General features: G+C 42.6%; 2 protein-coding genes across 5 annotated transcripts in view; both read left to right on the forward strand.

The window, feature by feature from the left end:
- tbx2b (T-box transcription factor 2b) overlaps positions 1 to 1765 on the forward strand; it is a 10720-nt gene extending 8955 nt beyond the window's left edge. For all 4 annotated transcript variants that reach the window (XM_069676574.1, XM_069676576.1, XM_069676575.1 and 1 more), the window contains exon 7: positions 36 to 1765. In XM_069676574.1, coding sequence (XP_069532675.1) covers positions 36 to 482 — 447 coding nt within the window. In that variant the 3' untranslated portion in view covers positions 483 to 1765. The remainder of the gene's footprint in view (positions 1 to 35) is intronic.
- A 25756-nt stretch (positions 1766 to 27521) lies between these two features.
- tbx4 (T-box transcription factor 4) lies at positions 27522 to 45020 on the forward strand. The gene is made up of 8 exons (XM_069676665.1): positions 27522 to 27656; positions 27978 to 28072; positions 37316 to 37435; positions 38640 to 38787; positions 43318 to 43470; positions 43569 to 43657; positions 43888 to 44123; positions 44201 to 45020. The coding sequence occupies exons 1-8, from the start codon at positions 27522 to 27524 to the stop codon at positions 44854 to 44856; spliced, it is 1632 nt and encodes a 543-aa protein (XP_069532766.1). The 3' UTR covers positions 44857 to 45020.
- Positions 45021 to 72089: the final 27069 nt, after the last annotated feature.

Raw genomic sequence — 72089 nt, forward strand, 5'->3', positions numbered from 1 at the left:
CATGTGACTCAAAGTCTTTCCTCTTCCTCTTCCAGGGCATCCCCATGCCTCCGTTCGGCGGTCTCTTCCCGTACCCGTACACCTACATGGCGGCGGCTGCAGCGGCGGCCTCGGCCCTCCCTGCCACCAGCACCGCCAGTCCGCTCTCCAGGAACCCGTTCCTGACTTCGTCCCGGCCCCGGCTCCGCTTCAACCCCTACCAGCTCCCGGTGTCGCTGCCTCAGACCTCCAGTCTGCTCACCACCAGCCTGCAGGGCGGCCTGAACCCGAGCTCTGAGTCCTCCAAACCGGGCAGCAGGGAGACCAGCCCGGCCCCGGAGCACCACAGCAGCAACCATAAGACTGGAGGGTCGAGCGGGAGGACGGCGTCCCCCAAAACCTCCATGAAGGACTCGGTGAACGAGCTGCAGAGCATCCAGAGACTGGTGAGCGGCCTGGAGGGCCAGAGGGAGCCGTCCCCCAGGGCAGACTCTCCCAAGTGATGAACACTGAGTTTGGGATGAAGAAGAACCAGAGGACTATCAGTGCAAATGTCCTGTACAGCACATTATGGAGACTGGGATGAGGGTGAGACCGATATGGGTCGGTGAAGGCCGATAACTGGTATTTTTTGGAACAAAGCTGCAGAAATACAGAACTTTAGTCCACATTACTAAATTTAACCTTTTGAATTGTTGAGGAAAGAAGGCGGAAAGTCTGTCAGACGACATTCTGACGATCATCACCAAAACTTGCCCTGGGGTCCCACTTTTTGGGGTTAGCACTTCCTGAATGGAGCCGTACCCTTAAAAAAAAAACTCCCGGACAAATTTCTGTATTACTTAATAAAATAATATACAAAGTAACAATTTAGTAAGAATATATATGAAAAAACACATGTTAGAAAATATTAAAAAGAAAATCTGACCCCTTTAAGGACGTGTTTTAGAGAGTAAAACGATCATATCAGTCAAACTTTATCATATCAGAGGTGGACCACACCGGGCCAGTATCGGCCCCAGATATCGGTCTAACCTGCCTGCAGCTGCGCAGACTGAGCGGCGCACAGCGGACAGTGTGTGTTGAGTTTCTTTAACTTGAAGCAGTTGAGCATCAGGCCTGGCTCTGCCCTGAACAGGAGCCTCACCGCGTCTCAAGCTGCATCCAAAAACTTCAGTTTGTTTGTTTCCGGCCTGATGATTTCACGCAGGCTGCAGGTGGAGAGGAAGAAAGATCCGCTTCTTATCATTTCATGCCAGAAAAATGTTTCTGAACTATTTATGTAATTAAAGATAAAAACAATTCTGTAAATAAAGCTAAGATCCAAGAATATGCAATTGGTATTAATTTATTCAAGGCTGTATATTAGCGTGTATATATTTCGATTTTTTTCTCCCTCCTCCTCCTCCTTTTCCTCCCCCTTCTCCCCCATTTTACATGAACATATACTGTAAATGAAAAGCTATTTAGCGCTTGTTGGTTTGACAAACTGTGTATGAAGCATCGCTGATTTTTAGAAGACGTGTGTGCCATGTTTTAGTCTGCATCCACCGACAAACACAGAGGAACAGAGGGAGGAAGAGCTCCACGTGGATTCATAAAAACACCTCAGGTTATTTCACTCCAGCCAGGAGACGTTCAAAGCAATTCCTCCTCAACGGGCGCATCATTCATATCTATCATAAATATATTTAAAGATGATGAAAGTATCTTGTTTATGCTGGTTGTCCGGGTTTTTTTTTTTTTGATTGTCTCACAATTTCAATAAAAAATCGTTGTGCTGAAATCCTGCAGGCGTTTCATCATTATTATTATATTTATATATTTAATAAATAACCACCAAACTGTTATAATAATCATCTTATTACAGCAAAATCTATAGAGCATTTTTAATAAAGTAATCTTTGGTTTTACACACTCACACGCGCACGATCACACACACGCGGGGCAGGAGCGCCCTCTGTCGGCCGCAGATGACACTAAACATTAAAAGACAGGTTATTCGTGTGGTTTGTTGAATTTGATAAGAAAATCTAACTGGTTTGTCTTCACACGTTATCAAAACTACATTTAAATTAGATGGTGGAATTTGCGCGCCAAATTTGTGGCTTTTAATTGTGCGTGAAGCTTTAAAATAGCTGTGTTTATATTTTAAGACTCTCTTCTTCCGGTTTTCCTCTTGGAATTATTTGTATTCATTCGTTTTATTACAGTAGAAGCCTCAGTTTATCATTTATGATTCATTTCTGTGACATCAGCTCTGTCTCCTGCGCGCGCCGCAGTTCATTGTGTATTTGGAGCAGCTCCTCCGGCACCGTCAATCAGCGTTTCCTTCACTATTGTGTTCCCGGCTTTTATTTTTAGAAAGAGTCGAGTAATGTAAGTATTTATAGGAAGAGCTTTCTCTGCTGCACACACACACACACACACACACACATCCTCTGCAGACCCCTGTCTACATCAGAGGAGAGGTTAGCAGCACGTGCATATTACATTTATGTTTACCTGCAGAAAAAATGCACATTTGTGGATTTTTAATGCAAAAAAAATTATTTATTTTTAGAAGTAAAGTATTTTATTTTATTATAGGTAAAGTGTTTGAATGGAAGTAAATTGTTTGTGTTGTTTAGAGCGTGTATCTTCCGTGTTTGTGTGTGAGCATGATGCACGGGCAAAGTGTGTGTGTGTACGTGTGTGTGACTGTGTATATGTGTGTGTCTCGGTTTAAAGGGTTAAGCAGGGGGAGTTTAGGGCAGCAGACAGCCTTTTGTCCGGGACCCGGCGCCTGTCGCCTGCCTGCCGGCCACAGCCTCCACACCGCCCCGCTTCCTAATTAGAGAGCCCCCCCTCTCCTCCTCCTCCTCCTCTCCTCCTCCTCCTCCTCCCCTTCTTCTTCATTTTCTTTTCTTTCTGCAGCGATAATCACAAAACTCTCATTCTATTACGGGGGCCATTGTTGCCCCTCTGTTATCTTCAATTAACAGAGAGAGCGGCTCGACCTCGCACTCTGGGAGAAAAAAGTATTTGTCTAAATCAATCAGTCAATGAGTGATCAATAGGCTCCTGTGGAGGCCCCGTGGATCATAACTAATGACTGCTGACGGCGTGGGGTAAAAAGGCCAAGATTATTCACAACTTTGTGAAATGATCAGTGCGGGCCTGTGTTGTTATTTAAGCTTCAGGCCAACAGGAGACAAACAGCAGCTTTTCCTGTTTTTTACTGGGAGACGTGAACACACCACAGAGGGCTGACAGGCTTTTATCTGCTGATCTGCAGGAGATATGTCAGACTGTGGTGCCCCAGATACAGACTCAAAGTTTTATCTCTGCATGTATTAATGTGATAAATAACCACACGCTGCAGAACAAAGCAGCATTTGTGTCAGTATGAACACACACGTTCAAGATGTAAAACTTATGAACCGGTATTCACACAAATCCAAATATTGTTGTACTTGTACTTTTTAAAATTATTTTTCTATATAATATAAATGTTTTACTTGTACTTCACTTCATTAATTTAAGGGCCAAACAGTAATAAACGTTTTATTTTACTATATTCATCTTACAGCTACGAATATTCTTCAGAATAAAACTGTAGAGATGATTTGCTCTAAATGTATGACCCTTTCTTACAACAAAATAAAAAATATATATTATATTATATACTATTGCAGCTATATTTAGCTTTGGCCTGCTGCATACACATGAATGCAGCAGCAATAATATTAAAAGATTTCACAATAAAAGTCCTGCAGAATGAGCATAAAACTATAAACTGTTTATATTTTACTGAGTACGTTGCTTCTTTTATAAGATATAAAAATATGTAAATAAAAATATTAATAATAAAAACATACATCTCCCACTAAGGATGAAAGTTTTTAGACTCAAAGGTAAAACGTGGGTCGGTAAAACGAGTTTATTTTGTACCAATTGTTTATTTATTTTAAATAAAGACTGGTGAAAATATAAAAATGAATAAATATGTTAACCTGATATATGTTCTTTCATGTCCTGTGTAACGCTGCTCACACAGACCCGTTGATTTTGTCAAGAGTTGCTTCATGACACGATAATAAAGGAGTCAGAAGTCTCACAGAAACCTTGTGATCCCTGCAGACGACCTGCAGACTGATCAGGATCTCTGCAGGCTGACACTGAGGCGAGAAGCTGCTACTTCATGCAAACTTTGAAATCTGTTTATTTACAGACTTTAAGCTGAAAAGAAGCTTTTGCTTTGTGGTAAATTTAATGTTTGACTGAATTTATAACTTCAAAGCTGCAGCAAACTTCCTGCATGCTTTGTATTTGTGAATGAAAGTTCAGTATTGGTGCTGATATCGGTCTGATGGCGCTGGGAAAGCTGCACAGAAACCTGTATGCTGTCTACAGAGTGTGTATTGTTATGCTGCTCTCTCTCTCTCTCTCTCTTTCTCCCTATTGGTTGCCTGGCTCAGGTGCAGCTTTCACACTGGTCCAAAGTGGAGCAGGAGGGGTCCAATCAGAGGCCAGGGAGGAGCAGGGAGGAGGAGGAGGAGGAGGAGGGAGGGAACACACAAGCCCATAACCTCACTGCAAAGAGCCAGTGACTCACACACACACACACACACACACACACTGAAAATACAAAGTTTGATTTTGCAGCTTTTCAAAGTAAAATGTGTGAAGGGGAACAGCACAGACTGTTTTTAATTAAAGCCAATCATAAGTGAAAAACATGCATAAAAACACTGAATACACACACACCTAAAACATGCACTTATAATGGAGAACAAGCAGGTCACACTGGCTAACAGAGCTGCAGCATTTCACACACATCACTACAGAATAAAAGACGGTAACAATGTCTCCGCTAACTCTGCTATCATGTGAATTATCTTCTCTATTCACAGGTAAACCAAACGGTCACAGCAGAGCAAAATGAAACATGCAACAAGTCCTGACTGAGAGTGAGTGAGTTTGTTAGACCTACAGAACCACAGCGTGCAGGCCTGTCGCCCCCTCCTGGACACTGAGGAGGTCCTGGACTCCAGCTGCTTCAGTCTGCTCTTTATTCCTATAAAACAGAAACACAACATGATCTCAGTTTTATTACACCTTCAGTCAGTTTGCCTTCTTTTGTTGTGTGTTTGGTGTTTTTTCCTCTTGAAGACACACGTCCAGTGTCTTATAAATATAATATTAACACTCAGCTTTTAATCCAGAGTAACAAGGTGCTGACATGTGTAAACTGACACTGACACAGTGGATGCATTCTGTCTGTTTTGCAGCAAATCCTCAGTGTTCTGTACATAACATAGCGTCCAAATGACCTTACTGACGGTTATTTCTGCACAAATGTGGATTGTTTGGATCGTCCGCTTCAGATGACGAGACGAGATGTTTTTTAAAATCAAACATTAATTCACTGCATTCATTTATTCGGGGTTAAAGGTCAAACTTGTACCTGCAGAACTAAGATGGAAAACATTTGATGAAGGAGGAAAGGTCCTACATTACACATGTATGCAATAATATTATAAACATTTCTTATGTTATGTTGTCTTTAAAATGCCATTCGAATATAAACAGTATTTTATATGACAGAGGACTTACACGTATATATATATATATCTATATATATCTAGATATATATAGATATATCTAGATATATCTATATATATATATTTGGGGTCTGAGGCTGTCAGGATGCAGAGTGCACCATGCAAAGCTCTGTTCAGATTAACATAATTATACTACTGAGTTTACTTTGTCTCCTTTGATTTTTAAATATTCCACCCATGTTAAATCTTCTAATATCAGAGACATGAAGCATCTTAAAGTATATTTATATACATACATACATATATTTGAATTTCAGTGCAGGCTGATGCAGTATCAGTGCCTTTCTAAAGCCATGAAGCATTGTGACTCTCTACACCACTAGGTGGCACACTAACTCGATTTACAAGTATCATGATGACATCATCAAACTGTGTTTAAGGTCTATGATCATCATAAACATGTGAGTGCACATACAGATCATGCCACATGGTCACATGAGCTCAAAGGGTTTATGAAACAAACTTCATCTCATGTCTGTGATTATCCTGAATCATATGGAGAAGAATCAAAGTCAGGAACGCAGATTTAAATACATCAGATTAATACATAAAATACATTTTAACTGCAGGCTGAAAAATATGTTAATTTATGTTATAATGTTGAGAGTTAAAGATGTCAGGAATAAAGTATAGATAGGCCATTTGATCATTATTATTTAGGACTCAGAAAAATCAAATCTTTGAAAGAAAAAGTCACGACACAAAAATAAATCCATCCCAGATATTCAAAGACGGTTAGAGCGGCTACATTAAAGGTGCAAACGTGACAGGTTGATGCAGATGTGCACAAATCCTTCAGTCAAACACGGCGGTGGAAACATTTAGGGGTGAGTGTCTTGAGTGTATGACACACTGACCGCAGACAAGTAGCAGCGTGAGCAGCAGAGGAGTGACATCTCTCGGAGTCGTGTGGATGAGGATTCAGTCCATCGAAGCTCTGCAGGGTCTGTTCAAGAGAGAGCGCTGGGCTGCACGGCTTTACATTTCAGACTGCAATAAAGCTCTGCAAGAAACATACACTTTGTGAAAGAGTTCAGTTAGGCTGACTTTAACAATTGCATATCCATAACGTGCACAGAGAGGACACAGGGACATCTGATGCACCAACATAGCCCTGAGAAGACCGGACTCATACAGCACACAGATCAGGCAAACTGCATCAACAGACTTCAAGCCAAATATGCATGCACTGAGAGATGCAAAGAAATCTAGTTATAATTTTTAACGATGTGCTCTATTAACTCTGCAGGAACGTGTGTGAAAAGATCTGTAGTACGACACATGAGGGAGATGCAAACATGACATGGCAGAGTTGGTTTGTTGCCTCGTCTGTTGCAGATGGTCAGGTTTAGGTTTGAATAATACAGAGCTGTAAACATCACAACAGATGATCATTAAAGATGCACTTTAAATATGGAAAGAAAGTGTTGGTGGATTAAATGTTAGGATATTACACGTAACCAGATTTTGGATTTTTCAGCATCCGACCTTGTCCGGTTTCTGCTCGAGGTTTCTGCCTGATAAAGGAAGTGTTTCTTGCTCATGTCTGATTCATGTCGGGTCTCTAGACCTGATGAACACAGATGTTTCACCAGCTTGCAGTGTATTTCTGTGCATGTCTTCCAGTGTTGATGCCAAGCACACTAAAAGAAGACTCTCAGCGGATCCTGTAAACTGTTTGTGTTTTTGCGAATTGTTGCAACCCTGTGAGATTTAACCGCCTTTCTTCAGCAGACATGCTACAGAGGTTAGCATTTTCACCCCGGCTGTATAAGTGCCTATTTGCACGCACTCCCGCTGGTTCCCCAGCATCCGTTACAGCATGGTTTGGAATAAATACAACATGTAAGAGCTTCATGTAAAGAGTGTGTGTCATGGTACATCCTCCTGTGACCTGCTGCTCTGGAGACAAATTACAAACTGAAAGATGTCGAACGGAAAAAGACGTAAATCAGAGCAAAGCCAAACAGAGCGGGGCGGCTAATGAAGTGGCTGGAGAGGGTGAAGCTGGGCGACCTCCATCTTGTCACTCATTACTGCAGAGGCTCGCGTGGAAACAGACGCCTTTCACTGTCCTAGATCAAACAGAGTCCAACCTTTAAGCTCAAATCACAAAGTATGAGCCCGCTGCACATCCCGGCCGGAGTGAAAGTGGGCTTTTGATCATCTCTGAGTCCTGGAGGACGTGTGTAAAGAGGAGCTGTGAGATCTGAGCGTCTGACCCTGCAGAAATCATTTGCTCTGATGGCACTGAGAGGCCTGGCCTCCGCACACCGAGGCTGACACCGAGATGAACACAGCAGATTAGCAAAGACTAACAGTCTCTGTCATGATGAACGGACGCCGGGGCCGAGTCAAGACGCTGAGACTAAACCGCCGGCTCTTCTAAAAACATACAAACCCCCCCGAAAGTCGTCGGCGCTCAGACACATGTGAAAACACCCCCGCCTGCTTAGATAAACTGTGAGCGCTCTGCAGACAGCCGCGTTCTCAGGCTGGAGTTTGACTGATGCTGCTTCTCCTTCAGGAACAAAGACAGTGTACAGTGTTTACAAGTGCTGTTTATTACTAAGTGACATGTTAGCGGTTAAAACACGCCGAATCAGGAATTACTTTAAAAATCTTCCTGCTTTAACAATCTGCAGATAGTTGGACCAGTGAAGCTGCTGCAGAGCTGCACGCTGGGTTAAAAATGTCATTACTTCAATTACACTGGTATTATACTTCAACAGCCTCCAAAGCAACGTGTTAAAGAACACGAGACATTCAGCGAAACCCCAAAAACGAACCCTCTTTGACGAAGAGGGTTAAGTAGCTCTGGTTAGCATAGTTAGCCAAATTGGCTGGTTGTCAAAATGTTGACTTTTTGGTGTCAGAAGTGACCACTGCTTCTTCATTGTACGGCTAATTACAACATTAATCAAAGAGTTTCCCACAGAATGAGATCTTTTTTGGGGAGGGAGCTGACTGGAGTTGTTTAGAGAGCTTGTTGAACACCGAGGACTCGTCGCCTGATTGGAGAGCTGGAGGGCAACAAATCAAACTAGGTAACTGAAAAGATCCGGTCTTTACATCACTACAGCTCGCCGTCTTCTCTGCAGACAAAAGCCAACAACAGTCCTGACTCCCTGCACCGTCCGCCACAAATAAATGAGTGTGTGACAAACACTGAGCGAGCTAACAAGCCAGCTGTGGTGAGCACAGACACAGATAGCTGCTAATTAGTGCTATTTTCACTCGTGCAAATATCTGGAGCTCAGACGTCTTGGACCTGACTTCTTGTTGGTAAAAAACACACATTAAGACATGTATCTGATATTTGCATGAAAACGCTCAGAGCTTTAAGGATTCAGTCAAGTTGAAATTAGCTGACGGCTAACCGAGGAGTTGAAGAGAGTAAATATTAGTTTGAAAGTCATCTAAGGACACAAACAAAACTCCAAATGAATGCCTGTGTATACTCTGGATCTTTATGCCTAAAAAAAGATACAGAACAATTAGAATACACTCTTTCTTATTCAACAGGTAAGCGACACTTACACTGGCACTTAGCGCTTATCAGTGGGGTGCAAACAAGTGCAATGCTAAAGTTTGAAACGTTCATCGGTCAGCGTGCGACTCTCCTGGTTCTGTTTTTAGTCTCACACTCTTGTTTTTCATTTTCTGCAGCCCAAAACGATCTCATCCCCTCGTTGTGCTGCGACATCGATCACAGTATATGTTGACAAACGGTCACGCTCTGTCTGCTGTCGTTGGCTTGGTCCTTGTTTGTTAGGAAGAGGTTGTAGGCGTACAGGGATCAGCTCCAGAAGCAGCCAAAATGTGGTTTCAACAAAACTAACCGGCTAAACTGTCAGAACTTATTCAGCCTCACTGCTTTCTGGGTTTATAAAGAACCCAATCAACATGATTCAAAAGAAAATCTTAGTTCCATCCATTACCTACACCGCTTATCCTGTTCAGGGTCACGGGGGGACTGCAGCCAATCCCAGCTGCCATTGGGGGTTACACCTGGACTGGTCGCCTGTCAATCACAAGGATGTCAGTTATCCCCTAACCACACAACAATCACACCAACAAGAAGAGGTTAAAATAAGAACCACATCAATGGTTAGAAAAAGGCAACGACAACAAATAAATAAACTTCACTTTGAGCTCTTTAAAAGGCCGATGGCAGTTAGGACTAAAGAGTGTTTCGGTCTGTTTGTTCTAAAAGTCTAAAAGGCGGCCAGAAGGAAGCAGCGAGAAGTCATGAAAAAGAGGAAGGTCCAGATCGAGTCCTGAGTTTGAACACCTCAGTCCTCAATTTGCAGCAGGTCTTGACTGACAACTATACAGGCAACCTTTCACGCTCACATTCACACCTACGGGCAATTTTAGAGTCACCAGTGAACCCAGTGAGCATGTGTTTGGACTGTGGGAGGAAGCCGGAGAACCTTGAGGGAACCCACGCATGCACGGGGAGAACATGCAGACTCCACACAGAAAGGCCCACTACGCCTGAACCTCAAACTCGAGCTAGGAACCTGCTACCTGCGAGGCAACAGCACTAACCACTGCACCACTGTGGAGCCGAAAAAAAGTATTTTTCTTATGATGCAGAATTTGACTAAATTATAAGAAGACGGCCTCAAGTTTGACCGGACTGATGGAAAGTTGTTCAGTCAAAGCAAAGCAGCTGATTCAACTCAGTTTGATGAAGTTTAAACCAAAATAAATGAATAAAAAAGTAAATATTGGGCAAATATACGAGTTAATAAATCTGCAGACATTCACTGAAACACAGTTTCTCAAAGTCATTTTAACATGTTAATAAGTTCTTTCTATTTACAGGTTATCAATGGCCAATATCTTCTCTAAATATTGGTACACAAATAGAAGACTTATGTAAGTATATTCTATAACACATGTCAAAAGCACACACACACACACACACACACACACACACACACACACACACACACACACACACAAACGTAAAGTTCACATATTGACATCATCAGCGTGAGAAGGCTCCAGCACCCACAGGGCTCCTCTCCTCGTGAGAACAAAGGCTGAGGACGAGGAGAAAAAAACTCTTTTGAAACTCTTCTGTGTTTCAGCCGACTGCTGACTGCTGTCACTCACACCCAATAAAAGCACAGATATAGTGAAGTGAAGGAAGACAAATGGCCGCTCGGCTTCTACCGCCAGCAGCAGAGCGAACCTGGCAAAGAAGGAGAGGAGAGGACGGGGACAAAAAGTAGTCCCTGAAATCCCCGAGCTCCGTTTAATGACCTGAATTAAACAATGAGAGACTTCAGACGAGCTTGTTCGTGTCACGAGCGTCTGTGTTTTACAAGTTTGTCACCGGTAAAGATACTCTGCTGTTTTACATTTAGATCGGAGACGTTACAGTGACAGAAGTCTGACGACAGGGGGAGCGTCAGCAACACCAGAACCTGGACGTCTCAGGCCAGAGGCCGGACAAGAGGAGGTTAAAGTGCACACATCCTTTCCTCCAGTAGACGGAGAGATACTTGTGTAAAGTAATAGACTCAGGTAAAAGTAGAAGCACTGATTCACCTTCTGTCCTGCAGTAACAGTGCAGCGTCCAGGCTCGGAAACGTCCTCACAGTGTAAAGTGTCCCTCTGAAGGACGTTTCTACCAGCTGTTTCTGTGCTAAGCTAACTGAAGCTAACCTCATATTAGGAGACGATCAAACTGAAATCATGAGAACTTCAAATCAAAGAACAATACAGTGAAAGGAACGATGTGTAAATCAGTTGGATGGGGAAGGTCCCGCTGCTGCTCGTCGGCCATGTTGGCTGCTTCACTTTCATCCATGAGGCTCCGACGTCACATTCACTTAGACACCTCTTCTCCACGCGGCAGTTTCCCTCTCTGTCTCTTTTACATCGCGTGATATGTTCTGAAGGACACACAAAGAAAACCCTCCTCATAATAAACATTTACTCTGTGACATACTCAGAACAAACAACACTTTAAGATCCAAACGGGACGGGGAGGAAAGGATAGTGATTGGACCGTCAGATGTGTTCTTTGGTTGTAAGCAGTGGGACAGTTAGTCGATGAACAGGCTAAAAAGAGCTTTTGTGTTTTTGTCTCGTTCATTTAGACTTTAATCTGTTGAAGGTGGGACAAAATAAAACAACTGATAAGTCCCCTAAAATGCATAACAGCTCAAATAACAAGAAATTTGTGTTATAATGTAAAAGGGAAAAGAAAGTAGAGATACCTGAAAACTCTGCATAAATACAGCAACCAAGTGTTAAAGAGCAGCTCCAGGCATGTTTGAACATGTATAAAATGCTCTGCTTGAAATAATAAATTGTGTCTGATGTGTTTTTTTTCTGCAAAACACGTTTAATCACCTCCTCCCAAGGCATCTCCTCCTTCTCCCTCGTTAAAAAAACTCCCAATCTGCATAGGCCCCGCCCACTATGTACAAAACACGTCTCTGCCATCGTTTAGTGGCAACGTGTTAAAATTTAGCAGCTTGAAATGTAGTAATCGGTTAGTTTGTAAAAGTAACGATGACAGTTACAGCTGGCTCGAGCGTCGCCAAAGTGGTTGCCATAGGTTACACATAATGACATGCGTAGCATCACCCCGTGCATTAACGGGATTGGCTCCTTAGGTTTGTGACGTCTCAAACCTGCCAATCTGAACACGTGTTGTTCAGCCTGTCCTTGGTACACTGCAGGTTAAAAGCAGACAGGCCCAGCCATGATGACTGCTCATGTTGTCCCTGATACGTCTCATAGCACATTAAGAACACCACATGGAGATGTTCACAAGGTGAAACACTGGATTTTACCTGGAGGGGGGCTTTAAAGTTTGTACTTTGTTACTTAATTCTGAAGGAACACGGTAAAAACATAGAACCAAAGGAAAGAGCCGTCTGACGGCGGGTTTTCAAAATAGCGTAGGAATATAGAAGTTTTTCAAATCCAGATCCTTCCACATCAGCGTCTATGGGAGATAAAACACTGATTATAACCCCACGTCAAAAGATCCGAACTGTCCCTTTAACAGTCTGCTGAACAACACCTATTGATTGGGAGTAAAAAGACTTTATATTCTTCTTCTTCCTCACTGGTTTAATAAGTGAGAGTCAAAGAGGAGGCAGCCATCTTTGATCTACATCTGCTATTAAACAAACCACATAAAAGGCAGCAGAGAAAGTCCAAATGTATCACTTCCACATTCACATGGAAAAGTCGTTTCTGCGGAGGAAACACCGAAACAGACTCTGAGGTTTGCTCATGATGATTTGGGAGGAAGGAGGAAGGAGGAAGGAGTAGACGAGGGATCTCCGTGCTGGGAGGTCTGAGCAACAACTTCCAGCGAGCCGGGCTCAGGTCTGTGAAGTCTGCGGGATCACCGGGTCCCATGTCTGCCGGGTCACATGTTCTGGGATCAGAGGAGCCGGAGGAGCCGGAGTGTGTGTGTGAGTGTAAGTAAGACTATGGGTTTGACCAGATGGTGAACCGAGCAGCACATGATGCCCACATACCGCCGGCCGGGCAGCCTCTAAAGTCCGGCTGGAATCACCAATTGACCCTGACACTAATATCATCAAGCTGCGCTCCGAATTAAACGGTCACAGTGCAAACATGGCGGCCACTTCAAAGAGACCAGGGGCTTACCGCTGAAAAACAAAGGGCATGACACTGTTTAAATACGAGGACCAGGAACCAGTGAGACGCCACAGAGGGGAGAGAGAGAGGGGCGGATAAACAGGAGCACTTTTATAGGAGCTACTTTCATGCTAAAAGACAAACTGCAATGAATTAACTCACAATGCTACTTATTTTATCCCTATTTGCAAAGCTGGTCGTCGCCTCTCATGCACTAAACAAGCATGCAGACTGAGCACATGTGAACAGGCAGAGGACTTAAATCTTAAACCCTCTGCATGTGGTTCGAGCGCGGAGCTGCATGAGGAGCTGAAGCTATAAACTGTATGTTCGTCTCAAGAAGCTTTGTGCTGTTTAAAAAATCAAGATTAAAGGAACCAAATCTACATTCTGAGTATTAGAGCCACTTTAAAGGAAAAAAATTACGAGAAGATTACGAGAATAAAGTCATAATTTTAGGCTATTGCTATAGGTTTCACTGCAGACTGTAGCTGTGTCCCAAATCAGGGGCTACAGCCGTCAAAGGACGTATTTGAAGGCCGATTGTGTCACAGCGGTGTGTCGAAGGCTGTCCCATTTTGAAGGCTCCTTCAGATGCAGCTGACAAGTGCGTCCACCTTTTTCCGGGCTGCGAAGGAAGCACCCGATGTATCCCAAGATTCATTCACGCCAATTCAATGAGATGGTGGACTCTAAAGCGGCCGAGGCAAACACTTTAAATGTCAAAGTTTTTGGTTTCAACTCAGTTGAATAGCTGCGATATAAATGTTAAAACACGAAAGGGGACTTGAAACAAATGATCTTAAATTATAAAATAATAGGTTAAGTTATGTGATCCGTCTCCGGCAGGTCCGTGTGCGCCGCGACCTCCCGAGTCGCTCGCGCCCATTCAAGTCAATGCCTGTGATTCCACAGCATGTGAGGCGGTCCGTCTTTTAATTAAGTAGTGTACTCAGCAATGCTAGAAGCACAACAATCATGCTATGATCTCCAAACTGAACTGTTGTTTGTGTGTAGCTCTATTTAACATCGATGTTACCGCGTGATTTAGATTCCAGCTACTTAGGTCTGCGCTCCGCTGCGCTGCGGATCAGACATGCTTCCTGTGGGCGAGGCCTCATGCCTTTACATGGACCAGAACCGCGGCGCAGACGGAACGTGCAGGACACGGATCCTTTTGGGATCCAGGCGTCAGGGCGGGAACAGCTGGTGATGCAAACAGGAAATCCTCCGTACACCATACCATCTCATTTCAGTTCGGCTTTAGCGTCAACACAGGCTACGACTGCACTCCTTCGAACGATGCAGCCCCTGAACTGAGACACAGCTTGTGTTACCGTATAACACGTAGTAATGCACAAGCACATTACACAGCTTAATGTATATGACAGATGGCAAATACTGAATCTTTTGGCACTTCTTCTGATATTCCCCTTCAACATAACATAAACTAACCACAGCCTCAAATTATGACCTTATTCTCCTTCATGGCCACATTCACACAGTCAGTGGGTCCTACTGTTTATCCTCACAACGTTATCAGACAGTAAATGTATTTATAGGTCCAGCTATCAGGCCATGAACTTAAACAACCTCCAAACTGTCCTTAAAGCTCATCTTGCTGTTTTAACGGGCTGCAGTTATCAGACTAAAGTCAGTAAAACGTCTTTCATGATGATTTCATGACATGTTTTCTGAAGTTTAAAGATTAGACCAGAACTGACTAATTGCATGAACTATTTTTGGTTGCAGACTTTTAGCTCTATCTGTTTTTGTGTCTTGTAAGTTACATTAAAGTGATGGCAGGCCTCTGCAGCAGCTCCATCAGTCCTCACAGTGACTGTGAACGTGCAGCAGTTTGAAGAAGGAGGACGTTGACTCGGTGTGAGTAACTTCTCCTTCATGTGTGACAGAGCCCGCTCGCTCACTGCTCTGAGCTGGAGGTTAACTGCTCTGTTAGAGACGCTCACCCTCATTAATGTCGTGTGTGTGAGGATGAAGAGCTTGAACGTTTCTCTAAAGTAGTTACAGCACTTTCTGATCCGGGTCTAAATACGTTAATGTATCTGTAAAATGTGTACCAGGTGATTTCCACATTTCTGCCACTTGAGGCGCACTCTTACACTAACAGAGTTTCTCAAACTGCAGGAGGCGACGTACATCTGAGAGTTTGTACAACACAAGCAACGAAGACACGAGGGAACGAAGTCAGTCAGTGCTAAAGAACATCATCGTCATCAACACCATCAATAAGTGAGATGTTCATAAAAGAGCTGGTCTTAACCTTTAACCTTGCTTTTATGTACACAACAGGCTGCGTCATGAACCTGATTGTTCTCATACTTGTCTCTGCACTGCGTGTGTTACTGGAGGATACCTCTAGAGGGCACACCAGAAAGTTCAGGCCGTATGCAGCTACCGTATGTGCGGGATGTAAACAACAGACATGGAGACACTCGAGGAGGTTACTGTGATGTTCACTCTGAGCTCACAGCAGAAACAGCTTCTGTGTGTTCGGTGATCAGAACACACCGTCTGCTCCGTCCCCGCTCCGTCTCTCCAACATGTTCCTTCGTGCTCGGACGTAACGCTCCCGGACTTGTTCCCATTTAGTTTTGCAGGTTTCCACGTCGACTTCTAAAACAGAACTTATTTGTCTGCAGCTGTTTGACAGCATGTTTGTCTCTCTGCAGTGGCAACGACACATCGTACAGATGTGGATCATTGTGGACTTGGTCTATCAGCTCGTCTTCAGAACTTTCTGACATTGTTGTCCCTGCTGCCTCATCCCCTCTGCCTCTGCACTGCCCCTACTGGTCATGTGCAGACTGCATCTCGCGTTTGTGTAGCGTTCATTTTTTGAGGACGTGCACAGCCGACGCTGCAAACAGACACAGGGAATGTGGGGCAGCCATCATGCGCACACGGAGTTAAAAGCAGGTATATCTCCGGCTTTAAGATTTTCTTAAAGGTGAAAGGGACTCTGCAGACCGAATGGAGTTTGGTAACTCGTTCCACCACCGAGGGACGACAGAGGAGAAGAGTCTAGTTAGCGACTTAGGGCCCTGTTGTGATGGAGTACCAGGCGCCTTTCATGGCAGAGCGTAGTGGGTGGTACGGAGTGTAGACCTGGATGAGGTAGCTGTTTTTGTTAGCTGTGGTTTGGTCTCCACCGCCTCCTAAAGGCAAATACCTGGCTCTTTAGCTTCTAAAAACAGCGCATGTTCACATGATAGCTTTCATGCTGGAAATAGCTGCATGCTCCTGAAAACATGGTTAAGAGCAGCGAGGGTGAACCGAAAAAGTTCATTTGTGGGCTGTAAAACCAAAACAATGAGCTGAAAGGTGCTGGAATACTCAGAGCTGAGATGGGTCATAATTCCCAAGATTAAATGGACTAAATGTTGATTAATGAAGCTTTAAAGTTTTTTTACACACAAAAACAGAAAGTAGTTTTTAAGGTGCCCCAAATTTAGGCCACTTAATCTGTTAGCCAAACAGGAAAACAAAGGGATCGATTATAATTTTGACCTCCAGAAGTCTCAGTGAGGAAGAGCGTACTCGTGCAGCCGTGGAGGTCGGCCATGAACAACATCTCACTGGAGGCCTGGGCAGGAGAGCCAGACAGAAGCCTCCTCCTCGTCTCTGACGCGCCGCGACCACTTTAAGCCCAACATCGACCGCGAGTGAAAGCGGCCAATCGGTGATTAGAAATTGAGCAGTGTGGAGAAAAAGCTGGGGGAGGGGCTGACTCTGTATCAGCTAACAAGAGAGGAGCCTCCGCCGCCATTTTGACCCAAGAGGGAACAAGGAGGAAGACACGTGGTGGTGTGCTTTCACCAGACCCCCCCCCCCTTCCTTTATCCAACCTTCAGCCAATTACACGAGAAAATGTTTTGTCAGGGAGAGAAAAGGCCGGAGCCCCACCACTGTAAATCTGACACCCCCCGACCTACACGCTCCAACAGCAGCTCCGCTTCAGATCAGTGAAATCGAAGCACGTTTTCAGCCTGACAACCTGCGAGGTGTCCGAGACAAGCAGCCCAGAGCACAGATAGAGCACAGAGAGGTCGGAACGGAAGGTTTCTAATGGGATCAATTCAGAAAGTACGAGAAGCAAAGATGTGTCTGAATTATCCGTGAGTTATGTGGAAAGTACTCTGATGTGACGCCCCGAAGCGAGAGGATGACCTTCTGTTCAACTCTGGATGATCTAATGACAACACACAGACAGAAAACTAACCTCATTTAAAAACACATGATGGTGAATGTTTGTAAGATTATGTAACAAAAAGTCCACGAGATTCTCTTCTGATATTTTCAGATGTAAGTCGCCAAAGAAAAACAGATTTTTATCTGAAGGCATTTGCAGATTGAATAACGGTTGAATAAAACATAAAAACAATAAATGTTTCTGTAGCTTTCAGCTGACATTGAATCTGTTTTCTCCGAACGTTTTGCCTACAATGATGATATGTAATCAGAGTCTGCACAAGGAATCTCTCTCCTCAGGTCGGAGGTGCAGCCAGAAGACTTAAATAACTTCACAAACACGCGAGTGAAATCCAGCCCCTTTGTGCAAAACATACCGACTCTTAAATGTGTATTTTATATTTTCTCTTCTTCTTAAATGTATGATGGCTTGATGAACGTATTTCGCTCTAAATGCTCAATTATCTTTATTTTTCTTTTTTGGTGCTTCTTTTGTTTTGTTATATATTTTATTATATTCTGTCTTTTATATTTCATATTTGCCCTTTTAAAAAAAGAAACAACGGTGGTGGACGGCTCCTCTCTCTTCGCTGCAGGGCGGAGAGGTATAGAAGATCTTTGGTACCACAGCCAGTAGACTTTTTAATTCTTCAGTAAATGGTGATGAGATGCCAGACAAGTGAATATCCCTTTGGGGATCAATAAAGTTATTGTTATTTTAAATGGAGCCCCCTGGTTAAAGAATTTGCCCTGATTGTACTTGTATAACCGGAGTTACAAACATCTTAAATCTATTTTCTTATGAGCTGAAAAAGTGACACTTTCAAATGATATGTTCCTCAATATTTACAATCAGAAGCCGGTTGATGTTGATTTTCTCACTTTAGAGAGGAGGCTAGAATCACATGTTTTTTAGGATTATGTTTTTGCCTTTATTCAGAAGGACAGCTGAAGAGAGAGAGGGAATGTGTGGAGGAGAGAGCGGGGGATGACATGCACCAAATGTTCAGCAGAACGGGAGTCGAACCTGCGATCTGTGCGTCGAGGTCTGTAGCTTCTGCACACGGAGCGCCTGTTCTACCACCTTAGCTAAACCAGCGTCCCTCCACAAACTTTAATATTAATAACATTCAAAACCACATTCTGCATTTTTCTGGATCAATAAAGTGAAAACTGCTGACTACTTAAATGAAATAAAGCAACGCTGCTATAATCTAACATGTATGACACTTTGTGGAGCACAAACAACATGTTTAAATTTACAATCAAAGAAGAAGAATATTTAATAGATTCTGCAGTTAAGGATTCAGTGGGGGAGAGAAAAACTGTGTTTATGTCTGAATCATGTGAGCACACGAGGAGCTAACACACTGATCAAAGATTATATTTAATTGATCATATTTAAATAAAGTTATACAGTAAATTAAATCTGAGGGAGGGTTGTGTCGTGTGCTTTCTGGTGTTTGATCATCGGATGGAAGTCATTTTTCCTGTCACACTCTGCCTGCGGCTGTAACCTCCTCCTGCTGCCACCACGTGACGGTGGGAGTGTGTGGAGGTTCAATTCCCCTCCAGAAACCCAACAGCTCAATTCTGCTGCTATAAAAAAAAATCTAGCTGTTTGATTGCGGCAGATCCTTGCAGAGGTGCTGCATGCATGTCTGGCACAGTGAGGAGTGACATTCCCCCGGAGGAGAGAGAGGACTGAAGGAGCACAGAGGTCAGGGCTGAGCTGAGAGCAGAGCAGGAGGTAAGAGCGGACACAGATCACTGACACTGATCCAAACATACTCAGGATTCTCTCCTGCACAAGGCTTTTTAGAAGGTGCTTAAAACGGTTACTTTTTTGCATAGAGTCTGGTACATTTCTTCTGAGCTAAAAGCAAAAATTATAAATAAAATCAATCAGTTATAACTGAAGCATGAAACAGGATTTCCTGACTGCTGAGTGGTCACTTAAAGTCATATTTCTGCAGGTTTTGCACCTAAATTCACCTGCAGGTTTTCAATAGGCTTTGGCCTCATAAGACTGGGAACATGATGTGTAACATGCATGTAAAGATACATTTAAATATATGTTTCATGAGCTGCCACCCTCTGCTATCCTTGGAGCTGAGTGAAATAAGGCCCACGACTCTCCCCAGTGAATCTAACAGACTTTACAAGCTCTGGCTGAGGCAGGCTTTAGAATAATTGCTCTCTGGCTAATTAGACTGTTTATCTAATTGACTTTGACGGAATAAGGGCATTTACTGAGATAAATGCAGCCACATCACAGTGAGGTCTTTTGCAGAGTTTGTGCACACAGCTAAACACACCGCAGGCGTTGCTTTACAGCCAATAGTTCAATCAGCGAGGAAATCACATGAAGAATAGTGAAAAGAAAGAGTAGAAATGACGGATTTATCGCCTTTAGATGGGAGTAAATTACGCAGAGATGTGATGTTTAGAGTGTAAGTGATGCAGGGTGGGAATGTGTGTAGTTATTAGTGTGAGGTTTGGAGTAACGCAGGCAGCGGCAGCTCAATCTTTACTTTTCAGCAGTTGGAGAAAGTCGGAGCTGAGTGTCTGTCAGCAGCGAAATCAGGCAGCGCAAACACACACACACACACACACACACACACACAGACACACAGAAATACACACTCTCACACACGGAGAGGGCTGAATGACAAACTGTGGCCGTTCATTCGCTCATGTCACCATCAGATATATAAGTCACACTGGCACCTGATTTATACACGCGCCGCACAGTTATGCGTCATTTACCGCAAAACCACGAGCGCATATTTCACCTGCAAACACAGCGAGGCCTCCGCGTCACTCATCCCGCGAGAGGCTGCAGACTGATGGCTGCTGGTGGGAAACTAACACACACACACGCTCAGCGTGCCAAAGGATACTATTATTAGTGTTTTAAAGACTTTATTATTTTCATGTTGTTTCACGTGAGGCCGATATGAGGCTGAAAGGATCAATGAACGCAACAAGTGATCCTCACGAGGCTTTACTGCGTATAGTCACAACATATAATAACAAATCTCCCATTTATAGATGATTTAATCTCTACAAATCTAAGTAGTCTTTAATTATAATGATCATGTATAGCTGCAGTTAGAAATAAAGAAACAAACGTTAAACTTCGAAGGCCCTCTGACACACTTCCTCTTCGGCTCGGAGTCGAAACATAATAAGTCAAAGACTGAAAATTTAACGAGAAACCGTAAGAAATTCTCCAGGTGTCGGTTTTAACTACATTTATATCGATGTTATAAATGTGAATAAAAGTGCATTGAAGTGCCAAATGAACATTTGAGGACTCTGAGATCAGAAACTGAAAAAAGTTCCATTAAAACTTTCTTTATGTGACTTAACGGGACCGTTACACTCGTGTATTTTTCCTGTCATGAAAAAGGTTGTTTTTTTTTGTAAATAACTGATTTTTGTTTCTTCTGTTATCGTAGACACTGTCCGGTCTCCACGGTCAATTCAATCAATAATTATTCTTATAGCTGCAGGCCAGAGCGCCAAAGCTTCGTAAAAGTTATCCCATGACACTTTAGAGAATGTTTTCTGTCCTCCGAACAATATTAATTAAGGGGCCGACTGGGCCTATATGAGGCTTTTCGAGCTCGTGCAGCCGTCATAGATTACTTTGCGTTTTATTTTGAAAAACTGACGGAGAGAAATTATTTTGCGAAAAGATTTATGAACTCCAGGAGACAGATTATTTCTACAGACCATTACAAGTTGTTACTGGTGAAAATACAGCATATTTATTTATAAAATCAAAATAATCCGTTTATTAAAATGTGTTGCTGGTCACAGATAACAAATCGGTGCGTTTTGTGGGTGAATTATTCTTTCCTAATTCTTGTCGGAAGATCAGAATTTCCTGCGCCAGGTGAAGTGGGTTGTTCAGTAAAATTTTTATAAAAGGTAGCACATTAAAATGACTATAAATGGTTTTGTATTGTAGCCATGTGTAAACCCTTTAAACAGTGTCACAGCATCACTTGAGGATCCAGCCCTCCTGACCTCAGGTCGTGATGAGGAGACGGTTCACCTCATGTCTTCCTCGTGGGTTATTAAGATTCAGTTGTTTTATAATGTTGGCCCCCAAAGCGAGATAATGTGGGGAATGATTATAGGTACTGTAAAAGTATAGCAGAAGTGCATGATAGACCACTACATGTAGAGGGTGGAGGAGGTGGGGGGGTGTTGCTGGATGTTACCGAGGCTCACAGCACCCACAATCCGCCTGTAGGGCACTGCTCGCCGGCTGCAGCGCCGGGGCCAGCGCGGTGAGAGAAGCAGGAGGACAGTTCTCTCTCTCCCTGCTGCTTTCACACATCAAGGGGGCTGAGCAACAGTGTGTAGCAATGTGTGTGTTTGTGTGCATGTGTGTGTGCGTGATTCCAAGAAAACACCCCACCGAGTTCCCCCCTCAGAGCTCAGACTGCGCTCTGCACACGCGCAGAACGCAGCTCGGTGCTGGAGAAGCTGAAGGGCACTAAGGCAGCAGAACCGACCGACGCACCGACACTTTTCTCGCGGACAGCCTCCGCCGCAGACACCAGACTCCCGCTAGAAAACAGACGATTTTAAACCCACGTGCAGCCGCTGTGTGAACGCGACACCCCGCTGCGTACAGGCTGAGGACAGAGCTGCTCAGGGATGGATTTAAGCAGATGATAGCTGAATGCACGAGGTACAGTACAGACTTATACATGCTGCCGATTAGCTGCTGTGTTTAATGATTTTCTGCCGATTATCTGCCTGTTTGTAAACAGCGCTGCCTGTTTGTCTGCTGTATTAAAGAGACGCTGTCAGAGGAGGAGAGAGCTTTAAAACAGAGACTCATCCTCTGTGAGGGAATCAGCTGCGATAATTACTGCACTGAACTCTGCACGAGAATCTGATAACCTGAGATTTTAATCTGACAGCTAACGAGCAGAAACACAGAGATGCTGCAGGGCGAGAAACACCACAAATAACATAAATAAGACTGGTTCCGTTTTTATGGGAAATTCATATTTCATATTTTTCGTATCTGATCTTTTCTGACTTTGTTATCGGTATGTCATGAGATCAAATTATGTCAACTCGTTTAAATTTACAGCTGCAGGCTATATTCTACTATATTTGTAAATTATTAAATTATATAATATCACATTTTTTATTAATTCAATCACTAATACAAATATAAGTTGGCACCATTATCAATAATAATCTTTGTTTATTATTATCATTTGGATGATCGATTATTATTAATAATTTAGTCATATTTCTTTTATCATAATTAAACATTTACGTTTCATTTTAAAGCTTAAATATCGATCTGCACTTGGCAGGTTTTAACAGAAGCCAAATTAAACGTAATGACGTAATGGCGTAAGAATATGAATTATTTTAAAAATATGTCAAATAAAAAATGTATTTAAAAAAAAATATATATTTTAAAATTGAGGACAGTTTTGTTTCAAGGCTTTTCATGTTATCCTAAAGTATCCTTGATGTTCGGTGTTATTAATTAATTGTTTCTGGCAGGAAACGGAAGTCTCTCTGGCTGCTAAATCTTTGAAAAAGTTTGCTTTTTATCTTTTTTTAATATTCGCTCTTTTAATGCTGATTTTCCAAAATAACTTTCTCCTAAAGTGGCTGATCTGCAGTTAAGAGGAATGTAAAAATCTGCAGTATTTTAAAGACGTTTGGCGCGTGTGTATTTTACGTCATCATCGTCTCATATTGTTTGTTGTTTAGGTTGAGACGTCCTCACTGCTGATGCTCAGGCCTTCATGTTTCACAGCTTCAGACACAAAATGGCGGCTGATAAAAATGCATTACTACTGTCTTATATCTCACACACCCCCTCCTCCCCCTCATTCTTCTTCTTCTGCAGTTTTCTAAATGTGGGAATGCTCAAATTCATCCTGTAGATTTTTCCACATCTGCACGCTGTTTATCACTGCTGCACACACTTCTTCTCCTTGAAGTCCTCTGCAATGTTTTACAAGCGGATTCATTTAAAGCAAACATTTCTTACAGTACAAACAGCACACACCAGACCCCCTTTAGGATTTCACCTATTTAAGAACAACTCAAAGTATCATGAATTCAAGCTCTAATAGCACTCCAGGACAGAACTTCTGCTTCATGTATTTGCTTCCTTCTTCCTGCAGTGTTGACAGACGTCAACATGGCGTGTGTAGCAGTGAATGCCCTGCATCGCTTTCAGATCGAGTGTCCACAGTGACACAAACAGAAAGAGGACTCTGGCTCGTGCTGCAGGATTTAACAGTGAAAGGCTGAGTTTCACACTGTAAGAAAAAAGAGTCTCCCTGTCAGCTCTTATCTTTATTAGCTTTCACAAATGTCTCCATCAGTTTACACTGGACGCCGCCTCTCCACTTTCATGGCTGAGAGAGCGGCCGCGGTGTGTTTACAGGCCCGAGGAGTGAGGCTTTCAGGGGCAGGGAGAGGAAAGCAACAGGTTTCACTCTGACGTACACGACTGTGGAGAGTTTGTGCTTCATTTCTTTAGAGAGATTGGTTGTTAAGATATCTGAGGTCACTATAAAGGTAAAGGAGAGTGATGAGAGTGTGAAATACAGGAGCAGGAGCGATATGGAAGACGAGTTAGAGTCAGAATATGAGATATGTCGGTCTGATGTTTAAATACCTGCAAAACTACTACTACTACTACTACATGTAGTGTACATTTACAGTAGCTCTCATGTGGTGTGACTGCCTACACATTTGCAAAGTTACTCAAGGATTTAAAGGACTTTTACGTGTAATTAACTACTGAAACTACAAGCAACAACAGTGTTATCATGGCTGAATATAAACAGGTTGAGTTACATGTTGATTCTTTTGTGAGACAAAATACAGATGTTTTTCATGTTTTTATGGACAGGTCAAGTTTTCATGGGTATTTCAGGAAGGTAGATGTCTGCTCACTGGTGAATTATTGGGTTATGTGAACACTGAAGTTGCTGCGTGCTATTTAAAACTAATCTGAGTAATCCTGCTCGATTAAATACCCCCACCTGGGCTGTTATTTTGTTGTAGTTTCATATCACATATTTTTTTACAATCTAATTTTAAATTCAGAGAACCTTTGCTGAGGTTGAAGTCCTTCCAGTGAAGTAACTTTAGCTTGTAAAACTATTCTAGCGCCTCCATCACAGCTCACCAGTAGTTTGAGTCATAAGCAGAAGTTTTGCAGGCCGGAGCTGCATGTCACCCTGGAGAGTCTGCAGCAGACGTGCAGCTCGGAGCAGCAGGATGATACGCAGACACAGGCGGGGGGGGGTTATGAAGCCGTGTGAATGACAATCTGCAGCGGCTCTGTTGGTGTCAGAGACAGAGGGGACATATGACTGTCAACATCATGACACAGATTAATTCATCCTCTGTTTCTTTCTCACACTGAGTTAGCTTCAGCAGCCTTTATGACGGGTTTGGTCCTACCTGTTAAAAATCATATCCATAATGATAAACGTCTTTATTTAGGGGAAGGTTCTTTCAGTACTTTATGTGGTTCATGTTAATTTAAGTAGTTGCCTCGTGTAGATATTAATTACATAAAGGCTTTTGTGTCTGATTGTTTAAACGTTAAACACCTTTTATATTTTGTGCTTCTTTCTATCTTTAATATCTAACATGCATGTAATTAAGTGAAGCGACAAACAGCCGACAAATATGATCATGCACTTGATTTAAAAACCTTCCTCTAAAATAATATGATTTAAAATGCTCAAAGAAGCTTTTATTCTGAAAAACTACAAAGTAACCATTAAAACAAAGTTCTTTACCAAAGTAGCCGAGCCCACAAAGAACTAAAATAGTTCCTTAAAGAACCTTTTTAGTCAAAGTTCTTTAGAGGACAGATTATGGCACTTTAAGGACCTATTTTGTGATGGTTCTTTAAAAGCACTGTTGTGGGTTCTGTTTGCAGAACTCGTTCTATTAAAGATTCTTTGTGGATCTAAGAATGGTTCTTCTTTGGGAACACTCCAAAGAACCGCTTTAGGTTCTTGTTAGTACATTTATTTTTCTGAGTGTTAGTTTGATAGAGTGTTGCGTCACAAGCACTCTCAGACCAAACTGCACTCTCCACAGTTACATTTTAACTACACTCAAGATTACAGTGTGTCAGTGTGATTTGCTGCTGAGGCTTTGATGCTTAAATCAGAATCAGATCTTAGTTTTTGACTGTCTGACAGTCTGACTGTGAGCCTGTGCAGGCTGAAGTTCACACGACTTGATTAGAACGTGCCGGGGTTCTCTGGATACAGGATGAGGCGGTGCAGCACGGTGAATACATGCAGAGGTGTAAAAATGCTGGACTGATGTGTGAAATGTGCCCCAGTGCATGCTGGGAAGCAATAATGGCTGCCCATGATGAAGCAGAATTTGACTTGAACTTGGCCATGTTGATAATGAATGACTAAATATGTTATAGTTTTTAAGGATACATTGATAAAGACATAAAGGATAAAATAAGAGAAATCCAAATGGGGTTTTGTATTGTGAGGGCTTTAACTACGTTTCCAGCATTTCTTTTGATTTCCCCATATTTATATTGTTTGTATGTAAAATAACTGTGCTTTTTTTGTTGTGCACGTCTTAATATGTTGGAATTGATCGTGTTCGTGACGGCTCGCAGTCAGGAAAGCAGGAGACAAATATTGTAAACAGCAATATTTCAAATCTTGATCTTCAAACGTGTCAGCGGAACATGTTTACTAAATATGAGGTTTCCCTTCATGTTCAGCTGAGTCGCTTTTTCATGTCTACATCCAATAATAACCCACTCTAAATACGACTTGGCTCGAGTTAACACCAGTTATTTTCCACCGTCAAGAGACTCTCTCACCAACATCGGCAACTGGTGGCCGGACGTCGAGCCCAGTCCAACAAGTGACCTCGTTTTCACTGGAGATGCAGACAGATGCTGATGAAGCTGAGAAAACAAAAACGTCCTACATTTTTATGTGGTGTGTTTTTAATAAATGTGCTTTTTTGTCTTTGCCAAAACACATGCACAAAGTGTGTTTTACTTAGAAGACCTGCACGGCAGCAGCTCCCTGAGAGCTTAGAAGGAAGGGGAGGAATTTTACACACAACAGAAATTTAGAGCCTTTTGAAAATGTATCAGATTATGGCAAATGTATGCTTGGATGCAACGTGCACATTTGACCTTTACATGACACATATTTACATTAAACAGAGGATGTAGTCTAATTATGTGTTGCATGCATATGGCTGGAAAAAGGCGGATTATTAGCTGATTTCTAGATTTAAATGTGTTTAAATTAGCTTAACTTTATTTAAATTAAATACTGATGGTATATTTAAAGGTAGATACATAATTAAGTAGTACAGTTTATATTTTAGTCCATATTTCCAATTTAGCAAATTAAATCCACTCAGAAAAAGATGAGGGATTAAAAAAAGATACTTCATGCTGTCTACCTTTCTTTACGTAACGTACTTAATGTAACCCTTTCACCATGAGGGTTAGGTTAGAGTAGATATGACCTAAGAGTGCAGATCCAAAGAGTAAAATGCTCCTGGAATTAATATTAAATTATGTCATTAAACTAAAACTTAACATATACAAATTTGGGAGCTGTTACCTTAATAAATATCTTTATATAATTTCTGTAATTCAGGTCAGAGTTGTTCATACACTTATTATAGACAAAGCCAACTTTCTCACAGTCACTATGCGAACTTACAGTAGTTACATAATTGATAATTTTGTGGATATTTTTCATAAAAACCTCCTGTTAAACTGAAAGTAGATTCAGGTAGAATTTGGTAACTTATATAAGCAAATAGCAGCCAAGAGCCCTGCAACGACGCCAAACACATGCAGCTACGAGCACAAACTGAACATGTGCATTAAAGCAGAACACGACTGCAGTGAGATAACCAGTCGAGCACGTCTAGAGCTGCTGTAATAGTTTGGGATCATAACGTGTTATTTTACCCGAGAGAATCAGAAAAGTGTCACATGCCAGCGGACGTTTCTCTGTGACAGCTGAGTATTTGTCTCGTCCTGCAGAGATGCTGCAGGAGAAAGTTTCAGCGGTGACGGATGAATGTTTGACCGGCGGCGAGGAGACGGATCTCCTTCCTGACCAGCCACGACTGGGCCTGTCCACAGCTCCCAGCATCCCCAGCGCCAGTGAGCCCGACCAGGTACGCATGGAGCCAGAGCACACACAGTAGCTCCTGGTGGCTGCTCAGATTAGTGTGTTGAAACATGGAGGGATTTTTCTCTGAGGAGGTCATTTAAGGGGATAAAAATAAAGAATGAATCAAATATTGTTTTCTAGAAAGATTCAGACCCGAGGAAACATGTTTACACCTGAAGGCAGCGTCTTCAGGTGTTGAAACAACTGGCTTACAGCAGATGGTTTTATATGTTGTGGTGTATTATGTATATTTCTTTACCTGATATCCTGAGAAGTGATGCATTGCTTTGTGTCGAGCGTGACATCGATGTCCGTTCTCTTGCAGAACATCGAGAACATCAAGGTCGTTCTTCATGAGCGGGAGCTGTGGAAGAAGTTCCATGAGGCCGGCACCGAGATGATCATCACTAAAGCAGGCAGGTTAGTAAAACAGCAAACACACCATCAATCAGTCACAGTGCAGACGAGACCCAAAGGGGAAAAGACAACGGATGTTTTTATGATAAATATTAGTCAAACACTTAATTTAGACATGAACAAATATGTGGTCAAAGTGTGTGTGTGTGTGTGTGTGTGTGTGTGTGTGTGTGTGTGTGTGTGTGTGTGTGTGTGTGTGTTTGTGGTAGCATAGCTCATCTTTCAATTCAATTATTAGAAATCAGCTTAATAATTAATGCTGGTTGAAGTATTTAGAGCTTTTACTTAAACAAAAATACTTTATAAAGAAAATTAAAAGAACCTGTTGCTCAGTTTCTTCTTTAACATTTCACTATTGTTACATTTTTATAAAATAAATTGTTTGTTGTGGATGCATCGGCATGTAAGTAGCTCATTTTTTAGTATTTCATGTGCTGTTGGGTAGATTTTTGTTAATAAAAAAATCATAATATACATACATAATTAACACAGGTTTTATATAAAATAGGAGTATATAAGGAGGAAGTAACTATAGTCAAACAAATGTATCTTGAGTAAATGTATATAAATAGAGATGAGTTGCTAAATAAATCAACAGCTTTCACCAGGATGTCACAGAAGCCTGTTGCATGTGTTCGTGTAAAACATATTTAAAGCTGCTTTTAATCTTAAATAAAGAGTAAAGTTTGTGTGAGATCACACAGAGGATGATGGATACAGAGCACAACATGTTACCGCTCTGTGAGCCTCTGTTTAGCCGGCTAATGGAAACATATAGCGGTTATAAGTTTGTCTGAGGAGGAGACAGAAAGTTCCTGCAGCAGCGACGACATAATTGGAAACACAAATGACCGGCCGTCTCGTTGGATTTAATGCGACCTGAGGATTAGATAGCGAGGCCCGTGGACATTAACCAGAGGATGAGTACGTCTCAGAGCGACCTCCGCCTCTCATTCCTCACGGGATGTTTTTTTTTCCTGTAAAAAATGTAAAAGGTCACCACATTTTTTCCTTAATGCCGCATAACCGTAAGAGATGGGCTTTCCCTTGTCCAGCTGATGAAGTGGGCTCTGAATCCTTAAAGCCCTTTGAAGGGCTCTGCAGAGGGTTTAACTGTGCAGCTGTGCTGGGAACCGTTCAGTCTGCAGCCGAGACGCTGCTGAAGGTCTGCCTTCATCTCTCAGGAAGAAACAGATCTGAAAATGAACTCACACTAAATGATATCAGCACCAGACTGAATTATTCATGTTAATATGAATAGTGCATGTGGAGGTGCTCGCTGTGTAATCATGGCAGAAGAGATGTGGTCACAATAAATGTGTCAAAGCAAGAAGGATGATGTCATAGCTCAGTAAAATACAGTGTTACAGTCTATTTAATATCTTAATACCAGTATCTAAGTATCAGACGACAGCCTGGCCTTATGTAAATACGCTCACTTCCAATGTTTAAACCCTGCGGATACCAGGATGTTGTCATGTTGTAGCCGCGGATGTATACGGATGTTGCTCTGTATAAACGATGACAAATGGTAATCATTTGATCGTTTCTCGATTGATCAAGTTAAATCAATATATTTAATAACCCATAAACTACTATTACACAAGAGCTAACGTTAGCATTAGCTTACCCGCTAACATCCCAATGTGACAAAGATTTAGATGTTTGCCTTTTCTCTTGTGTCCTGTTACACTTGTTTAATGCTAACATTAGCTGTAATCTGTATTTACAGATTCTACATAAACTGTAGGTGTGATAACTGTTATGTTTCCGTTTGCAGTGCGAGTAGCATTGACCATCAGCAGGCTTCGGTGTGTGCAGAAAAAACTGTGCAAAGCAGGCGGAACGAAACTCGCGGTAATGACATCCCAACTCCCATCGGCGACGATTTATTAATCTCAACAAACAGACATCTGCATGAAAGTTCAGCTAACAACAAACAACAACAAAAATTTAAACTTCAGCGACAAATTACCTTCACGCCGTGTCGCGAAATTCAATCAGCGTTTAGATTTCTCGACTTCCTTGAATGCATCATAAACGATGGCTCCGCCCTCCGTCTCATGTTAAAGTAGTGTTCTTCTCCTCTTGAGGACAGACCTGACAAAGCTTCATGTTGTTCCTGATCTGCATCATGATGTTGTTCTTTCAGCAAACTGAAGAGCCGTTAATTAAAGTCGATCACAAGAAAATCTGTTTCTGTTTGGGCTTCATCCCGCTGCAGTAAGCCAGAGTGCAGCCTCTGTGTAACTTCCTGTTTACAGTGAGACTGAGACTCAGCACAGACAGATGAACGGGCGCTCCTCCGGGGGATGGGACGAACCGAGAGATGACAGCGTTTATTTAGCAGACACATCTGGAGGGAGAATTTACCTTCACTTTGATCTGAACACACGGTTGCTTCTCGAGCTGCTTCTCAAGTTTATCGCTAAACGCTGGCTAAACTGGGAATACAGAGAAGTTGACCGTCGTTTCCAAAGGCATATATCGTTGTCAAACGATAGCCGATGGTTCCCAGATTGGTTGTTGGGTAGTGGTAGCTAATGGGTTATTATATATGTTGTTTTTAACTTGAAATGTGGCCCTCCATATCTACACTGTCCCTTGCCTTGTCAGTTGCTGATCAATTGGGAAGCAATTAAATGATAAATATTTGTCAGATATAATTTTTTAATCTGACTTGCAACTTGGAACAGAAGAACGTTATCCTTCTGATGACAGCATCTGAGCCTTCCAACATCCAAGGAAAATCGCCCCAATGCCAAAATGGAGATTCAGGTGGAGGCATGGTGACGGTTAGAGAAAATCTGATCATCTTCCCCCGTAGAAACGAGTCAGAAACGAGGTAACGCAGACTAACAATGAGGATGTGACGGGTTGACAACTCTTAGGCGATCACATCCCATACACCACGACGCTCCACATCTCATCTGGCGTGTGTGATTGCTCACTTTAAACAGCCTCCAGTGTAAACAATGCTGATGGCAAGCTGCAGCTCAGCAGAGAGCAGAGGTCGAACCCGGGGCTTGTTTCTGCAGCTCTGTCCATCATAACCATACTTTATGAAAACACTGCAGTCAAACATTAATCGTCTCAGACACAGAGATCAGACACAGTTCACAAACGAGGCGTTTAGCGCTGTTGTTCGCAGCCTTTGTGTCTTTGTACCCTTTGAAATGAAGCAACATCTAACTCCTCACCAAAGGGTGGATGTGTCCTTGAGCTGGACGCGGTGTAAACAGTGGTTTGAGTCCCTTGTCAGATTGTTTGTGTGGCGTAACAGCATGCATTAAACTTTCCCTTTGTGCATGTTTACAGGGTTTTAAAGGCTTCCCAACCAGTTCCCTCCCTCGCTTAAGATACCTAACCAAATGTTCATGAATAAGTCACAGTAGCTTTGGAATTAAATATAGTAACTAGGTTTAAAAATGAAGCTGAAGAAAACATATCTCATATTTTACAAGAACGAGCAAAGGTTGGAGACACAGCAGGAAAAGATATTTTGTGTGGTTGAAATTTGTCTTCTGTCCGATGTTTTAACACGATTTGAGTCTTTGTTTTCAAACATTCAGTAATCTTTTGGTGGTCGCATTTGTACCCCAAACAGGTTTTAAAACTATACTTTAAAAAATGTTCAGACTCAGGTCGGCTCCGATGATTCTACACGTTCTGCAGATATTTTTTTAAAAAGATAAGAAGACGTTGGTGTATGTGCTGTTCTGTGTGAGGTCAAAGGTCAAGTGGAAAGAGTGAAAAGAGCTTAGAGGATGAAGTGGTGATGTGGATGTGCAGGGTGAGAGTGACGACTTGAAACGGACATTTCATATACAAGTGAAATGTTAAGTGTTACGTGTAGAACTTTAAACATCACATGATGAATTGATTGTGAGTTTGAACTGCGGACATGTTGATGATGTTTGTCTCTGAGAGCAGCTTTAATGATGCTCCACTGTGTGCACGTGGGATGTGATTTTAAGGAGTGTTAGAATAATTTAAAAGCAACATTAAAAGTAGCAAATAAAAAACTTTGGAGAAACTATGAGCACATGATAAATATTGAAGACCTTTTCAAATTTTATAATGTAAGCAAAACAAGTGTACACGTCAACAATACAAAAGTCTCGCTCTGAAATCTCACGGTGGTGAGATGTTACCTGAACAGGACGGTGGAATTGTGAGTTACAGTTGGAGAGAGGATTTGTTTATATAGAGGACTGCCAGCAACAATATATTTCAAAAGACACGGCTGAATATTTACCTGATCTACGATGAAGATGAGACATTTGAACCACCGCCCTGTTCAGGTAACATCTCACCATGCATGAGATTTCAGAGCGAGACTTCTGTTTCTGGTGACACAAAAAGGATCTTGCTCTTTAAAAACAGGACCATCTTTGTAGGGATCATTGCCGTAATGCTGTCGGACACCTGGGGTAACAACATGAGCCTATCGGTGGCAAAAACAAGCACTTTGATCGGGCGCAATCGGCCCAGGGGATTATGTTGCAGCCATTGCGGCCGTATTGCGGCTACGGCGGCGGCCATCTACTGGACCGATTCTACTCGGACTCGTTTTTGTTCCTATGAGTCATTTCAACACACACATTTGTAAAAATAGGGCCCAGGTTTAAAAATAGCGAACTTCTCCTTTAAGGGAGGATGGATCGATCTGGGGGGGTTGGGTCTGCACTCTAACACTGTATAGTTCAGAAGGAGGTGGCCTGTTTAGACGAAGGTACAGCTCAGTCAGTGGTTTCACAATGTGACACTGTAGGTGTCCCAGTAGTGTCATATCAGGAAGCTGTCTTCAAGCTTAATGTCTTGCTGTGTCATTGGAAGTCATGTGAGGTTGTATGAGAGAAGAGCTTAGGTCTGCTTAGCGCGCCGGTCAGGGCAATGGGTGGGTTTCATGAACCAGCAACAGCCAAGACTTCGATTCCAGCGTGAAGATAAAAATCCATATCCACTTCTTTTGTGGTTTTGGTGACTTAAAATAACACAAGTTTCTCAGCAGGCTTTTTTCTGAGTTCTAACTGGGCGTTGCTTATTTATAATTGTTAACTCGACTGTACAGACCTGCATGTGCAAACCTGATGCTACAGGTGTGCCTAGATAGTCATATGTTCAAGGGAAGGGACACCAGAGAGTTGGCAGTGGAAACATGTTCCAAAAGCATGTGCAAAGTTTACAGCAGAAGTAACAAAAATAAAATAAAATCACTTGAACTGCGTACCTACTTCAGCACTGTTGCAACACATTTTGTAAAAGGGGATGCGATGAAGAACCCGCTTTAATAAAGCTGCGTCCAGGTTTAAAAAGAGTTTGCTGTAACATGCGAGGAGGGTCTCTGCAGAGGTGACAGGAGAGGAGGTGCAGATGCAGAGCAGCCCGGCCTTCCTGCAGGAGATCCCACATTTTCCCAACACTCCGACTTGAAACTCTCTCAGCCGGCTCCGGTGCAGCACCTAGCTGCGCCTGCCAGATTTGTTATTGTGAGTGTCACTGTCCAGGCGTAATCCTCCCTCTTCAAAGCACCCAGCGCAGCTCTTCCTTCACTCTCCCTCTTTGTACACAGCCCGTCAAGAGAGCAGCGGGCCGGTTGATAAGAGGAATCCGGCGCCCGCAATAGGCCGAGTCTACGAGGTTGTAGCGCTTCATCATCCCCCCCTCGCTCCTTTTGATCTCGCCGTGGTACTGGAGATTCCCAGAGAGGGAATGGATCACTGCAGGGCCTAAACATGTGGGATTGTTAAGAGAAACAGCTGGCTGGGCACAGAAACACACACACACACACACACACACACACACACACACACACACACGCTGACACTGATATCATACACACACTCTCCTACTTCCATTTCTCATGCTCCGCTTAAACTCACTCACTTAGTCACACCAGCGTATGTATATAAATGCCTTCATGTCGTCCGCCCTTTGAAAATCCATCGTCCACAGTTGCACTACCTACGTTCTTTTGTTCATGTGGCAGGTACGTAACGCTAAGATACACCATGTTTCATCACATGCAGCTAAGACTATAAACAGACACACAGGCAGCTCAGCAGGACTACAATGAGAGCTTCATGTAGACTCCAACAAGGGTGGCCAAGTCAGATAATATCACAATGTACGGCATGTTAAGGTGCTGCAGGAAATCAACTACAGATGAGTCTGTTTTTAGCTCATCCAAAATGATCAAAGGGAAGATTTTCAGTTCATTATGTTTTGCGATTGAGGATTGAGGAAAGCCTGGAGCATTTGTAGGACAAACTGGGCGTCTAGTCGACATTCCCTGGAGAAATCACAAGTGGCGTCCGTCACCCGGCAGTGTTTGGTCCTCCAGAGAGAGAAGGAGGAAGGAGGTGTACTGTTTTCTCCGGTCTGTGCTCAGCTGTCAGTAAAACACACCCTCACCTGCCACCGACTGTGCCACCAAAGAGAAAGACACCTTCAAGATTTCTACTTTACCTGAAAAACCGAACATCACATTGATGCCAAAAAACGGGTTCTTTTAAAGCAGCAGTCTGATTACACTTTCAGACTAATATAATCGGAGACATTAAAGGGATAGCTACCACAGTATAGCAGAATATCAAATTACATCATATCCCTACAACAGCGCACCGGGGCCATTGTTAAAAAAAAAAAGGAGGAGAGGAGGAATATTCTGAGAAGAAAACAGGACATTACGAGAATAAAGTGGAAAATTTGCCGGAAAAAAATGGCAAATTTATGAGATTATAAAATCAGAAATGCTCAAGAAAAAAATAGGATAAAGTTTTGACAGGGAACGACAGCAGCCCCAGCTCAAGGCGGGATTACTACGCCTTCAGTAAAACGCACGGAGGCTGAATGGTGGGGTGAAGTCGCTCCGCCTCTGTGCCGGCATCTCAGTAGAAACAAAGGCAAAACAGCGTGAGTGTAAACGGCGGAGCTGGGTGCAGGTGAAGCAAGAGCTGTTTGTTTACACGTCGTGCACGCCAGAAAGCAAAGCAGAATCACACCCTGCTGCGACTTTACGCCGGTGTAAAGATAAGATGATGCATGGTTCAGTGTAAAACGACGTTCTTACAGCAGCTTCCTGACGGCACTGTGGCGGAGTTGCAGTGTATCGCACATCAGATGCCACTGCTCGCCTTGCAGGGCCTCATCAAATTCAATCAGATTTAGCAATACGGGAATACTTGTGATTCTAGCCAAGAACAACAAACGTATCACTTTCTGATCTCATAAATTATGTTTCACAATTTCGTCAAATTTACGACTTTAATCTCGGAAGTTTCTCGTTTTGCTCGGAATATGTCTCTTCTCCTCCGGCTCCGTTTTTTGGCCCTAACACGCAGTCGTATATCCACAAACACTGACACTTTGTTTTCAACTGTCTTGACTTTTATTTATTTATTTATTTATTCATTTTTATATGCAAAGACTTTTAATATTCAGTTTGTTGAACTTCATTGGGAATTTTCCTAAAATCAACCACTTGGGTTAAATGTTAAGCTTTCATCAGGGGAACATTTAAAACACTGGGTTCGGTGGACATTTGTTGGACGGTCTTACAGCCTCCGAAACCTTTTTCACTCCCAGAAACAGACGACTAACCCCATCAGATATCGAACAGCCTAGGTTGTTTGAATGATGAGACCTTAAGAGCACATGTGACTCTATAGGTTGAGTTAGTATCTCTACAAAAGCAACACACGTACTGACTCCACGGCTTTCATCTGTGTACATGATATTGAGGTGCATCCGTTTTATCTGCCCGGCCTGACAGATTCATTTCCACAGCTGAAGCGTGAGCAGCAGCAGAGCCCGTCACTTGATGGTTATGACTGTACAGATACACACAAATCTGAGGGCCACATGTGTTGACACAGGCGTCCATCTGCTCTGTCTGTACGGCGTGAGCGGAGCCAGAGATGAGCAAAGGTCTGCTTTGAATGTTCCTCTAAGATTAACCCGTCTTTCAGCGAGGATGATACCGGGACTGATCTCTCCCTCTGATTGGATTTGAAGCCTGGGAGAGAGATTTAAGTTACCTGCCCTCAATCCCCCTCCCCTCTCTGCGTCTTACGTGAGGGGGTATTTACAGTAACATGATCGGATGGTGTCAGGCACTACGAGCCTTTGAAGAGGGGCATTCGCGCCAATCGGAACAGCATGTATGAAGAGTTTTAATGCTGCGCCATCTTCCCTGAAAGCATGCGAGGCTTGCATGAGAGTGTCCTCCAATGTTTGAACACGTTGCCATGGGCAGCGCCCACGGATAAACTGCAGGCCTTTTTGACTTTAGCCTCTTGAGCAATGACGAGTCGGCAATCTAAACTGTTGTCCGATACGGGGTGCCATTAAAAACCACTTAGGGCTTTATAAGGGGGCGCCGAGCCCTTTGCGAAATTTCCTTTGACGCAGATGGGATGAAAAAGTTTTTGGTTTCCCAGAAGAGGTCAGGAAAGGTAGCTGCCTCCGTGTGTTTTATGGCTTTGAGTGCTATATTAGCATATTCTGTCTTTGAGTCTGGAGGCATTTAAAAGATGAAAGATAGAGCGTGTTCCTGCGCTTTTTATGGCCTCTTAGTTTCACAAGTATGAGAGGATTTCAGTCTTCTACCAAATAAATGCCTGTAAGGAGACAAATCATGACCAGGCGCAACGCTGCAACAAAGCATTATTTACGTAAAGGACTCATCTGACAATTATTTTGTAGCTTGATTGATTCATTGTTCAGTCTTTTAAATGTAAGGACGTTAAAGTGAAAGCTGTGAAAAACGCTTCTTTTGTCAAACTACTTTTCATCCTCACATTAAGAGGAACCAGAAAACAGTTGACATTTCTTCTTTCTTCAAATGATTTATCAATTAATAAATTATTTCTTTGAAATCTTTGATTGATTGATTTGTCTTTATGGTTTCTATGGTTACCTTTAGTTTAAGCTTCAGAGTAGTCCCAGCTCCTATCACACTCCAGTGTTCTCTATCAGACCTCATTGCTGTCCATTAAGAAAATCTCTGAGCTGCAGTCGGTGAGCTAATCTGACGATTCTAAACTTATCCTACAAAAACAAATGTTGTTCAAAGGCAGCTGAATCCTTTCTTTGGATGCAGGTCTGTGTTTGTGTTTGAGGATAAGGACAGTAAGGTCTTACCTGTACTACACAGAAGGTGCTTATGCTAATGTGTCTAATGTGAGAGTTAACTGTCACATCAGAGCGTTTCTGACACCTCGCTTTTACACTCTCCAACAGGAGGATGTTTCCCAGCTACAAGGTGAAAGTGACCGGGATGAACCCAAAAACCAAATACATCCTGCTCATTGACATCGTCCCGGCTGACGACCACCGCTACAAGTTCTGTGACAACAAGTGGTGAGTACTGAAGCTTCACCAAGTGTCCAAGCTGATGGAAGATCCTGCTGTGTAACTAAGAGGCTCTCTGACTCGTCTCTACTTGTGCTACAGTTACAATATGTTTACAACATAGGAACACCCCGTATCCAGGGGCGTTTCCCCTTTAAATCCCATTGGCCATTCCAAAGTGCCATCCCATAATGCTAAACTATGATTGGCTATCTGCCCAGTTAGAGAAGGGAAGCAGGGCTGCTAGTACATTTCATGTCTTTTGTTTGTACTTCATACAGTGACTTTGAATCTTCTTGTTGAGTCCTTAATGATTAATAATGGAGGACTTGTGTGGTGCCGCTCTGTTATTTTTATAATGAAAGAAACCTATACACAGGAGCATAACATCTGTATGATACCTTGATGTTAGTAGCTAAAGAAGACGTGATAAGTAGAGACAGAAACTGTAAATTAATTGGACATGTGTGTGCGCTCAAACATCATGAGTCAGTGCCCCAGCTGGGCCACCAAGGTCAAACAGTCTGGCCACCCCGCTGCCTCTATTGACCCCAGATTCACACCGTTTACTAGAATCCACTGAAAACCAAACATAATCACAACATCATAAGAATCTGTTATCTTGTGCAACAGCAGATCATCCAAGCCTGGCATTATCTGAGGCTACCACAGATCATCACTGCCTAAAGCTGCTTACTGCAGCGAACAGGCAAGAGCCTCAGAGGAACCAAACCTCTGCACTGGAGCCAGTGTTTCTCTAGTTACCTCTGGAGGCACTGCCACTGCAGCCCTCTATTCTACAGTGTGACATTATAACTGAACCAACAGACTTTTGCCAGGAAAAGCAGTAAAAAAACCCCCCAAATCTCAAGCAGAAAGAAGTCCCTTTACAGCCATTTGTTTCTGATTGTGTGGCCTGCAGATGGTGGGCTCTGGTGTTTCTCAGCGACACCTTGGGAAACCATAATTAGTCATGATGTTTTAGCAGAGGCCACCTCCTTCCAGTGTGAGGGATTAAACACTGTGAGGGTTTAGAGCCGCGGTGTTCTCTGCCTTTTTAAAGCTTCATGATGTAAACGACACTCGATTCATGTGGTAGACGTTTGTAGCACGCTGTATTCGCTGAACTAATACGTATTCTGTAAATGTTGGATGCCATTAGTCTTAAAAACATTAAAGTAGACGGATCTTTCCTTAATGTGTCTGTTTTCAGGATGGTGGCTGGGAAGGCCGAGCCGGCGATGCCGGGCAGACTCTACGTGCACCCTGATTCTCCCGCCACAGGAGCTCACTGGATGAGGCAGCTGGTGTCGTTTCAGAAGCTCAAGCTAACGAACAATCACCTGGACCCTTTTGGGCATGTGAGTACCTGCAGAGAATATCTGTACTTTCTATAACTCAAGAAGAATTCATAGAGAGGGGGAGTGTTTTTCAAACGGTGTTTTCCCCATTATTTCAGTAGTTAATGGGAATATTTTACTTAATGTAACTGGTTTAATCTGAGTTTTCAAAACAGCTGTTCATTGTTGTCAGAATTTAGAGGGTTAAATAATATTGTAAATATGTTAAACTGTTGCCATGTTTCAGATTTAAGAAACAAGCTGCTGAGTCAAACCAGTTGGAATGAATAATGACTTGATCTTCAGATCCCTTTGAATCAATCCAACACATCAGATCCAATTCCACGAGTCCTGTTGACTTTAACGAGACCCAACAACTGTTCCAAAGGCTGACTGTAACAGTGGACTGATTGTATATTTGATCTGTTCGGTGCTCGATCAGTGATTCCCAAACTGTAGCTGCCTGCTTGTTCTTAAATACGTAATGTGGAAGAGGCGTTCAACATTGAATGAGCTGGTGAAGTTAAAGTTAGGCAGCACAGTAATGAAAATAAACATTAGCTCTACAACTAGTAGTTGTGTATTTGTTGGATGCTTATAAACTGAACCTCTTCCAGATAAATGAGGGCATTTTTTATTAATAATCTGTTTTTGTAAAAGAGAAATGCCACCATGATGAAAGAGAACTCTCACATTACTATGAAGTGAAAGCTCAGGGGAGGTGGCAGCTTCAAACCATAACCAATCGAGTGCAACATAAATTGGAAGTTAATGATAAAACTGCCCGGCTGTGTCAGACCGACATTGTTGTGCTTAGTTCTCATACAACTCACAATGAGTCAAAGAGAAGGAAAAGACTAGAGCATTTCAAATGCTGCTGTGCAATGATGAGTGATGTGTTGAAGATACATACATACAAATCTACAAATGATAATGCAGTAAAAGAGGGTTCCACAGGTGATATCACAGGTGATTGTTGAACTATTGGCATAACGATAAATCATGTGTGAAACAGCAGTTTGTCATATTTAGCTTTGCCTGTCTAAAAAAAACACACACTCCGATATATCGCTGAAATGGCATCACCAGGGGGAACTGTGTTGAGCCAAAAATCTCACCATGTCAGGGACATCGCAGCGAGAAGAAACTACTTGTGAAACATTCAGCGGATGTGAAAAATCTACTTGATATGTGTGCAAACAGTCAAATCAGAATCATGTAGGTGTTTTTCACGGGCAGATGTCTGAAAGAAGGATGAAAGAAGGCGAGGAGGCAGAGGCTGAAGAGAGGGAGGTGAAGAGTATGACTGTGGCAGCGCTCCCCAGGGGGACTCTGGGATAGCTTGTCTGAAGCCATCCCATCAATGGGCGGGCTCATTAGGTTCATAACCTCTCAGATCAGTGGCGGGGCCTGCTGTCAGATTGAGTTGAGTGCCTGGCCAGTGATAAGGGCGAGTAATGAGGACAGAGCGAGTTTGAGGCCAGGCAGAGCCCAGATGACGCCCAGACCAGGAGGTGTGCGGTGGGGAAGTGCTTCTCACAGTGGAGGGAAGGATCTCCCATTCAGCAGTCACCATGCGCATTACAGAATGTATGAGAAAGAGTAGTTCAAGTGTCGTTCTTACACAAGAGTGAGAAACAATCTCCATTTACCCTTTAAATCCATGACAACCCTGCTGCTCTATAAATGAACCCTGTCCAAACACTGAATGCTCTCTTGTCATTCAGCGCAGTATCACATCCATATTCATCCATATTGGACAATACAGTCAATCACTGTCCAAATTAAACATTCAGTACCAGTGTAGGAAACACTATGCCCTTTATACGCTAATAATTAAAGGATAAGGAGAACAGGATACAGCGTCAGATAGGGGCCTCTTTCATTCCTATGACACTGCCCGGATCAATCAAGCCAGAAAGTTTGCCTGAATTACCCAAATCTTCCTGATAGCTCCAACATCATGGGGTCCATAGAGCGAGCACAAACATGTTTCCTCTCGGGGAAACATTGGGAATTTCTAGGGTCTCTGGCTCCTTAAAAGTTCATACAGGGAGGCTGATGTAACAAAAAGAGAAATGATTCCCTGATTACCGGAGGTCTCTTAACATTTTCAGTGCATTTTATGACGGACACAGAACTTATAATTTCACTGCTTGGCCACTATGTCCAACGATCTTCCAAGGGGCTTGGTGGCAATATGGAAAGTAAGGATTTAGAGGTCAATTTGGTGAGTGTGTAGCACATTTGACACATAAGACTGGAGTTCCATCACAGACCTTGAGTTCATCGTCAGTCTTTCACTAATTGTACCCACGACCTTTCACTAACCTTAGTAGTGTTACGTGCCGAACCCTGTCCAGTAGTTATGTGTATTTGCCATAACTACACACTTTCCCTAACCACGTCTTGATTTCCCCCATAATTTCGTCTTCCCTCAGCTGGTTATTGCTCACAGTCCAAATTAAAACTAGAGAATGTGATGTTATCTTCCAGTGCATTCAGCCTCGTCAGCTCTCCACACTGACTGTTTACATGTATACAAGTCGGCTCAAGCATGATTGCGCTATCATAGTCCCAATACAAACAAAAACCAGCACAAAATATTTTCTTTCACCTACAGATTTTTCCTTCATATGCCAACATCTGTATATAGAGATTACATTGGATGCTATTCAGGGTTTTGTTCAATAGTGACGTACTGCACAGGGTTGGGTCATTAAATCCTCGTCCCGAGCACATATTTGTCAAAAGAAACAATCCTCTCTGAATGTTTTACTATCAGGGAAGATGAAAGCATGTTCTTTAGCTCTGATCTGAGGAAGGCTTCCCTGACCATTGCCTTCAGACAATCACCCAACAGTCTCCTGTATCACCCTCAGACTGCAGTCAGACAGCAGAGCAGACAAAGGTCAAGAGAGAGCCTCTGGTGGACCAGCCAATAGCTTATCTCTGTCTCCAGCCTGCCTCGGCAACAGGAGCATGTGAGCATGAGGCCATTCGGTGCTCAACCTGAGCCTCGCTCCCTGTGCCCCGATCAACCTTTGCCTCTCTTTGGGAGCCCCCTGGAGGAGAAGGCTCCTCAGGAGAGTGTCTGGCAAATGAGGAGGGGAGCCAAGGTGCAGGGCTTGATGTTGATCGGCCCTGACAGAGCTGGACTAGTGATGACCCTGCCCTACTGTTGCTAACGCTTCGCTGGGCACAGCACTCGGCTGGAGCCAGCGGACTGATGCCAGTGAGCTGACCTGCAGCCACCCAAACAACCTAAACACTGAGCACGCTCAACACATGCTAACTGCTTTACTCATACACAACACATTTAGAATGCAGATCAAGTGTGAAAGAGATGCAGAAAAACTAACTTTACACTTGAGAGGATTAAATCTACGGAGGAATTTAGCAGGTATAACATAAAAAGGGGGGCGAGAGAATTTCTCTTCCCTTTCTCAGGTCCAAAACAGTTCTCTTATAAATGCAGGATATAAAAACAAGGAGCACAGAGCAGTTACAGTGTCCTCTCTCACAGGGTTGTGATGTCAGCCAGTGCTCACATGCATGCTTGTGAGTCTGCAGTGTTTCAGGCATTGCATGAGGAATATTACACCAAGTTTACAGAGTTTTAGGTTAGTGCCACATTCACGTCATTTGGGACTAAAGAAACTGACCATTATCTCTGATTTCTACTGTTAAGTTCTTGTTCTATGATATGCATAAATAAATGAGTTGAGGGTAAAAAGCAATGTGCATTCACCAGTGTTAGCACAACATTTGGTTACTTTTACTGAGCGAGCTGATGTGAGTCCATGTTTTTGTTTTACACATCTAATCCTTGTTGGTTAAAGTTGAGCTTCTTTTGATCCTTAACAGACCCCCACGGCACTGAGGACAAAGCTGCAGTAAATATAAGGAATTATGATTGTATTAAGGTGTGCTTGTTGGCAGGCATTGACAGTAACGCTGCCTATTGAGATTAAGTATTCCAGTAAGACGTTTGTTGGTAATGCAAACAGTGTGGGGAGTTTTAAAAAAGGGGGCTATGGTAATGACCACTGGCAATCGAAAACAACTGTTAGAAGCCTATTTGGAAACAATGTTAGATACTATGAAGAATATCATATGGAGTTTCCCAACCTGCCAAAGCATTCCTTAGCTTTTCAGTTGTGCTATTACGTGATGCACCAAAGTAGCTGTCTTTAAGGTCGAGCTGAAACGGCATTTCGAGAGTATCTAGCTTCCGTATCGTGACGTATTTCCGAGTGAAACAGGACGTGCAGGCGGGACATATCATTAGAGGGATTTGATTTGATCGTTGAGAAGTGGGCGTAGACAGACGTTCTCCACAGCGCAGTAGCTAGCTAACTGACCGAGCGTTCTTGGTGCTCTGCGGCTAAATGTTGCAGATTGATTGGTTGAAATTGTTTGGTGCTAACTTACATAAGCACACGTGAAATTTAGTGTTTTTGGCCTATATTGTCAAATAGATGCACAATTTTACCGGGGATGTGATCTAAATCTAAAAATAAGTGTGCTGCTTTCTTTCCCCCTTCCTAGATCATCTTGAACTCTATGCACAAGTACCAGCCCAGACTACACATCGTCAAAGCAGACGAAAACAACGCCTTCGGATCCAAGAACACCGCCTACTGTACTCATGTGTTCCATGAGACAGCCTTCATCTCTGTAACCTCGTATCAAAACCACAAGGTACAACAGTTTTCTGATCTAAAGTTTAAACACACAAAACACACTTTGGTTTATACCAAATACAGAATGAGAGCTTGAATGAAATGTCCTTCTTCTAGATCACACAGTTGAAGATCGAAAACAACCCATTTGCCAAAGGATTCCGAGGGAGTGAAGAAGGAGATCTGCGCGTTTCACGACTTCAGGGGTACGTTAACATAAACCCAGGAAGGTGAAAAGGATCCTGTGGAAGTTGAAACTTTGAGCACATTGTCAGCTCTTCAGGAGTATTCCTTTGTGGGTGGATATAAAATTAGTGCTCAACAAATGTATCAGTTGGTTGGCCATGTCATCAGTCATTAGACACCCTTTCCTCCTTGACAGACTCGGCCCGTCAGAATGATGAATTATTCTCTTGTTTTGCTGCTACTTGTATAGGAAAGAATATCCGGTGATTTCCAAGAACATGGTTCGACAGAGGCTCATCTCCTCGCACAGTCACCTAGCAGGAAAGCTTGGTGCAGGAGTTCTCACTGGGCACCCTCAAGTCCTGTCTACCTATCAGTACGAGACCGGGGTTCCTTTGTCTAACTCAGACCCCCAAGATGCGATCTCAAACCACTTCCCTCAGAGCAGAGATCCCAGCCTTTTGTACCACTGCTTCAAACACAGAGGTATGTTTGTTAGCCGTTGTTCTTAAGCTCCATGTGCCCTTTGCGAAATCACTCAACGTACCTGTATCCCTTTGCAGATAATACAAGACACCTGGAGCTTGGATGTAAGCGGCCCTACCTGGATGCATCATCTGCGGTCTCAGAGGAGCACTACTTTCGTTCAGCTCCCTCTTATGAGTCATCCTTACTGTCTCATCCGTACTGCACTGATGCAATCAACTCTCGAGAAGCTTGTATGTACGGTAGCATGGAAACAGAGTCTGGATCGGGGGCAGGTGACACAGATGACCTCACCAACTCCTCTCCAATAAATTGCAACATGTGGGCTACAATGCAGCCCTACCCTCGTTATAGTGTGGAGGGTGTCCCGTACCAGCCCTTTGCCGCTCACTTCGCCAACCCTGCCACAGTCGCGCCTGTCGTACCGCACCCCACATCGTCCATACCGTCACGACCACAGGCTGACTTGGGCGTCTACAACTCAGCTACAGCCCAGCGAGGCCTGCCCGTCATACCTCCATCATCTTCCTCTTCCTCCTGCTCTCCGGCTGTTCTGGGATCCAGGGATAGGTCAAGCCATTCGCCACTGTATCACAAGAAGCCAGGGTCACCGCTCCGTCCCCACAGAGATTTCTCAGCCTACCCCACACAAGGCACTATATCCATCCGGGATCCGTCCTATCAGTACCAAGTAGGGTTGAGTAGCGCAGGGACTCATTGGACTGACAGCTAATGTGGACAAACTCCAATGTACATGTAAGAAATTCAAATCCAAAGGTTCCAAACCCACTGACTGAGGATGCCAAGCAATGACCATCATCAGCGGTGACCATTGCTTAACTGCACTCCCAAACCATTTTCATCCATGTGTTCTCACTGAAGCGCTATTACATACATGAGTGTACGTGGTGAACAGTGGCTGACCTTTTCCACACATGTGCAGATGTGTAGCATATGCATAAGCCTGTGATCCAATAGGGTGGTTTCTAATGCTCACATGCAAACTATAGGCCTGAGTTGGACTCATCGGAGGGAGCTGACAGTTCAAGAGCACAAGAAGTGTTAACATGACACAAAGCCAAAAACTATCCAAGTAGTGTCAGCTACCTAACCTGAAGTAACAGTGAGGATATTTTTTAACATAACATAGATAAGGGAAAGTCAACAATCCCTCTTTTTTAATGAAAATAAGAAGCATAGATGTGTAAAATATGAGTACATGATGGCTTTCCAGGGAAAACTGAGTTCTGGAATGTGCCTGGAATAATGTCCAGATTTAATCACAAGCCAAGCTCCTATAAGTCCGACTTGTTCATATGTGCCAAAAGGAGATTTGCCACGCCTTGATGCACTGAGTTCAGGTGCATTGCAAAGTGAGATTGATCATGTCACAATATATCAGAGAGTTCATTGTTCATACACGAAGAATCTCAGTCTTTTTCAATGGTGTACATACAGATCATTAAAAACATGTAGAGTCCACCAAACAACAACCCATTGTGAGAGTTGCTGGTGTTCTGGTCCTATCCAAATACTTTTTACAGGTCAATGCTATTTTCGTGATTCTAGCACTTATCCTTAGAGAGTCATGGTTGTGTGTGTGAGACTAAGCCCTTCTACTGTTGGTCGTCAAAGCTTGGCTCCAAACTCACGACTCCAAACAATATTCTCGCAAAACGGAACAGCAAAGAACTCTCAGGCAGAACCAGATGGGAGCTTAAAGAACTGTTGTTAAGCCATGGTGAGCACCGGAAAAAAGAGAGCTGCACACAAATCCCAGTCCCAAATGACTTGCTTGGAAAAAATTCGCTCAAGACTGCAAATACAAAACAGCCCGAGCAGCCGGGGAAGCTGAAGGAGAGGGCTCTCAGTAGCACTACATCCACTAGAGTTTGAACTTTGATTGACAAGGAGTATTTGTAGGATATGATGTGACCCCTCATGAATTTGTGCTTTGTCCCTCTATTCGATGTTGGTGTCAAATTCAATATAACATTTTTTAATATATTGACATTTTTGCACACCTAATAAATGAACATTTTCATGCCTCTTATTGTTTCTTATATTCAATCCAAGACCAACATTGTGCAACCGATTTTCCTTTCTCACAGCAAAGCTGTCAAACACTGCAGCTTGGTCAGCGGCTCAAAGCTTCACAACATGTACAAAAACCTTCTTTGGGTCTTTGTCTGGGAGCATGTGAAGAAAGAATACAGATTTTAATCCAGGAGGAGGATTTCTTTTTCAGTTAGTTACGTAAAGTACATTGTTTTGTTACGTACACGTGTCAGATATGTTGAGAACGTACCGTACGTTAGTCACATAACTTAGAAAACAAAGACCACGTTTTCCCAAACCTTACCAATTAGCTTTGTTAAATAAAGTCATAAAAAGTACCTCATCAGGCCTTGTTCTAAACTCTTAGCAGATGTTGCTTTCTAATTATCCAATGAGGCTGCTTCATTCTGAAAGCGTAGCCAAATGTACTCGTCTAAGGATCAATGAATGAGCAGAGCTGAAGCTGCTGAGGGGTCCAGATTGAAGAAGGTGCCATATTTGCCCAAACGTGTTTGAGCCTTAACCATACCTTAACTATAATACACCTGGGATGACCATGATTAGGTCTCTAATTTTATCTTACTGCAGTTGTCATATATGTCATATGATAGAAAATAATGCAGGCATTGGATGTAAGTCACAGGTTTCAGAATCATCTCTAACAGACGTTCTTGTCTGGTGATAGATTAGATTTTGTATTGATGTAGAGGAGAAATCCAAAATGAGCTCTATACCAGGATCGGCTACAAGCAGATCTCGCTCCTTTGACAAATATAGTACGTACCTTAAACAAAAATAGTTTTACATTTTCATCAACATTTTTAAAACTTTAACACCACTTAGTCCATTGTTGTCCAAAAAATATTCTGTTCAATACAACCTCCAGATTCTGATGTAAGAAAACACCAACAGAGTTTTGCTAGTGAAACAGAACTAAGTCTCAGCATAAAACTCTTTTCAAACTACACATTTAAAGCATGAGTGTGCCTGAGCTGAGTATGCAAACCTTTTTCTTCATAAAGAATAAGAGTGAGGCCATGGTCCATTCATTCTTGTTGAAGCAATAACTGAACTGGTTTCACTGCAAAACCAGTTTTATAAAATATTCAGAGCACTACTTGTAGGCTTGTAAATGATGCAGTCCAATAGAAACCAATAGATGGACGTACGGTAGAGTATCCACTTGAGTAACTATCGGTTCATGTCCAATGGAGCTGCAATCAAACGTGAAGGTGGAGCAGATTTTGTTGAAAGGAATGCAGAGACAGCAGGGCGAGTACATCAGCATACAGGGCACTGCTTTCTCTCACACAGAGCTCTCATTAGATCATGAGTTATGCTGATGGCTAGGTCCTGGTTCGTGTCAGCACCTCTTTCTCTATCTCCCTCTCAGCTGTTGATGCATTTCACATGAAGGGAGGATGATAGTTCACATGAAGAGAGCTACCACTCAAATCAACAAATCATCAGCCAGCTATCCCGAAACGCTGATAAAGCCATAACTCGCCTGATAGCAGTGATCAGACAGTCATTTGTCAAAGTACAGGTTGTGTCTCAAATGTTACTCTTTAAGCTAAATTGCTAAAATGGGGGAAAAATGGATTTAAAAACGTTCATGTTTTGCACATTTCCCACAAATGTCACGTTTTCAGACAAGTTTCCAGACTTTTAAAAGCAGATTTGAAATCAGAATACAAATAGGTTTATGTTTATTATGTTAATGCTTTAAAAACTCCAGTCGTTAACATTTTGGCAACGTATTTTAATCATGCTTTTTATGTTGTACCCAATGTGTCCATTCAGTCCTTCTTTCCACTGTCACTGATCTGCAGTAATTAGGCTAAAACATGCAAAACCACTGTTTGGAAACTCTGCGTGCAAAGAATTATGTTGCTATACTACGAATACATTTGAGGGGAAAATAATTACAGCGTGGATTATGTTCACTCGCCATGTTTTTTTCTCTTGTGTAGGAGGCGCTGCATTGCTGCACCGCAGGATGGTGGACGCACAAAGAGCAAGGCTTTGATAACAGAGGTTGATGGAAGGTTTAGGAAAGAACAATGCTTTGATTCATGGAGGATTCTGGATTTAGTTAAACGTCACTTGCTTTAAAAAATGAAACTTTAATTTTAGGTTGGCCATTATGTCTCCAATGTGTTTGGTGTTGCACAGCCGAGGATATAAACATACGTTTTAAAAGAGGGGGTTGGCTGTCGTTGGGGTTGGATGCAGTTTCTAAATTGGTGATAAAAATAAATGTGATTAAAACAATGTTAGGGCCATTTATTCAAAATGACTTATCGCTGACAACATTTGACAGTTTTGCACATTTGTCATATTTTAAATTTGAATGACAAGTTACAAGTAAAAAATGGTGCAAAGAAATAAGACATCTGTACAAAGACAAAACAACCTGCTGCTGTCAGTGATCGCCTCACTCTGGTCCTGGTTCATCTTCAGCTTTCAATATGGATGCGAGAGCAGAACTGGACTGCTGCTGAGGCCAACCATATCTGTAAACCACAACACAATGCCTTTGGGTCAGAACAAAAAATAAACCAACAAACCAGAACTTATCTGATAGCAGAACAGCCTTTTAAAGCATCGAGGACCGGAAGGTTTTTGTATCTTCTGTGGGAGTCTTCATTAATACTAATATTAAACATCTACCTTTAACACTTTTAAGGTTAAGAGATCAACTGTTGTTTAGTTTATGATTCCAGGCAGAATCTTCACCGTTCTCAAAGACGGTTGGGTTCATCAGCATGCACGACTGCAAAAAAGATGCTGGAAATTTGGTGGCAAAAACAGCACACGCTTTCAATTCATCAATAGATTCATTATTTGATCAAAGTCTCTGCTGCTATAAAACCAGGCGGGCCAAGTTACGCTGAAGGTGAGGATGGAGGCACTCAATGCATGGCTAGATCCATGATAGTAACTACGATGAGAGAGGGGGCGGTAAGGTGGACACTTTGTTGACCAAACCTGATCCTAACTGAAGCACATGGCAACATCAGCTGGACTCCAGAAAAAACAGAAAGCTCCAGCACTCACAGGATCAAGTAGAACTGACTTTAATGTGGGTCACACTGTGACACATCGTGGGTCACAGCGTGCCGGAGCTTTCTGTTTTTTCTGGATTTCATTTTTTCCGTGCACCTGAAACGATACTTTGTAACTTATTTTTGGAGTTGTGAGCGCTGCCACTGCTGTATCCAAACATCAGCTGGACTGCATTACTTACTGTTGGAGTGTTCAAACTGGTCGTGATCAGTTAGGGCTGACCCGAATGCTTCAAAGCTTCAATCGATGGTAATTTGAATTTTTTTTTTCCTTTTTAAGAATTAGCTTATTGAAATAATATCAGTGACTTGTAAACAAACCAGTATATCGAAATAAGCCACTGAGGCGTGGACGGGTGAACACGTTTTGGACGTGTGTTCTGGGATGAAAATAAATCGATGTCCTCTCTTTGTCGGCATTCAAACAAGTTCATCAAAGGCAGATTTCAATGTCCATTATGCTGCATTGATTTTTCCATCCATCAAACATAAACAGACCGGGCGCGACACACTGACGGTGAGTAAATCCCCCCTCCCCCTCCTGCCGTTGTAGTGAAGCTTCGAACACAAGCGAATTATTGCTGATGAAGCGATAAAAAAAAAGGTATTCGGGACAGCTCCTATAATCAACGCTGTTTTGAGTTGCACTTTTGTCAGACACCTTTTAACAATCGCTTTGGAAGCATTATTCCCAGTAAGGGAACATCTAAATATCACCATATAAATGTGCTTTCAGTTTATACAGTTCAAATGTAGGATGATAGCAAGCTTACCAGTTGATAGGTGCATGTTTTTTTTTCATGCATATTTCAGTGTGGTCAAAGAGTGTCTGATTATGTAATGCGATAGTCAGAAGCTTGCAAGCTGGTAGGACACGGTGTTGGCTGAATGTTACCTGATGATGTACGGCATGGATATCTGCAGTTTGGAAATGTTGAAATGCTGAACCAAAGTACAGAAGTTTAAAGTCAGGAACTCTTAAGTTCTTAAGATTACACCAAAGATTCCTGACTTCAGTTTAATAGTCCGAGTTTTTAAGTTAAAGGCTTAAACGTGCATTAAAGGGCAGTGCGGGCGTATTGAAATTTATGTTATCTAACTTTCCACATAAAGCCCCAGTCAATCTCATTATAAAGAAGCCAAGTTTAAGCCCCTTATGGAGCACAAGTTAACCAGGCTGAGCTTGTATCCCCAGCGAGACAACCTGGGCCTGGAGTCCATCTGGAAGTGATTGAAGGGAGATCTGGCCGTTCCCCTCTCCCCTGCGTCGCACTGCCCTCGCCTACTGTCGTCCCATAATCCCATCTAACAGCCGCCCGGGCTCGGCTGGCCCATTCCGACGCACTGACGGGCTTAACTTGGTCCCCTTGTAAAAAAGAAAAAAGCCTGGTTTTTCGGCAAGCGACTCCAAAAAGACACTTTAAATATCGGAGGGGGATTTAATATCAAGTCCATTAGGGGCTTTTCTCAAGCCTATAAATAGTCAATTAGTGGATAATTCTGATGCGGTCCACATGCAGAGATCAGCCACGGAAGAGACGAGGAGGGTCTCATTTGGCTCTCCTTCAGATGACCGTCCATGTGCCACGAGAACAAGGTGACTGTGCATTAGAAGAAGTGAAGGGTAATGAACATGCCGAGGTGTTTCAGGTCTTCTTCAAGAAAAAGATCCAGAAGAACTCCACACGCAGGGATGGATTAGCAGCACTGGGCAGGAGAGTGGGAGGCGTGAGGACGGGGCCAAAAGGACTCACTGTGGGTTCAAAGCTCTGGTGGAGGGACATTAAACTGTGTTTGTGTCTCTGGATCAAACACACAGCTGGTTGGCAGCAGTATAAACCAAAGCTAAATCTGCTGTATTAAACAGGACGTACGTATTTCAAAATGGCTTTGGATAAAAGCATCTGTAAAAACTAATTATCATTAGAATAAATTCCTGGATTAGACATTCGACATTCAGGGAGGAAAAAGACACCCATTATTTACTTTCTACGTTCCACAAAAACATTTGACTTTGGAAAAGCTCACATTCTTTCAGGAGACAAACATAAAGCACCGAGTGTTGTCTCTGGAATTGTGGCTTTTAAGCTTAAATGAAACAAAACAAAAATAAATCAAACCCAAACTACGATCGAATTCCAAAGCCAGGCAATAACATACTGCGCACTAATATGTCGGTGAAACGCTGCAGAATGCAAAACAAAGAGAGCCAAGCTCTGCCCCCTCCGAGACGGGCCATAAATTATCTGCAGTTTTGGAGCGAGAAATGTTCTCGAAAGCTTCATAAAATGTTTGTTAAATTTATTGCATTTCTCTCTATTTACATTTCTGGTCACTGAGGATTTGTGTTAAGGTGCTGATTGACCACATCCACCTACAGACTGTGCTTCAAAAACAGCAGCGATGTGGAGAAAGACCGGCGGCTGAAAGAGGAGGAGTATCTGTCACAAGTTTCCACAGTGAGCATTGAAACGTGTTTATGAGACCGAGTCTTTGAATCGACATCTGTAAAAATAGATTTCTATGACAGAGTGGATTTAAGATTGGTCTCATTTGTTGAGGTCTTAGCTATTTCATGACCAAACCTTTTGTTTGTTTGGTTTCATTTAAACCAATAATTACACTAATACACATTACTGTCCTGGGTCTGTTTGTGTTTAGGGTTATATTCAGTTTATATTTCCATCGCCTCTAAACGTTGGTTAACACTGTAATTACATGCAAACTTCATCAATTCAGTTACTTTTGTTATTTTCATAATAAAACTTTTCACAGCTAATGAGCTCAGAATATTAATCACGCTTTGGGAGGACAACCCTGTAATCCTCGGCTTGTTAGGTTTCTATGATGTCAGCAGTGCTGGGTCGTACCACGTCCGAGGGGTAAACAGCTGCTTCGCAACATCAGTGTGTTTGTGTGTAATTACGAGGAGGTGTTTTCAAGGCTATAATGTTAGAGCAGACATGCATACATACATTATATTTACTCATTTCCAGTTGTTTCCTCGAGATCTCGACTTATGTATCTCGTTATCTCGAGATAACAGCGCTGTAACGTCAGATGATCATAACTCGTATCCTCAGAGCTGCAAAAGCACAAAACAAACATGGAAACAGGCTTAACGTACCTCATCAGTGTGGGCGATGGCAGCACGTCCTGCTCTCATCACAGTGAGCAGCCCGTTGTTCTGTTCTCTACATCGACAGAAAACGACCCCGTCATCACGAGAGAACCAGCTTTGTTACAGGCTGAACGATTTTGAAAAGATATCTAATTGTGATTATTTTGACTTATATTGCGATTTCAATATGATTTGCGATATTTAAAGGGAATAATCATTTTTACATTTTTTATTCTCATTTTCATTGAAAAATATGAATTAGAGATGATGGTGCGATTTTTGCAGGGATCTGCACCAAGCAAAGATATGTGATACTTTCGTCTGACGTGTAGACCAGAGCGTCTCTGCAGCAACATATCTAAATAAAATGTTTTTTAACACATTTCACCCTTAAAAAACGTTACGCCTTCTGCAGTTTGAAAAGTGCGTTTTCGATTACATTTCAATTAATGGTTCAGCCCTACTTTTTTATCTTGAGATAACAAAATAACAAAGCTGGTTTTCCCATCATAACGGGTACATTTATCTCGAGATAATGAGATAAATAAGAAATTACTTGTTATTACGGTATGTACGGATGCATGTCCACTTAGGGCTTCCGTAGAGCTGAAAGGGAGGTTTCTTTTTTTAAGGCGGGCGCCTCATTTTCTGACTTTCTTCAAAACGCCTCGTCATTTTGGAAAAATGCTTTCTCACTCTTAGTTGAACACGAAGGTAAAAAGGTGACCAACAACCTTTATTAAAATGTTTAACGATTCCTTTTCAATGTTTGGCTTTGCACGAACAAGAACATGTCTAAAAATAGTCACTGTGACAATCCCATCTGTCACATCATCGACTCATATTGTGGCTGCTTACTGATCCATAGATGTACCAATGACCTTTGACCTCAACCTACTTGTTGAGCAATGATGAAAAATGATGGAAATGCTTCAGCAGCAGGGAGAGCTGCTTCAAAGCATGCACACATTCAAACAGTGCACTCACACTACACAGCACAGTGACTATCATTGTTTTTATCTCTAATTAGACCTGCCCGATTCTTACAAGTAACAAATGAATAAATACTTTTATGTGTTCACACTGTTCCAGAGCATGTAGTGTAGTTTACTCTAACTTTCCAGCTGTCTAATAAATATATAAAATGTGTTTTAATTGGAGGCACAAACAAACTTTCCCTTCTTTTCACATTCAGTGTCTCTGAGGGCGTTTGGATCTTTTTATAGCACCTTCTCAGATGGTTTATTCATGTTTTATTTTGTTACAGAAGACAAACTTACAATTCTACTGTTTAATCAAAAACACATTCATGCACTGAAATAACATATTTGTAAACTTTAAATCTTCACTCTTCCTCCTTCGTCCTGCAGCTTTGTATAAGGTGTGGCTGCACCGCAGAGTTGCATGTTAACTGGTTTTTAGTATCTATTTCTAAAGGCTGCAACTATAGCAGCTATGCACCTGTGCAACACGTACAGCTTGTTGCCTCCTGACGTCCTGGTCTGGCTGCGTTTGGCTGCTACTTTTACGTACTCAAGAAACATTGTAAAAGGATCCTGTTGAAGGCTATAACTTTTATACTGCAATCAACTTCACCTTTGGAGCTGAAAGAGTAATAAACTGTTTCATGTCGAGTACTATTGTTGAGAAACAACAATAAGCCAGACATTAAAAAGGCTCCAACCACAACAACAATACTTTTTCTTTATATATAAAGATAGCGGAGTGCATCCTGCTCATTAACAATCCTTTTTCTGAAAACCACAGCTGAAGACGGATGCTAGAAAAAGTTCTTAAACGAGTTGAAACCGAGTGATATAATTGGGCCTTATAATTGATTCTTCTATTAATTTAATTCCATTCAAATATAATTGTTCCCCTACATGTTTGTGTTCTATAACTTGCTCTACTTTATAGTAACAGCGTAGACTGTATGTTCTCCTTCTTGGCCACTAACCTCCATTCGTTGCCGTGTGCATCATGTGGCTTGTAAAGTTAAGCTCTGCTATTTACGAGTGACGGATCGGTCTGCTTGGAAGATTGAAAACAAGAGCTTGAATAGCCAAACTGCAGCTGAAAATAAAGCATTTGCCCTTGTAAAACTCAGCTATTGTTATTGCACATAAAAGCAAAGGTAAACTTGGCCTAAAACTAAATGTTTTATTCTTTTTTAATGTGTTGGGAGGAGCTGTTGTTGGCCCATCTGACTCAGACACAGTCAGTAAGACGCCAACTACTGGATTCTGCTGCCTTCTGCTTCCCACAACACGGTGAAGCTAACCTGCTACATGCTAATGATGGAAAACCATTAATAAACTCCAGTTGTGATTAAAGCAGATGATTAGCCATGGCTGAAAAGCTTCTCAGCCTCGCCGTCCAGCGAGTGAGCTCTGAGACGCTCCCTTTGGATCCCTAATTATTTCCTTTAACCCGCTCAGCCTCTTTCACCTCCTGCTGGAGCCTATTTGATGTCTGGCTTTCTAGGAAGGCACCATGACCCAAAAACACTCCCTCCACCCCCTCCCTGATTAGATTCATCGCGGCTTACTGGGTCCTTTCAAAGCGCTTGCACCTATTCAACAAAGTCAACAGGGTAAAGGACACTTCCTCAGATTTACTCGTCCTGAAATGTGCTTTTTAAAACTTGTGCTGCCGTCTGCTCACAGGTAGGAGATGTATCTCTTGTGCCGGTGCTCAAAGCGTGACAGTGACTCCTGCCGTCTTCGGTGCACACACACGGCACACACAGGCAGAGGAGACATGAGGAACTGTTCGGTAATGGTTAAATAATGAGATGATAAGCTCGGCAGTGGGAGGATCTCCTCTTGGAGTACGTATACCCTCTACTGGCTGAAATGCGTTACATCAGACTGGGATGAGTTCACTCTCTGAGGGGAGGCGTTTGATTTATGAAGCAATAACTGGATAGGAAACAAAAGGGTCTAATTAGCTTTTTACTTTATTGTAATGTTCTTTCATAATCTTTCAGATCATTATTTACTTTAATATCTAAACCATGCTGCACATTTTGACATTTAATACAAGTTATATTAAACAGAGGACAACAAACAAACAAAACAAACTAACTACAACTGGTTGTTTTTGTCCAGGGAGGAGAGCCTCCTACTGAAGAAGTGGATAGAAGAAATATGTCAATATGGGAAAATGTATTCCATTTTTTATGTGACTACATGGCTTGATTTCTTTGTTAGAAATGGAGGAATGTGTGAAAAACCGCTCACAATGTGTTACTGCACTGGTAAAAGCACTCATGTTATAACAGACAGTAAAGTTGGACAAAGTGTGCATGCTTAAAAATCATGTATAAAGTCATTATTCACAGTTTAACACAGTGAATAAATGCAAGGAAAACATACAACTCTCATATCTCGTGTGCAGGTCATTGGAAACTTAGCCTGGCTGTCCAAAGGAGGAGTTACTGTAGTACTATTTTCATTTAACACAATAAAATTGAGGAATTTGAAAAACAGAATTTGGTTTGAGGAAGCACTCGTGGTACCAAATATAGTACCATCCATCATCTACAGTATACCACTGATCCTGTGTAGGGTCACAGGGCTGGAGCCTGTCTTTGGGCGAGAGGTGGGGTACACCCTGGACTGATCGCCAGTCAATCACAGGGCTGACACACAGAGACAGACAATCAAACCTACGGGCAATTTAGAGTCACCAACGAACCTGACGAGCATGTCTTTGGCCTGTGGGAGGAAGCTGGACATCCTGGAGGGAACCCACGCATGCACGGGGAAGAACCCACTACGCCCGAACCACTGCACTTCTTATCATTAATATCCTTTAAGTCTTTCTTGGGATGCTTAAAAACATTTAAACTCTTCTGAAACCATAATTTCCCAGATATTGAATACATAAAATGTGGTGTTTGCACGTTTCCTCTGCATGTTTTTATTGCGTTAAACAGTGAATACTTTACCAGAGGCCGTGCATAAGTCCCTATCTGTGTTCCTAACCTGTGCGGGGCAGAGCGGTCACGAATATCCTGCTAAGATGTTTGTCCCTCAGTAAGTCTGTAATCACATCGCTCTGAGCCGACCCCCGAGAGCTTCATCTTTAGCTGCCAACCTGGTCCGGATCAAGTCTTTAAGTTTGGTAAGTACGGTTTACCGGGGATCACACGCTGCAGACGACCAGGTTATCCAAAGGAGGAACTATCCCCCTGAAGGTGATTAAGTACCTAAAGAAAGGCTGGGTGAGAGGCATGAGACAACTATGTTTGTCAGTTTGCACGCTCTAGGAAGGCAGAGCTCATGATGGGATGAAGGAAAAGGAGAACACGATTGGTCCAGCCTGTTTCCGCTGCTCTCTCAGAGCAAATACACAACAAGGTTGACACAAGCGAGCACGGCACGTGAGCACGGGATCTCAAAAGTACCCCGAGTCCTCACCACGTCAACACACAGATTTAGATCCAGCATCAGCCACACTGTGAAACTCTGACAGCTCTGCTATGGAGTTCAGATGAAGGGCAGCTGGAGAACGCCTCTTTATCATGTAACAACAATCAAAGCCAACAGGCCAATTACAAAGTGAGGTGCTGTTTTATTAAACACATTCATTGGCTGAACTTAAGCTCCAAACAGCTTCCTTTACTCCACTGACATACTATAAATGGACTGTACTTATATTGAGCTTTTCTAGTCTTCCGACCACTCAAAGCTGCTTTTACACTACATGTCACATTCACACCCACGTTCACATACTGATGGAGCAACTTGGGGTTCAGTGTCTTGCCCAAGGACACTTCGACATGTGTAGCAGTCAGGGATCGAACCACCAACCTACACTGAGAGACAACTGACTCTACCACTGAGCCACAGCCGAAATGTTAAGCACAGTCTGCACACGGTGGATGCATGTTTATATTTCCATATTGTATAACATACATAGTGTATAACAATATATCCTTTACATGTTGTATTCTGTAGGCATCCTGTACGTTTACAGATGATGTTAAGGTTGTGTTATATTCTTATTGGTGCATTTTATCAATCCTGGATGTGTGTCTACTCTAACATTAGAATTCCCCACTTTGCCATCAATGAAGTCCAATCACCCATCCATCCTCCCGTCTATAACGGATCCGCATGAACAGCTCACATTGTTCCTTCATTCAATTCAAACTCTACAATTCTGATGGCAGTGCTGTTACTCTTCAAAAATATAAAAGTTATTGTGGGAAAGAAATAAAGGTCATAGTGATTTAAGACTTGGGGGTTTGTATCCTCGGCTCACCAACAGAGCAGTATGAGTTCATGTGGAAAATAGTTCCAATGACAAGTGCAAAGTTATGGAGTTAAAGAAGTGTACTGAAGGATAACTGTCCAATCGTGTCCGTCAGAAGTCATTTCAAAGTGTGATGTTCAGATAAAATCCATAGAACGGTTTAAGAAGAGAGAATTCAAAGGTTAGCTTGTCTTTCAAAAGAGCTTCTTCATCTTTGCAATCAGATCTCAAAGAGCAAAGTGATGATACGATGATGCCCCCAAGGTGCGAATAGCTTCAAGCTCGGCCCCGTCATTTAAGCCCATAAATATTGCTAACTGCGCTTGACTGGATTTACATACATTTGTTGATGAATACACGGAAACCTTTACTCTTAGTCTGAGCGACAGAGGTGTAAGAACAGGCCTTGCCCTTGCAGTGTAATCTCAGAAAATCTGGACACCAGGTGCCCTTACAGCAGGTGTTGGATTACTGGCCAGGCTTTCCAGGACACAACCCTGTGTCCTGCGAAGTCAGTGTACGGTAAGAGGACTAAGCACAGGTAGGAAAGGTAAACTTGGGGATTTAGGTCCTCAGCTCCGACTCCAAAGAGCCTTAGCAGGTGATTTTGGGCTCATCCCCTCGGGGCTTAGGCTGTGACGATCTGACAAAGCTTGACCGTCAAATCAGGTGTCTACTTAACGCAGCACAGCCAGGTTGATCAGGGCGATGGCTGAAAAACGGGTTGCACATCCGTTTAGTGTAGCTGTTTGAAAGGGTATTTAAAGGGTGATCCCATTACGTTGGATTGAAATCTCCAAAACAGATCCAGGAAGGATTCTGACAGCAGCTCCAGGGCAGGGAACACTTACAGAACAAATGCTTCCATGAACCTTGTTTTCGTCACGGAGGAGGGAGTAACCTTCAGTGTTGGTCTGAGAGGATGATGAACAGATGTCACAGAAGCCAAACGGAGGTTAAGTAGCTGTCAAATCGCTGAATTTCTATGCTGCTCACACTGTTGATGTGGAGGAACCCGTGTGCTGGAAATAATCTCAAATAAGGTGTCCATTTCAACGATAATCATAATTAGATAGATAGCTTTGTAGTCAAACACAACACACATTTAAGAGACCCCCTTCCTGGTTGGCTATGGTTAGCTACTCATCTTGTCTTTGATCTCACTCTCATTGCTCAACAACTATCACCTTGTTGTAAAGCTCGCTTTCGCCAAGCTTTCACAAACTGTCAAGGCAGCCGAGGGTTTGATGTTTCTTAGAAAGACAAATAATCGTTATATGGTCGAACAATGCGACAAAGATGGACAGATTCTGTGGAGGACAAAGCACGAGGAAGAAATACTGAGAACATTTATCAGCAAGCAGAAGCGAATGATAAGAACTGAGCAAGTGGCAGCAAGAAGGTCAACAAGACGGATTAGCAGGCTCAGAGGGAGCAGGAGTCCTTTGTGTCCACCTGCAGCAAATTATGGTGCAGACATACATGCCGATGGTACGAGGCAACAAACACAAACATGTCTGCAGGAGAGAAACCAACGTAGTGTTTACAAAACTAAAGAGTCCAGCTCTCCAGACGAGCATCAAGCCGGGTTTCCAACAGAAATCCACTCGCGTGTGCTCTCTCCGATCATTTCAGATGGGACGCAGGGTGGCACGCAAAGGGTCAACAAGTCAAGCGGGGACACCTTCAGACAATCGCTGCTCAAAGACTTGTGAAGAGGACTGGTTATTCTTTCAAACTCCCCCCAGACAGACCGATGTGTAATGTGAACATGACTGTCGGATTGTCTTCTTTAGGAAGTTACAGCCCCCTCACTCTGATTCTTGTGTTGTTCTCTCTTAGTGGATGCAACAGCACTTTGTTTAAAACAGACTCCATGCTGAATCGTGGTGTTTTCCTTTCTGACTGGGACAAGCGTTGTAGTGTGCATTGGACAGAGATTACATCCACATCATCATATTTCAGCAAGTAGTTCAACACTGCAGATAAACAGATGGTCAGACAGGAAGCGCAACAAGTTTCAGTGTCTCCAGTGTAACAGCCTTTTTAGAGCAAGACTTGTCCCACTTGTGTGAACCGGTCGTCTGTCCTTTATCATCTCAAGTGTTTGTTTAGAGTCCTGTCATGTAGCTCTTGGCTTCTATCAGGAGGTAGTGACGGCAAAACAAGCCGAGTGATTATCATCGCCAGGGCCAGGAAGGGTGGGCAGCTGCAGTGGGAGTTATCGCATCCATCTTGCACTCCCTTTTCGGTTGGACCTAAACGCATTTGCACCTCCTCTCCTCCTGGCCCCAGAGCCTCATGTCTGATGTGAGAGGATGACACCTCCCCTTCCGTTGCCCTCTTCCTACAGGCCCCAGTCCTCGTCAAATGAACTCTAGACAAGCGCAATTACAGCTAATGGGCCGGATAGGATCTCTGTCCTCCTTCTGCCATGAAAAACATCCGCCCACCGTGCAAACGCTCCTCCTGAGGTTTCGACAAGGAGGTATCAGATTCTAACTGCTTCAGCTCTTCCTGACACCACACATGTGAATCATTCACAGCATGGAGCGGGATGAAAGGGTGTGTTATGTGAAGAAGTCAGTGTAGGAACTGCTATCTCTGATGGCCGAGATAGCACGAGCATGGAGCCGAGGTTTGCTATCACTCTCGCTCATCTCAAACAAACACACACAGCCCAAACAATGACAAGAACTAAATCTTCTGATAGCACAAACAACATCCTGATATAATTACACAATCAGGAAATTAACAAGACAGTGTGTCTGCTGCAGCAGGAGCATAAACCGTACACTGTATGTGAGAGAGAGAGGAAGGCAGAGAGGATGGGTGGGGAGTAGATGGGGGTGGGGGTTAAACACCACTTTGAGTGCAGTTTCCATGAGTTGGCGAGCGCTCTGTGCATCCATACAGATAACTGTTTGGCTGGGTCAGGAGATGACAGCAGGGATAACAACTCAAAGACCATATCTGGTGAATACTTGCCCTAGTTATAGCAGGGCGGAAGTTAAAAGCAGCACATTAAAGTGATTAATGTGCACCTTAAAATGGTGCTTAAGCAAAGTTCTGAAAGTTTTCAAGACTGTTCTTATTTCAATTTGTAGTCCAAGTGGTATTGACCAACCGTGTTTGAGGTTCTGGTTGCTTTCAGGAAAAAGAGAACGCAGAGGCTGACATGAGATCAAGTTGCTACTCAGACTACAAACACTGGCCAGGCCATGGAAGACAAAGTCTTGGCCTGGATATAAGTCATCCTCAACCCATGTATCTGCTTGTTACACCCTAAGCAGCAGGTATACTGGCCATCACCCCAGGAGGTTGAAGGTGCATTAAGTCATCATGAAATGTTCGATTATAGAGACATGAAAATATTCTTCTAAAGTCCTCGACTTTGTTATCACAAATATCTCAAACAAGCCGTTTTGTTTCGACAGTTTGCATTGGCAAATGATCAAATGTAACCCAACCAAGGAACTTCCCTAAACCTAACCAAACCTCGTCGCTACGTGATCAAACTTATTTATTTTTCCACTCATGACTCGTAACTGTTTTGGAAGGCGTGCACAAGTGATGAAATCCTTGGGATGCACGTGTCCGATCAGAAACTGCTTCTTGTCTCTCAGAAACAACGGATTTGTTTTGTAGTTTAATTTGGAGGACTTGTTGATCTTGACGTAGTGTGTCACATTCTGCAGCGGAGCAGACAAAACAACTGGAGGCTCAAGTAGTCGCCATCAGCGCTGCACTTTAGATGAATGATCGCTGAACATTAAGTGATCAAGCAGATGAATTGGTGTCTTGTTTAAGTATCCAGTAACAATTGTTTCATTTATATGAAGTTAAGTACTGACTGGGTGGAGGAGAAATTATTAAGACGTTGATGCGATGATCCATTTGTCAAAGTCAAAGAAAACAAAGACCTGAGTGAAAATTAATGACTTCTCTCAGATCGCCCGTCCTTCCAAAGCTTATTTTTCCATTAGCACTCAGCGCCGCTGAAAGGCCAGAACTGGATAGGGCTTTAGCTGAGAGACAGCTGTCAAGCAGGCTAAGAGAGCAAACATTACACTTTTATTCATACCTGTGTGCAAACACACACGCAGACAGGCAAGCAAACACATGTGCGCGCAAACACAATTCAAAAGGTGAGAGGTAGCGCTCTGCCCGACACCCACGGGCCCCGCTGCCTGAGAAGCTTTCCAAGCTTTGCGCTCCACTCCCTCGTTTGCTCTGCAGCTTAAACTCTTGTTGCTTCTGCATGTGTTTGCCTGGCTGCTGTTTGTGTCGCAGTGTGTGCTGCGAGGTGTGTGTGGATGTTTTTGTGCAGATGACACGAGTGTTTACTTTGCAAAATCTCTGTTTGGTTTGTGTATGCTGCAGGCAGCTGACACCCTCAGTGACATTATCAGGTTTTAAATTAGCTTACAGTCATACACGCCGAGCGTTTCTGTGAGAGGTTACACCTTATTGTGAAAGCATGATTACGTCTGATTTAAATGCAATAAGCTTCAGTACAGAATTCACCTGTATTTCTAATTAAACCTGGCTTTAGTACAAAGCTGTTATATAGACAGAGTAAGCAGTGAACGTATAGTATCTGGCATATACTGATCCAGGCAGTGGGTGTGAATGAGTTGTTGCTTTACTGCACCGTTGACGTGCAGTGATCATAAAGACAGTGGTGCATGCTGACGAGTTGATCCTCATATAATGAGCCTGCACACCACCTGTGTGACTGAAAAGAAAACAATGGGTGCAGGTGTTTTAACACTATATGATGAGGCCGTTGTGTGTTGACCTTTTACTATTTTAATACAGTGGTGATAACGCACAGGAAACCAGAACTCTACACATAAGATGATGACCTATAAATATGTACAAAGCGAAAAATGCAGGGTTTAGCGAAGCCTGAGCGTCGGCAAATGCTCGGGGTCTTGTCCTGCTCCAGCAACGAAAGATCTTCGTCACATTTCAGGAAGGGTGTGTTTTTCATTGTGTTGAATCTCCTGTTTTGTTCTCCATTTCTAGTTTACATTTGAGCCAGCAAACAAATGAAGTCTCAAAATCAAGGGAGCTTAGCTGCACGTGTTGCCAATGCTTAAAAATACTAGCCTTTACCGCTGCAATGCAAGAGCTTTAAATGGAGAGTGTTTGGATGAAATATCAGAGAGACAGACACTGAAAATCAAAGCGGAGCAATCACAAATTAAGAGTCTCTGATGATGTCATCAGGCCTTTTCAAAATAAACCCCACACGGCTTCTCCACACACTAGTTTGGCTGTAATCTACCTCTACGTGTTTATATGGCGGGCTAAAGCTCAGCAGGGGCTCTACTCGATAGATCAGCTGCACACACAGCAGTGTCTAACTGGTGTTGTTAATGGTTCTTCCCCAGTGACACCAGTGTTGGTTTAAGACCCAGTAATGCTCCACTTGTGTCGTTATAAATTGTGTCTCCGTCCTGGGACCCTCGGCCGCGTCATTAGCTTGTTTCAACATTCCTTTCACGCACTTAATTTCAGAACGAGTAAATCTGTTTGGACAGATTGGCAAAACAAAAGTGACAAGAGGAAGTGAACGATGGCAGCGCCTCGCTGTCTCTGGGTGAGCCGCTCACTTCTGAGAGGGGTAGAACAAGAGCAGAATCAGCTCGAGAAACAGATGTCTCAATAAACGTGAGGGTGAAACCGTGCAACAAAGCCCACTGGTGAGCTCATGGAGGCTCGAACACTATTCACACATTATCACACGAGTCTCTGAAAGTAAAGTAGGGAAACAGCGCCCCACTCTGTCCACAGCGAGTAACACAACTGTGATGACTTCATTCTCTGCAGGGCAGTGTGTCAAGGGCAATAAGGCTTAAAGCCTCAAGCAGGAGGTGGGTGAAGGCAAAGACAGCACGTCTGCAACACCTTTGTGTCACAGAAAAGGGATTATTAGGTCGCCCCGTGATCAGTACACAAAGATGCACGCACACAGAAACACAGGCTGCACTATTAATTGGGAACTATTATAAGCACAACGGGGGAGCGAGGGGCTTTGTCCCCCAAAACTGGGTCATGAGTGAAGACGGGGGAATAAAGGAAACTGCATACAAATGGGCTGTGGGGGTGGGTCACTGTCACCTGCCCACCCTCTTTGCACATGGCTGTGTTTGGTTGAAAATTTCACACAGCTGGGATGAGTCCGCCTTAAACCTCCTTTTGTGTTTCTGTCAATAATCATGTTTGCACTCTCATGATCCTATGGCTTTAGCCCTGGTAAGTTATTTGCTGCTGCACCTCTACCACCTACATGACTGACTGATGTATGGCTTTTCTGGTGCTCAGAGATCAGCGCAGCAGTTACTGACATGTTTTCTTTTGCTGCCTTTCATCTCTTCGTTCTGCCTCCCAGTTTTAAGGCGTTTGAGCAAACAATACCTTTAAAAACTGAATAACACAAAAACAGTGTGAGTCAAAACAGAGAGGTATGCTTGGAAGTTCATGTTAGGATACTGAACACATGAGGACATACAGATACTATCTTTAAGTTTGGCATTTATATTTTGACATATTAAATTAAATCTGATGAGTGCAGCTGATAAACTCATCGTCCCATTTTAAAGAAACATATTGTAAGTGCTCACTCCTGCCAATTAAACCGGGGATCTAAATTTGACACATTTTGGGGTCTAAATAATTCATATGGACATAGACCTTTGTGTTCATGTAAGAGCCTTTTTTCTCAACCACATACAGCCATTACATCGCTCTCTTCCAAGCCACCAAACCCCATTGAAAAAAACACTAATTTTAGACACATATTTACGAGGCGATAGTGCTAACAACTGCGCTGCCACGCCGCCCTGGCTTTGTCAATCATTGTTGGGATCCTTCCGGTAACGTTGTCAGACACCAACGATCCACCTTCTACACTTCCAAATATTTATATTTACAGTTTCTTTGAATTACGATGACATTCCTTCCCCAACTCTAATTGCATTTTTATTTCCTGACCATAACAGCCATTTCCACTTTGCTAAGGTTCTTTAAAATGCACACATAAACAGTAGATTTTGTGCAAAGGTATGGGGGATTTGTTTTGTTATTTGTTCCTGTTATAGCATGAAGCAAATGCCCCGCATGGCAGATGGCCAAAACCAGACACATTTTAAATGCTCTTCCAACCTGTCAGGACGATAGTCGTACACAGACATATAATTGAGCAAGCAGTGCAGCCCACTGAAACACCTATGATGCCAAATATCAAGTAGGAATCTGACTGTTGAGGCGTCAGGATGCAAATACTATAAAACAGCAATGTGTCTTTGGACAATGTGTATGCTAATAGTTCAGTTTAAAAGCTTGTTTCAAAGACTATAAAAGCATGCTCAACTTTGAGAGTCCCATTAAGCATTCACAAAAATCTGAGTAAAAAACAAACCTTCAGCGGCCGACAACCAACTCGGCTTCTTCCCGTGTGACTTCTTAAGGCTGGTTCACAGAATTCATTGCATAACCACGTTTAACCACCATTACCAGGACGCTTTACACAAGTTTAAATAACAATATTTTGAATTTGAGTTGAAACTTATAGCTGATAAATTTGGCCACTGGAATCCACAAAGTTGGAATTGTGTCGTCAGGATTTAGTGAATACTCTTAAAAGGATGTGAATATGTGTAATAATCGGATAATGAAAGACCAGTTATTTCCAAAAAGACAAAATAAAGTAGATTTTATTGAGTCTAAATAAAACAGCCTTGTGGACGGAAGGCATTTGAGGTCAGCTCTTGGATTATACAACCTGTTCTTGGGTCTGTTAGCTAACAACATTACACAATGACACACTTGCAGTGGGTCACCTTGTTAGGGGATGTTTTGTCAACGCGTGTGCGTGGCTATAGATGCTACTGGATCTGACGTGGTGGCCTTGCAGTTGAGCTCTTAGAGGTTGGGTGTGGGGAGGCCTATTATCTCCACAGCAGTGTTGGTTGAACGTGTCTGAAGGTTACGTGACGCCCTGACACATCCCATGACCCCACGCTCAGGATCAACAGGGGCAGCGGAGGGTCAAGTGATGGATTAGGGGGAAAACACCCCAATATTAATTTAAGCATGTGTGAATATTCTCCAACTATCTTGTTTCCACTTTACAAAAACAACAACACCTGTCAGTATCGATTGTTTTACGTCACCAATGTAGAAGAATCAATAGATTAGGGAAACACTAATCATTACATCTTAATGTTACTAATGCCAAGTGACCTCGGGTCAAACTTCTGTGTCTGCTTCAGACATTAAAAGCAACTGTGTGTTAAAATTAACATTAAACATGACACCAGAGCTTTAATAGGATAATGTGTCAATGATGGCCTCAAACACTCGTCCCCATTACTCTGACATGTTCTCACCTTTTCAAGGAAAATCTTTCAACAGATATTATTGAAATTAAAGCTGTAAAATAAGTACAGAAGGATTCACACCTTTGCTTCTAAATGTTTATTTCTGAGACTTACGTATAAAGAGCTATAACAAGAAGCAGAGAATTGCCTAAAAACAACACAATCAGTGTGTTTTAAATTACACTACAATAACAACACAACACTGTGGGTTGCATTGGTACATGTTGTGAAAATATTTATGACCAAGTATGTCGTCCTTCAATAGCTTAATACGACCAACATGTGGGGATATATTGGTGTGTTTGTTTGGTTTTTAAATGGTTTGATCCACAACATATTTGTGTAACTGATCGAGGCAGAGGTCGACCAGCAACTCCCGTGTTCTGTGAGGTAAAATTACTGTTTTTGTCAATGGAGTTTGACGGCGGCTTTGGCGGCTGTATCTACTTGAAAATAAAACATATTCTTAAGCATAAAGATCTATTCTGGGATCTGTTTGGATCCTCTCAGTATTAGGAATAACAAGCTAAGCATTTTTATGATATGTACTTTGATTAGATTTGCATCCACAGATTACAGCACATTTCAAGGCTGCCGGCTAAAAGAATCCAGCTTTAAAAGTATTGTTATTCCGCTTCAACTTATGGTCCACGTTATCGTACGGTCGTCATCGGTGCGTCATCAAGATCATTAGAAAGCGAGTCAGAGGCTACTGACTACTGTTTCCAAGGTCAGGAACAAATGTAATGCTTTGATAAGTGAATGTTTTTTCCAATCACATGTAATAGAATATTTGTCTCACCCACATCACAGTCCGGGCAGAGATCTCGCAGTGTTAACTCTCACAGGATGAATCAGTGTGCTTCATAGAGGCAGCGGCACCAACACAAGCACACACACACACAGACTGCACACGTACTAAGCCGTGCTTTCATTGCACCGTGCAAAATGAAAGGCAGCAGGTTTTTGTCGAGTACATTCAGAAAAAGTCACCTACACAGTCAGCGCGGAGGGTAAATATAAAAAGAGACGGGCTTTTGGAAGTGGAGAAACAATGAATCAGAAAAGCAACTTGAAGCGGCACCTGTTATGGAGCAGGAGGACCAGGGTGGAGGATTGGGAAGGACAAAGGCTGAGCATTATGCTGCTGTTATAAAGAGCGGGTAAGCCTGTTTGCTTAAGAGGTGTTGTCCGGTTGCCCCAGCGGCTATGTATAGTGAGGACGCCCATGGCCTTTGTTTTGTGACACGAACAGGGGGTGTTTAGAGCGAGCCGCGGACGCTGATGCGTGACTGAATTAGACTGGTAGCACTGGCAGTCTCCAGAGGACACCTGCATTATCAGCTCAATGTCTTAACGCATGAATGCATGTAATGGAGTTAAACTGATAATGGGTTATGATACGACAATGTTTGGTGAATTTAAGTGTACTACGTGTCCTACCATTTAAAAGAACTCAGTGTTTGTAGAAGCAAGAGGAACTTAGGAACTGAATCAACAAATAACTAAACCCTCCATGTATTCCGATTAAGTAATGTCATTCCATTTTATCACAATTAGGGTAAAAGTTTAGACAAAGCTGAGATCTCAGAAAATCAGATGATCAGAACTCACCATCCCAACATGTTTTAAATACATTTAAAAAAAAGTCAAATCTGATTGGAGGAGAAAATAAGCCAAAGACAAAACAGTGAACCGAATTGTCTCATAAATAACCACCAGATTTTACAGAGCAGCGTCCTTGTTCAACTCTTCCCTACACGACTTTCATTGCAATTCTTTTAAACAAATAAGAGTTTTTTTAAAAGTAATTTCAGGTGAGCTGACTTTTACTTTTTCTTTCAAATGTGGCCGATAATCTGATCAACTGATAAAACTCTGATAAGACCTGTTTCTAAATGTTATCAGTTACTAACGTACAATACAATGTTATTATGACAAACAGAATGAGGCTCAAAATGATAAGAGCCCAGGTTTAATGAAGAAGCATTATCCTGTAAATTATATTTGAGTGTTTGGTCTGATTATTGGATATTTTGGGGCTTAAAATCACGACGTACAGGGCTGAACAATTAATCAAATCATTACTGCAGTTTCAATTTGTTAAAGGTGAAATGTGTCAAAATACCATTGCAATTTAAATAAGGTGCTGCAGAGACGTTGTGGCCTTCACATCACACACAGACGTAAGTATCAATTATCTTTGTTTGGTAGAGATCAAAGCAAAAAACACACCGCAATCTATTTAATGTGTTTCTCAGTCAAAAATGAGAATGATGATGGAGAAATTTTAATTCCCTTTAATATTGCAAATCATACTGAAAGTCAAAATAATCGCAATAAGATAGAATACAGAAATGAGTCATTAAAATGTGTAAAAAAGTTCACATCTTTACTGAGTGGTTTTGTTGTTTTCTGTCACGACATGTTGGAGATTACATCGACTTATTACTTATTAGCCACACTTAAGCTAATTTATTAACCAACACAAGGGTTATACGAGTTCCTCACAAGTTTATGGTTACAGCTAAATGTTGTTTTTAGAAGCAGCAGTTATTGTAATTTGTTAGTGTTATGGATTAATGAAGAATATTGGCTGGCAGGATGGTCATTAGTTTGTAAATATTTATTTCATACATCAAAGTATTGAAAAATCAAGTTTCATTAAATCAATAATATGTCAAATAATTTGTTAAAAAAGGCCACTTACAATTTTCCTAAGCACAAGGCAGACATGTTTAATAAATTCACACTTTTATGAAGCAGAATAAAAGCAGAAAGTTTTCCCATTGGAGCTTTAATACTGAACGTTTTGTTTTTCTGCCTGATAATTTGTTAAAGTGGGTCATCATTATTGTTGCGGTTTAATTTTCTGCTCATAAAACAAGTGATAACTGCAGCTATAATGGGATACATATTTATTAATACAAGTTTAATTCAGATGAATAAATGTTGCATGTGTGCAGCTAATACCAGACGTGCACATTAGTTTTTATTGGCTGCTAAGTTAAATAATTGATACGGATCATTGAAATCTAAATCTATGTTGACAGTGCGTGTCAATCGAGCGTGAGCAGCATGCCACCCAAACACACATGTGGGAAAGAAAAGGTCTGCAGGGAGATGAATCGAGCTTTATTGATGCCTGTCTGTCCACACCTCAGTGTCAACCCGCCAGGCCGCCAACAATGAAGCCGGATTAATTCTTACTTCAAACGGAGGGCTCGGTGCATTCATGTGCACACTCTGGACTCGTACACAACACTTTTTAACCCTTTTTGAAGTCTGCGCTCGCGCATTCAGCCAGCGCTCCTTTATAAATCAGAGAAGCTGCTGAATGGCCGACGCAGAGCTCAGAGAAAGTGGAATCAACCTGTTCAAACAGAGATGGGCTGAGAAGTGTCATTCCCACGGCGAGGTGTGCCAGCGAGCTTTGAAAGTGTGATGAGTCAGGGCAAGCTCTCGGGTATGTTGCCACAGAATTAAACACTGAGTGTGTCCTGTTTGATTTTAAGAGCTCCTCTTCTTAAATGGTCTTGTCTGTCAGCGCTTACAGATTCCACTAAGAGGCCAGGACAAAGAACTTTCCCGTCATTACTCTGTTGGGATTTTCCTCAGCGCTGCGAATGATTGTGTGCGGTGAGAATAGGTGTGAGGTAATTTGGAACATGGAGGATAGATCTGTTGTAAAAAATACCACCATAGACGGCCAAGTCGCTGTCCACGACCTCATCTGCCTGGGTCTCTATTTGCATGACTCACCCACGTTTTTCAGGGTTTCTGCATTCCTTGGTGAACCTCTCGAAGCTACGACGTGTTTTGACGCACAACATCCCAACACTTACAATATTTACAAAGGTCTGGACCACCAACAGCTTTGTGCTTTCTCACTCCTCCCATTCTTCAACACATTACCGCGCATATCTGTAAGTCCTAAACTCCAACGTCGCTTTGTGACGAGTACGTTTCTGACAGCTTTTAATTCCTCACCTTTCACCCGTACTTTGTCGAAAGAAAAGGGCCATCCATCATTTTGGAGGAGTGAAAAGGCGAAGCATTTAGCGGGAGATGAGTGAGAAGTAACATGTTTGATCTGCTGAAATATTTGCAGAAGGATTCCCAAACGTAGGAGTGCTTAAGCATATCTGAGGGAGTTTCCCCACATCTGCCCCAGTGAGAGCAGCAACTGACTGCGAAACTCCACCCTGGGATCATTCGGATCACTCCAGATATTTAGATGTTTCTGCTTTATTAAGACCCAATTCACACGTAAAACCGGACAGAACGTTGATGCCGAATGTTTCTGCGAGAACCTGCTCTATTTTCAACAACACTATTCAGTATTTCTAAATAGCAATGTTTATAGATTTATCTAATTCCAAGTACGCCTTTATTATGAGGTTATATCCTGGTTACTACGATAAAGGAGACTAATCCTAACACAGTCATTGTCGATAAGAGAAAGGACTGGATTAAAGGGAGATGCGTTACATACCGATCCAATCCCCCGACCTCCACGCCCTTACATTCCACCTAGCTACAGGGAACAACACTTTCTACATGTACTGTTGGTAATGGACTTAAATCTTAAACTGCAACATTATTCAGCAGGAATGGAATTCATGGATTAAGATTTGTTAACACAACGCAATACTCAATGTTCTTCTGGTCCTGAAGCAACAAGCACTCACCTCAAGGTGTTCACTTCAAGACACACAATTAGTCTTTGGTTAAATGCAGGATAAAATCTGTGTAGAACCAAAGACTGTTTAAAAAGATGGACGACATGACAGCTCCCCAAAAGTGAAGCCAAACCCTCTCTATCGCCCCCTGCTGACTGGCTGCAGTATAGCTCATAAAGCCCGCCTCCTCCATGTTAACAGATGGGACATGAGTCAAACTATAAAATCAAATTACACATCAAATACATTTTTCTCAAACATGGTTTCTGTCATTATAGTTAGTTCTTATCATGCTGATTTATGTCCAAGTGTTTATTTTACTGACAAGTTTACTTTTAATTAGTTATTTGATGCTATAAAAAGGGGGTGTGGCCTCATGATTGACAGCTCTGTTGACAAATGGGGCTCCTGCAGCGTTCTGTTCCCGAGTAGCAGAGTAGAGGAGGAACGGCGAGAGGAGACGTCACTAACACTAACACTACAGTCATTGAACTTTCCATCAGCGTGAATATCTGCTTCAGACCGAAAACAAGAAGCTGTTCTGCTGCAGACTGAGCCCACCTGAGGGCTCCAACACGCCAAGGACACAAGGTAAAGGTGTGTTTTGGGTAGAGGAAGGGGCGGGACATCTCTGAGGCTCCACCAGCCGATCTCTACTGCACACACTCTGGATACAGATGTGCAAGATGGCAGCGCCCGTGCCAGGGTGATTTAGGCTTCATTTTGTACAACAAGAGGAGGTGGAAACGCGTTGTCCATCTTTATATACAGTCAGTGGGTAGAATGCATTTATGAGTACACAAAACAATATGGTCGTCAACATTTTCTCTCAATTCCAACCTGATTCTCCATCTCAAGTTCTTAGTTAGACTACAAACAATGACCAACAGACGGAAGAGGAAGTCTTGGCCCGGTATCCAACATCAGTTATCAGAATATCCGCTGGCTACAACAAAAGCCTTAAACTGTTGGCCTTCACCCGCAGAGCCTAAAATCCTCATCAGATAGCCACTGGGTTCCCAGGTTGATGGACAGGGATGTGAATCTCGAATGATATCACAAGTTAAACGTTTTAAGGCAGGGCTGCTTTAGTCCGAATCCCCGCTCAGTCTTTCATCTATTCGTACTGTTGCCTTCTCTTTCGGCCGGGCTATTTCTTCAGGCACCGAGCAATTCATCATGTAATAAGAAGACGCCTGTGAAAGCTTTTTAATGATCTCTTCCTTCTCCGTCCTAAATATGGTCAAGGTCTGCAATTAAGGAAGAAATCCCAGACCCTTTGAGGGCTAACAATTCAGTACATCCTAGGAAGAGACAGTTCAGCCTAATGGAGTTCTGCTTAAACTAGAGAGGTCATCTCCCTGGATCAATGCCTTGGGTACCGT

This window comes from Semicossyphus pulcher, unplaced genomic scaffold (assembly GCF_022749685.1).
Source record: "Semicossyphus pulcher isolate SPU_LCO1_2020_fin unplaced genomic scaffold, fSemPul1.0.p SCAF_26, whole genome shotgun sequence".
Classification (NCBI taxonomy): Eukaryota; Metazoa; Chordata; class Actinopteri; order Labriformes; family Labridae; genus Semicossyphus; species Semicossyphus pulcher.

Coding starts and splice junctions, on each gene's coding strand:
- tbx4 (XM_069676665.1), top strand. CDS start 27,522: ATGCTGCAGGAGAAAGTTTCAGCGGTGACGGATGAATGTTTGACCGGC. Junction 43,658..43,887: donor CGCGTTTCACGACTTCAGGG/GTACGTTAACAT, acceptor CTACTTGTATAG/GAAAGAATATCCGGTGATTT. Junction 44,124..44,200: donor CCACTGCTTCAAACACAGAG/GTATGTTTGTTA, acceptor ATCCCTTTGCAG/ATAATACAAGACACCTGGAG.